General features: G+C 39.3%; 1 protein-coding gene across 3 annotated transcripts; it reads right to left on the minus strand.

The window, feature by feature from the left end:
- Positions 1-6,641: 6,641 nt before the first annotated feature.
- LOC127530090 (uncharacterized) lies at positions 6,642-55,038 on the minus strand. 3 transcript variants are annotated; one of them, XM_051935965.1, is made up of 4 exons: positions 54,890-55,026; positions 15,441-15,597; positions 11,060-11,168; positions 6,642-7,072 (listed from the first exon to the last, which is right to left on the minus strand). In XM_051935965.1, the coding sequence occupies exons 1-4, from the start codon at positions 54,969-54,971 to the stop codon at positions 6,944-6,946; spliced, it is 477 nt and encodes a 158-aa protein (XP_051791925.1). In that variant the 5' UTR covers positions 54,972-55,026; the 3' UTR covers positions 6,642-6,943. The 3 variants fall into 3 exon arrangements, with proteins under 3 accessions (XP_051791925.1, XP_051791924.1, XP_051791926.1); XM_051935964.1 differs by lacking the exon at positions 54,890-55,026 and adding an exon at positions 20,687-20,842; XM_051935966.1 differs by lacking the exons at positions 6,642-7,072; positions 11,060-11,168; positions 15,441-15,597 and adding exons at positions 33,000-33,469; positions 39,151-39,259; positions 46,229-46,370 and having other exon boundaries at positions 54,890-55,038.
- Between the last annotated feature and the right edge of the window lie 17,051 nt (positions 55,039-72,089).

Consider the following 72,089-nt stretch of genomic DNA (forward strand, 5'->3'; position numbering starts at 1 on the left):
TCATTCTCACTTGTGGCAAATGTGACCACTCTGCTGCCTAAAATAAAAGTAACATAGGAAGAGGTGGTGTCTCTCAGAAGGCCCTCTTGGGTCCCAAATATTTTACATTTGTGTATTTGCATGTTCTTTCACAGCATATTTAACAAAATTATGTAATTATGAAAGGACCAGGAACTTTTCAATTATTCAACCTGTAAACTATTAGTTACCAATTGCTCAAGTTAAAAAGGGCCTTTAAGGTGAAAATGGGCACAAGGAGGGCACAGAGAAGGACATACTTCCTATAGAGAGGAATCTGAGCTGATGATTTCATAAAAATCAGTGTGCAAAATCAAGTGCCAGTAGATGGCAGTAAAGTTTTTTTTAAGGAAAAAAGCTTTATGTCAAATCTTGCTCTTTTTGACGCAATGTACTGTATCCATGACAGTCTTTCAAGGCTTTCTGACATTGCAGTCTGGAATGTAAATGCTCCGAAATTTTACTACAGTTTCCTGGCATAGCTCTCAAATGTTCTTCTGTTTGGATGCTGGATGTGTATTCCCATTAAAGTCTTCATTGTTGGTAAAGTGCAGATATTTCATAATTAGTGAAACCCAGCACTCACACATTATTTCTCCAAAGAATGGCAGCACTGACAGCACTTTTATAGCCTGAGTGATTCTTGGTTTTAACTCTTACTCAAAACAAAATTGTACAGTTGCCTGAGTGTCACTGACGACTAACACTTTCAGCACGGTTTTTGCAGCCTAAGTAACTCTCTTGTCTAACGCTAAGGAGGCAAATGGCAGATTTTGCTCAAGTGTTAGAAAGTTTTTCTTCATACTGAAAAGACCATTAAAAAGGTTTGGGGTCCAATATGGCACCCTGTATACTTGGATTGCAGTGAAAAATGTGAACTGTGTAAACAAGTGACAAAGGTCTTTTCAGACATGAGTTCAGTATGGAACTGGCTAAGATGGCAGAGCTTCCGATTTTTAGCCCTCTGGACAGGGAAAGGAGGGTCCAGGTTTTTGGACACCAGAAATGATGTCAGCAATGTCATAGCCATCAATCATCTGATCTGCAGCGGAGGAAAGGAAAGAGGCATTAAAACACAGTGCCCAGCAACTCCTGTGGTGGTACAATTACAATTACCGGAGCCCTTCAGCTGTCCCCAATGCACACACATGTGACAATACAAAAAAACCAAAAGCACATGAAACACTGTACATTACCAAGCAATGTGGTGCAGAATAGGACTTTGGGGACCTTCAAATCTCAACTTGATGTTATTTTGGGCAAACAAGGATAATGAGATAGCCAAGTTGGTTGGGCTAAATGGCCTGTTCTTGTGACAATTGTTCTAATGTTCTAAAGAATGAACGTGATTGGCTGTGTAAAATGTATTCCTGCCATGTAAGCACAAAGAGGAATATGTAGCTGAAAATCAAATTTGACAGATGTGTATTATAGAAGGAAAAAATTTTATACATTAGGCATAAATAGCATATTAGCATAAATAACCATAAAAGGAATTAACAGCTTCTAAAACATTAGATTAAGCATAAATTAGAATGTTAGGCAAATAAGATAGGTCAAGCAAATGGTTAACTAAAAAATCAGTCATACTGCATTTTCTAGTAAAAAAACGGAAAATCACCAGGATTAAGAGAGGAAGAACAGAACTGGACAAGAATGATGCACAGAAACTACCCGAGGACAGAAGAAAGGGGGACCAGCACACCTGTGTTCAGAGGTTAGGAAACTGAGGAACGATACCAATGACACAATATAAAAAAATGGTCAGGGTAGGTATGTGAGAAACCAGATGGAATAGTGAGTCAGCAGAAACAGCAAAAAGAAGATGATGTAATGTATGGAAAGTAGAATTAGAGTATTCATGTATTAGCATAAATAAATATGGACAAATATATAAGCATTAACCTTAGTGTAGATACTAATGCAAGTCAGGACTGCCAAGTAGATGATTAAATAAAAGCACATGCCATATTTCTTTTTAGATTAAAGCTTATCTTCAGGCCACCATTATAACACAGTTTGAAAGGCTTAGAAAAGGAAATGATGAGAGGAAACCCATACTGTATATGGAATCAAGGCCCTGGCCAGTGGAAAAAATAAGCAAAAACAGAAACTAGAAATGAACAATAGACAAGTAAAAAATACCAGAGGGGCCAGCTGCAGGAAAGTGAGGAGATAATAATGGTTCCCATGGGAACTCAAGGTATCGGCTGGACAGGACCAGGGAGGAGTCAGAAAAAAGAGTAAATGAGCTAATTTGAATGAGGTCAGGGTGATAAGAAATGACTATATAAGTTTTGAGTCCGGAACTCTTCGGGGCTCAGCTCAATTTGGCCGTATTGGGTTGAGTCCGTGTTATTTGTATTGTTATTTTGTTGTAATAAAATTATAGACTCTGTTTGCCTATCCCGAGACTCCTAATAGCTTTCATTTTAGGTAAAAATCCTACTGGTGACAATTTTTCCCATAACAGTATCTCTTTTCTAATGATTGGTTAGTAGCAAAAATGTTGGTGATTAATCTGCTGTCATTGTAAAAATAATTGACGGCTACCACACTCTCTTCCAAAGCATCCAGCTACAATTTTTCTCATTTTCTCGCTTTGTTTGTGGATGAAGGATGGATGACATTTTGTACAAGTTAGGAAGGAGGATGGAGTTTTGCCAGATGAAGAAAGGTGTTTTGTTAGAGAGAGAAGAATGTCCTAAAATGGACACTATAGATGCTTGAGATCTATTGAAATTCTTCAGCTTTTTCAGATTAGATTAGGTGGATGAGTGGCTTGCGAGTGAGCATATCCAACAATTCACTGGCAAACCATCCAAGGTTGATCTCTCTTTTATCCTTCCAAAATAGTTGTCATCCCCAGCCTTTCCATAATTATTCATAAACATGAATAAATAAATGAGTGAGTCAATAAATGGCAAAATACCCTTGTAAAGTATGAAAAAAGCTAACAGAAGTAAGGTAAATGAGTGTCTCAGTATAAATGTACCGTATGATTAGCATAACATAAAATGGTTAAGTCAGGGGCAGAGGAGCCAATATTTACCCACAATACTGCACTGGCAGCAAGTCCATCGCAGGGCCCACTTTCGCACATATCCATACTCTTTGGTGACATGTCAGAGAAATTCCACATGGATATGGGGGAACATGGAACTCCACGTGGATAGCATCAGGATGCAAGACTCAAACCCAGGATGCCAAGTCCTTCAGACAGTGTGCTGCCAACTGGCCATTAAGTGTTCCAGTATTTTCATCTTCTATTGACATAACATGTAAATATTTATAAACGAGAGCATTTTCAAACCAGATTGTACTCACTTCTGTTTAAGTCAATATTACTTTTCTTAACAAATCATATATTTGGCAATAACAGAGCAAATCTTCCTAAAATTATGATCTAAAGTATATCATATATTTTTTGACTTCAACATTAAAGAGTAGCCATTTCAAAATTCTCAAATTGAGGGAAGAATTCTGTTAATCATCAAGAAATTCACTTTGCCGCTCCAAAGGTATTTCTGTTTTTTGTTAACTGTGGAAAGTCCCTTGTCTTTCCCTGGTAATGGAAGTGGAGTTGTGAAAAACATTTGGGTCGTTGGATCAGGGTGTGGAAATACGAATGAGCCAACAAGGCACAAAAAAGCAGGCAGCTTTTAGTTTCAGTTTCATATTGACAGTGCCACCACGTGAAGTGTTTTGTAATTTGTTTTTATCCTGTTTCTTAGCTCTACCATCAAAATAAGCCTAATGTTTTTCTTGATTTTTTTCTCTCACCCTACTCTGGCCTCATTTTCTCCCACCAGTCAAATAATACAGAATAGAGCAGGCAGTTTGGTAGAATGAAATGATTTTTTTCTTACTTTTTCAAACGAGCAGACTGGGAACATAATGAAAATTTCAGATGCAGCATAAAGTACGTATAACTAATAACAGGCAGAGTGAGTATTGGAACAAAGAAAGAAAAAAGACAACTGTCCTTTCACAATGATCATCACTTCAGTGAGTCTGAAAATGTACAACGTACAAAAAAAATGTAAAAAGAGCATCAGGAAATTCATTTGTCAGCCTTTAAAGAATGCTTGCTTTTTTGGTTTGTTTCTAGTCACAAAAGCCCCTTGTCTTTCCTTGTCAGGAAAGAGCGAACATCCATCCATCCATCCATTATCCAACCCGCTATATCCTAATCCCAGCCAACACAGGGTGCAAGGCAGGAAACAAACCCTGGGCAGGGCGCCAGCCCACCGCAGAAGAGCGAACACATTTGGATTAAAGACACGATGAAAAACGTGACTAAAATGGCTGCAGAGTAAACACTTGGTGTTTAGTTTTAGTTTCATTTTGAATGATTCATGCAGCTACTTGGATATGTGAACCTGTTTGCCTTTAGTTGCTTCTCCCAATTTGGCTGATTTCTTGTAAATGTCTCCAGTTAAGTGTTTTTGGGGCACACTTATTTATGAAATTGTGACCTACTTCTAGCAGGCTGGTTCCTTTGAAAAACCACAGCCACTTGGCATCCCTGCTTTGTTTTCCTCTCCAATTTTGAAAAAAAAAATTATTTGAGAGACAAATTCTCCAGGAAATCATCAATTTATATCAGCTACTGAAGAGTTAGCCATTACAGTATGTTGTTTATGATAAAAAAGTGCTGTTTTGGATTTGTACACTAACACATAGTTACAGTGTCTGTAAAATGTATTCATCCTCTTGGAAGGTTTCAGATTTTATTGTTATAGAATATTGAATTACAGTGAATTCAATTTGGCTTTTTTGACATTGATCAACAGAAAAAATGCTCTTTAATGTCAAAGGGAATCCAGATCTGTGCAAAGTGCTCTAAATTAAGTCCAAATATAAAACACACAAAATAACTTAAGTATTCACCTCCTTCAAGTCAGTATTTAGTTTATTTATTTCTGACAGCCATGAGTCTGTGTGGTCAGGCCTCTGTCAGCTTTGCACATCTGGACACTGCAAATTTTCCCCTTTTTTCTTTGCAGCAACCTTTATCAGCTTTCATGGGGATCGGGAGGTGAACATCTTTTATCAAGTCCAACCACAAATTCTCAATTGGACTGAGATCTGGAGCCTAACTGGATCACCTCAGGAAATTACTACTGTTGTTTTGTAGCCATTACTGTGTAGCTTTGGCTTTATTCTTTAGGTTGTTGTCTTGCCAGAAAACAAATCCTCTTCCAAGGTGCAAGTTTCATGAAGACTGAATCAGGATTCTCTCTAGAATTTCTCCTTATTTTGCTCATTTGCTTGACCCTTTAAACCTCACAAACCTTCCTGGTTCTGCTGCAGGGAGGAATCTTCACAGTCACAGTAATTCTGTGACTATGAAAACCAATCAGCTGCATCAGTGATGACTTAGGGGTTGACTATATATGGGATCAATTATTTTGTGTTATACTGTGCATCCGGAAAGTATTCACAGCGCATCACTTTTTCCACATTTTGTTATGTTACAGCCTTATTCCAAAATGGATTAAATTCATTTTTTTCCTCAGAATTCTACACACAACACCCCATAATGACAACATGAAAAAAGTTTACTTGAGGTTTTTGCAAATTAATTAAAAATAAAAAATTGAGAAAGCACATGTACTTAAGTATTCACAGCCTTTGCCGTGAAGCTCGAAATTGAGCTCAGGTGCATCCTGTTTCCCCTGATCATCCTTGAGATGTTTCTGCAGCTTAATTGGAATCCACCTGTGGTAAATTCAGTTGACTGGACATGATTTGGAAAGGCACACACCTATCTATATAAGGTCCCACAGTTTACAGTTCATGTCAGAGCACAAACCAAGCATGAAGTCAAAGGAATTGTCTGTAGACCTCCGAGACAGGATTGTCTCAAGGCACAAATCTGGGGAAGGTTACAGAAAAATTTCTGCTGCTTTGAAGGTCCCAATGAGCACAGTGGCCTTCATCATCCGTAAGTGGAAGAAGTTCAAAACCACCAGGACTCTTCCTAGAGCTGGCCGGCCATCTAAACTGAGCGATCGAGGGAGAAGGGCCTTAGTCAGGGAGGTGACCAAGAACCCGATGGTCACTCTGTCAGAGCTCCAGAGGTCCTCTGTGGAGAGAGGAGAACCTTCCAGAAGGACAACCATCTCTGCAGCAATCCACCTATCAGGCCTCTATGGTAGAGTGGCCAGACGGAAGCCACTCCTTAGTAAAAGGCACATGGCAGACCGCCTGGAGTTTGCCAAAAGACACCTGAAGGACTCTCAGACCATGAGAAAGAAAATTCTCTGGTCTGATGGTCTGCATGACACCTCATACTTCACATGAGGGTTCACCGTGACTGTGCGCCTGTTCACAAAGTTAGGTCCACAAAGACTTGGAGGAACTTGACTGGCCTGTACAGAACCCTGAACTCAATACTACTGAACACTTTTGGGATGAAATAGATTGCCATTTGTGGGCCAGGTTGTCTCCTGTAACATCAGTACCTGACTTCAAAAATGCTCTTTCAGCTGAATGGTTACAAATACAGTATAGTATATATATATATACTATATAGTGTATTTTAGGAATACAATTTCAATTTAATGGTGAAGAGGGTTCAGAAAGAAAACAAAATAGTAAGTAATAAAACATAAACATAATAATAATCTATTCATTTAAATGTTACTAAAGAAGAATAAATAAACAGCACATTCACTACACAATATTACAATTTAGGAAAAAGCTTGAGATGATTTTTCATTTATTTTAATTGCATACAGTAGATTATCAACTGCTGATAGAGAGTAATATAAGTTACCTAAACTTTTAAACAAATTGCATTTTCTTTCTGCAAATTTGACTGACTACAGTATATGAGTTAGAAATAGAGCAAAGTAGCCTAAACACCATGCACTAAAACAGTTGACTTTATGACGAGTAGAGAATATGGTCATGACTGTTACTTCTGGTCCATCATTCTACGGGAGGCATCGTGGCAGTTGTCTATTAAGAGATTGTAATAACTGCCTCCAGCTTTTACAAAATCAGAAACGGTCCTTGTCCCTTCGAAATCTTTAGTTTCAATTACCTGAAAGAAAGCAAATAGGTGATATAAATAAATCAGTCACAACAGTTATTTATTCAGACTTTTGATCCCCACCTAGAAACTTGAGCTCTACGCCTTCTACTGCTTTGGTAGCAGGAGGCCATGAGGACAGATCTACACTTCATTTTGCAGTATCAAAGTTAGTGTTCAGATCTAGTAAATAATGGTTGGGACAATGAGCCTCAAGGTTACCATTTCTGCACTTTGTTACAACTCATGAAATTGCTAAATGAGATCTTACACTAGCAACCCAATTGACATTCGGTGAAATGTTTTGGGCCAACATCAAACCATATTAGATTACATACTTTGTTATCACCCAACATTTTGGCAGATTGTGAATTTATATGCAAACGACCCAGAAACAGTTGCTAAGCCAAAACCAGACTTTTATCTCAAAGAGCAAACACTGTCCACCAAAGCCTTCCCAGTCTAATCTAACAACCAGCAAATCCTCTACACATATCCAGAAAGTGTAATGAATTTCTTTTCTTTTTATTCTCTGAAGCATTTGTCTGTAGGAGTTTTTTTTTTACTTATTTTCTTGGATTTGACATACTTTGTTAATCCCGAAGGGGAAATTGTCTTTTAGATTGAGCTTTGAGGGTCAGAGTGCAGGGTCAGCCATTGCAAATCACCCCTGGAGTGATTTTCAGGTTAAGGGCCCTGCTCAAGAGCCCAGCAGAGTAGGATCTCTTTTGGCAGTAATGGGATTTGAACTGGCAACCTTCCAGATACCAGCGCAGGTTCTTTTACTATGCAGAACCCATTTCCCTCATTTATTTTATGATTTAATCTCACTTTATGGTTGATGAGTTATTTTTATAATCTCCCCCAGCACCATGTTATTATTAATTGCATACCACAAATTTTGCATTTCTTTATCGATTGTTACAAGGTTGTTGCTAAAGACATGTGACCTGGAATGCACAGCACATGATGTCACTTTATGATCGGACTACTTATTTAATTTTCTTTGCATGTTTTTCTTTGTTTTTTATTTTTTCCTATTTTTGTCACTTTGATATTTTTAGAGTTCTGATACTTATTTTTTTTAGATGCAGATAATCAATTTTCATTAGTTTTTTTGTCAGAATCTTACTTTTGCATGTTATTTTATTTGCGTCATTATTTATTATTGCCATGTTGTTAGGGGCAGCTGTCATATTTTCAGGGGCATGCCATCAGAGGTCATGACCTTTGATTAATAATAATAATAATAATAATAATAATAATAATAATTCATTTCATTTATATAGCGCTTTTCGGATTAATGACTTGACGGGTCTAAAGGTTGCTCAAAAATGTTTTCTTCCTTATTCTAATTGATTTATTATAAGACCCTTAAAAACTTATTTTGTTAAAAACTTCCTTTTTTCTAAAAGTTTTCTCTGGTTTTGACTCTGATGTCTTTGATTTTTGCCCCACAAATTGTCTTTACAAATGGTGCAACTGTATTCAGGGTTTTTCAGCTCTATTGAGCTTTTGATTCTTTTCTCCTGGTTATTTTTTAATTAGCTCTTACTAGTACTAAGAGAACAGCTAATGTCTTTAGGTTGCTGCTGTAAATATTTCTGGTTGTCCAAAATTGTGGATTCAAAACCAAACTTAGTGTGCAAAAAATAACAAGACAGGGTGTTCCTGGATATCTTTACTTTTGAAACTTTGAGTATAATTCTGGTTTAGCATCTTTTCATTAATAGATCATTAATCATTTCAGTAATAGGAACTTGGTACCAATTTCTGGGCCTGTATTTTGACTTCACTTCTTCTCCTGATCCCTTAATGAAAACTCTAACTTTATTTTTCCATGGGAGAAGATATAGCATATTTGTATGTTAGTAATAAAGAATACTTATTAACTAAATAACAATCTAAAATGTATGTATCACCACCAAAGCTTCACCTGTAAGGCTCAAGTTGCAGAAATATAGAAACAAGGGGTCTGCTTCTCATTCACTTCTCCTACCACATGCACATCAAATGAACTTTAAAGATATCACACATTAGATATTTGTATTTGCCAGTTAGATCACAAAATGAGCCATATTTTGCAATATGAATAGTTTTAAAATAACATTTTGACAGTGAATTATTGAGATTGAAGGATAAGTGTGCAGGAAAATGAAAAAAATAATGTGCAAACTTTTAGATGTGGAATCATTGTGAGGAAAATCTCCCTTCCCACCACTGGCTCTGTTAGGAGAACTTAAATCAGAAATCACAGGGTACCATAATAGGGCGCTAAGCTCTCAGTGATGCCCACAGTAGTCTTCTGTCATCAGGAAAAAGCCATTTCTTCTAGCCTGATGCACTCTAACCTCCTTTCAGACCATAGATGTACCCCCAGGTGCCAAAATTGGTATCTTTTTCCCTTTCAATTATTAATCAGTGAGAGCACCTCTTCTTGAAAAATATGTCACATTAGTTCCTGAGTATGAGTGGCAGAAGATGGAAAATGTAGGCTGAATCAGAATCCAGTAAATACGTATGGCATGATTGATTTTGCAAACTTTCTTAATGGGGGCAACTAGCATTATAGTTATGAAGGAGCAAAAGCCAATCAGAAAGCAGAAATTCTTATAATGTTATAATTAAATGATATATGGAAGGCAAGTCTGTCATTTAATTTGCTTCAGAAGGGGAGAATCTTCAGCCCTTTGTCCTTAAATAACATGATGAATGCCATATCACAAACTGGTGCAAGTACAATGGCATCACTACAACAGGAAAGTATCCTGGGAAACCATCATGAGACACATGATGTCACAAAAATCACATGAAAAATTAAAAATTCACTTCAGAGTAAATCACACACAGGGTAAAAAAAGCAAAATCAAAAACAGGTATCACTCCTCTCCTCAGCCTAATATTGGCTTCCTTCTGAGACCTGCCTGGTTCTCTATCATCCAGGTGCCATCCTTGCCTTTCACAACCCCTTGCCAGCTAGACAGACAAATGCAATACATTTATAACAATAGAAAATATCAGTCTGTCTCGTCCAGTGCCTTATCTGTAGGGATTCACCTTTAGGTTAATAAACTTTTTCTCAAGAGATTCTGGTTTTATCACATTATCCAAATTAACTGGTAACCCTGAACTGGCTGGGTGTGGGTAAATGTGGATGTGTGTGCCGTGCTGAGGTTCTGGCTTCATGTGACCTTAAGCGGGGATCTTCACTCACGGCCCTGAAGGCCTCAGTGGCTTCTGATTTTCATTCCAACCAGTTTCCTAATCAGAAGACAGTCCTTAACGATAATGAAACAGGCCATTTAACTATATTTCTTGTTAGTTTTTTCAATCATCCAAAGCACATTTTAATTATGTTACAGAGATACCTTTTCTAAGAACACTATTTATATGTTTTGTGGACCAAAATAGATTTGCACTTCACAATCCTCCTCTTTTGTCTCTCATTTATTTGTAAACATTTTATCAGCATTGATACTTTGTGATGAACAATCACCATTGCAAAAGGAACCATTATTAACCAAGGCCAGTTAAGAAAACAGGAAACAGTTAAAACATAAATACAGCTGCTTAAAACTAACATAGGCAATTAAGGGTTCTGAATCATAACAAGTGAATTAACTAATATTAAGTCCAAAAAACTATTTCTTTAGTAGCAAGTAAATGAGTACTGATTAAGAAATTTGTTGAAGTGAGAGCCTGCAGCAACGTTGGCCTTCCAGGATCACGAGTGAGGATTCCTGCCTTGAACTGAAAGAAACAGATTTACAAAATTGATTTTTGTGTTTTGTTTTGCAGTTTGTCTCTGAAATGTATTTTCTGCAATTTGCCACTTTTAAGCATATTTCATTCAGCCTTGAGTACCTTGCATCTAAATGTTCTCAGCCCTATTCCTCAGGAGTTCACCAAATTCTTACCTTAAGATCAATTCTTCTTGGCATTAAAACAAAAACTAAATTACTTCCTTTATATATTTAGGTCTTCCACCCAGATACTTGCCTTCCACTCATGACTCATGTGTTTTGCATCTACTACCACAGTCTCTGAGCTTTTGCCATATCCAGATCCCTTGTGAATCAGCCACTGACTTCCATCGCTCAGTGTAACTCTGCATAACAAGTACAAAAATATACAGTATATTATTGGGGTCTATGGGGATGAATCTTCCCATTTTTGCAAACCAGAAAAATTAAAATGTTTAATTTAATCACCTTATAACACACACCATTCACCCTTTAAATTAATAAATTGTTTTTATCAGTTATCCTGTCTGATGCTGTCCTCTTACCTAATTAAGCAATACTGTGTAAGATATGCTGACGTGCACAATGGCAGTAGACAGAGCAGGTTTAGGAAACAGAGTTGAGATCTGACCGTTGTGCTTTTTATTGACCACTGGCTGTGAGGGTCAAGTCTCATGGGTCTTTTCACTATCTATCAGGCATTATTGCTAGGTTCATACCGGAGACCACTCTGCGGTCAAGGCCATGTGACAGATTGAACAAGCAATATCACTATAGCCATGTGCCACTCAAAATGCAGGCCAGGGAACATACTTTAGATTATTAACTCTTCTGGTCGTCTATGGGAAAGCCAGACCCTGCCATTTGCTTTTAGCTTAACTTTCACTGAGAGAAGCTGTGTTGTCACAATCATCAAACAAGTTAGACAATGTATGCATGGCGTAACATTCAGGTTTGTTCAGCGAATAAGTTAACTGCTATCAAAGTTGGAACATTTCACGTGTGTTATTTACTTCACTCAGGATTCAGTTATCACATATTTGTTTGTTAAATATTTTTTGTAACAATGAGTCATATTCCAAAATAATAGCAATAATTGAATACAATTGAATTCAATTACATGTGTTAGTAGACTACATTAACTATGTGTCTTTTACCAGCACTTTACAAAGTTAAAAATGAATCTTAGATAGGCTTGTGGTGGTTAAATAGTAGATTCCAATTCAAGTCATGTGAAAATGGTATAGATTGATGTGTGTTGGTAGTCTAGAGTCTCTGAGTGACTGTTTTTAAATTCTCCTAAATATAACCTTTGTAAAAATATATCCAATAAAGTAGTATCCAATAATTAGCTATTAAAAAATAATTATTAATACAAAATGACCAATACTACCATAAAATTGCTGTCAATATTACTAGGTGAAAGAAGAAAAGCAACTGAAATAAGTTTCCCAAATAGCTATTAATATTAATTAAACAATAATCTGTCAAATTTTATAAAAAGGTAAGAACTTATAAAGGAACTGATTTATTCTATAACAGGAATATGAAAGGTGACAGTAATCTCAATAAGGCTGAAGAATAAACTTTGAATATAGTGGCCAGCGTGGTCCGATCTTTTACCCACTGATCAACTGCAGTTCCATTTCCAGGGGGTCTGTAGGATTTGCAGGGTCTTACCCACCTCTGTATTTGTCGTGTGGTAGTTACAACTGTGGCAGCGACATTTTCCTCCTGCTTTAGGTAAGTTAACTAATTGAGTATTAAAAATGTCACTTCTCCGGAAATAGATGGAAAGGGAAGGCATAAATAAGACTACACTAATTGAACAAGATTTTCTGCATATTGTTTTTTGCAAAGAACTGACACTATCAACTTGTAGCTAAACAAAATTTGAACTAATTAATTATCGGGGAAGGGTGTAGCTGCCCTAACTGATATAAACTTAGGACCTGTTTAGCAATGGCAGTGGCGTCTTGCACCCAGCCCCAGATATACATGAACAATCATGGCAAGCCCTTAAATTTCTTGCCCATTATATATAAAATAGCCCCATAATATTTAAGATACATGTACAATTCACATAAAACCCCAAGAGGGACAGACGTTTTACACATACATGAGTCACGCGAAACCCCGCTATTCAGGTTTTTATTTATGTGTTCTTGTGCGCACATGTTCTGCCCGGCATTTGACTCACTTCCATTGGGCATTCGAGTGGCAATCAGAGGAGTAAAAGAGGAAAATATACAAAAAACTAAAGTTCAAGAAGCCACTGTCATGGTAAAATTGAAACTGTACGGTAATGTTTCTCTGTTTTAAGATGGATGAGTTTGCAAATTTGTCAATGGTTTCAAAGGGAGATTTTGAAATGTAAATTAAAATGTCACAATCTGTTCAAGATATCTCAATGAAAATTGAACTGTCTTCAAAGCCACATGTCTACAAAATTGGTCCACTGGGGAACAAGTTGTTTCATGCGAACGGACAGAGAGACAGACATGGGCTATTGCAATAGTGTTTTCTCAATTATATGCAAACGTTCCTAAAAAGAGCAGAATGTTAGAAAGCTGCAAGAAGTGGTAGATAAGGTCACAAATGAAAACACCAAACCCCAATGCACAAACTAAATCTTAAAGTAAAACAAAAAACAAAAATGATAACTAGAATGATTTCGAGATAGCTAAATTCACCACAAGAATGCACACAATATCCGGAAACAGGACAGCAGGATCAGCAAACCCCCATCTTAAAGCCATCCTGATATAATCACAGATCAGAATTTATGATCATCACTAACAACGAGCAAAATGAATTTGTGCAAAATTGAATTTACAACAAAACTCTGTGCTTCTCTTAGGAAAAAAATGAAATAAATTTCATTTAACTTCCAGCAAACTTTTTTCATTTAAGGAGCACTGAAATTTCTTTACACTTTAGTTTTTTAGCCTACAAGAGTACTGTAATGCACTTCTAACTATACTACCTAAGAAAGACATCAATTGGTTGCAGTTAATTGAAAATGCATCAGCAAGAATCTTAATCTTTAAAAGATAATCCGAGCACATCATAGCAACATAACATTGGTTACCTGTGTTTTTTCTAATTGATTTAAAATACTATTATTGGTATGTAAAGCTCGGCGTTATGTTGCTCTCTCTTACATTTTGATTGCCTGTCACCTCACATTCTGAGTCATAACCTTAGATCTTCTAATAGTGCGTGACAGATGCTATCTGGGAACCTTACCTGGACGGGACATCCACAACTTGGAAGAACCAGGGGAGATAGCATACGCAGAGTATTGTCTCCCCCGAATCGCTAGATGGCAGCCCTCTTGGTGGGCTACTTGCCACAACTCTGAGAGCCAGAGTCGGGAGGAGGAGGACAAAGCTTGTGGAGAGAAGCCAGAGAAGACAGATTGTTTGCTGTGCCAAATTGTACTTGTGTGTGTCCTGTGGGAAACTCTTTCCCGAAAGAGTTTCACACAAATAAAAATCCTCTTGTTTGTTCCCAACTTATGACTGGGTGTTTGGAGAGCTGCAGCGTCCCCTGCTGACTATAAGTTGTATTCTTTTTATTCAAAGAGCTGAGCATAAAAGGAGTGGGGAGGCAGCTATTTAAGGTTATCCACAAAAAGCTAAAATACTTTACATACAGAGATACACCAGACTATTACCATGGAACATTTTAAAAACATTTTTAATTTGGCTTTCTCATAGCTGCATTTTATTTCCATGTCCTATAGTTTATATATGTACTGAAATATTAAATACTTTATTGATTTGCAACCACTATTAACCTCTAATTTTCATTATTTTCTTTTTTGTTTTTCTGTTGTGGAGTTTATCTTTTCAAAGTACTGTGCTTTCTTGCTGAAATAAATGTGGATACTCCAATTATTGATGAGAGCCACTGAATCAAATCTTCTAAGATGGAGCTTGAAAAACAATAGAAACTACTTGAGCACAATTACGTTAGGTCGAATGCCCAGTGTCAGCTGGGTGGGGTTTGGACCTTGAATTCTAGGAGATTTTGTTTATATCGACAGAATATCACCAGCTGATTTTTTTTTTTTTTTTACATTTTCTGATCTCCCTGACCATCTGACCATAGCATCAGACTTATCATTATAATCATGAGAGACTTAAAAATGAATTCATAATTAAGGACTATACTTTATCTGTTACTGGTATATCTGTATGATTTATGTGTGAATTGATTTATCCTTATTTACTATTTTTTGTATTTAATTTATCATATTTACTATGTGGATTTTAGTGATGGCCGATATACATTTTTAATCTCATGTTTTCACAAGGAAAAGAGCTAACGAAGTTTATGTTTTCATGGAAACTGGCAGTGAAGAGTACTGGACAACAGGAAACAATATCAAAATGTCCATGAAAAAAATCTCATGTTACTGTTGTTGCATAATCCGTATCAAGTCATCCAGTTGTATGCTCAAAATGATCAAAATGCATGCATCTTCTGCTAAAATTTTGTTAAATCAATTCCTCCGGTAAAACCAAAGTAGCCCATATCAGCAAATATCAGAAGAATGAACTGGGCTCAGATGAATGTCTGAAACTAATAGAGGCAATTACCCAAATGCCATGGCATTATATTTTATTTACCTGACCCCTGTGTGGCTCACTGGTCCAGCTGTACCTGTCAATTTCCATTTCCAACTTCCCTTCGGCCTTTCCATTCTCTCTGCCATGAAAACTTTGGAGTTATATAGCTCAGTAAGTTCTGACTTTGTTCTAATGTCATAGTCAAAACTTCCACCACCTGCAAAAGAAAATTTAGGTGTCTGGTAGTTGACTATACAGAAAACACTGAAAAATCAGGCATGCATTCTCAAAGTAACTCATTGTTACATACACATCTGAGAGAAATGTTTTTAAATTCATCCTAGACATTCTAAAGATCTGACTTATCTTAGTGAAGTGAAAAAGTTCACTTACTTAGTACCTGAGAAGCACAATGCATAGTATGATCCAGTTTAGGCGTGTTTGTTTAAGTATTTTATCTATGATCAGGCAACTGACCACAAAGAAATAAGCTGAAATGATTTAAGTGACACACAGCGGACCCCCGTGACCCTGTGTTAGGATATAGCAGGTTGGGTAATGACTGACTGACTTAATACTGAGTGCTGCAGCCTCCCATCTCCCGGGCCTTTATTTAAAATCCCAGTACCTGTTTCAATTCTCTGCTGGGGGTTTTGTTTGTTTCCAGCACTCCAATGGTGTGCAGTATATGGAGACTCTAAATTAGTTGTGTGAATTTGTGTATGTGGTGGACTGCACCAATGCTGTCAGGATAAGCCACATGTGGCAGCAGCCCAGTATTGGACTGTGTTATTTCAGAAGATGAATGGATGAAAGTTTAGTCGCTACCACCAAGAATGACCTGTGTATTTATTGATCATTACTTAAAAATATGCATGACTTTTTTTTGACAATTCCAATGGAATCCCCTTCCCTGTCACTGTCGATATTGTACTTTAGGTTCTCCTTATGTCTAAGTGGGATTTCTCATCCACACTGGTTTCTTCTCATATGCTAATGATAGTTGTGTTAATTTGATGGCCTGACATATGTGTCTAAATATGCCCTGACATCCTGTCCTTGGGTGGTCCTTGTCTTATAGCTGAGGTCCTTAAAGCTCTATACTGGAAACAGCAAGCTTATAAAATGGTTAAATCATTACATGTTTTGATCTAAAGCTAGTCTGACTTGTGTATTTGGCATTTTGAAACAAAACAACAAACTGAAATATTCAGTGTGGCTCAACAGTTTCAGATCAAGCAGCTGGTAGGCAAACTGCCTTATACGCCGAGTTGTTGGACTGTGACTGAAAACCGCAATGCTGCCCATTCAGATCCAACATCCCACTAACTGTGGCTTCCCGAGAGGGATGAATAACCTGGAGTGACACTGTCATGCAGTGATTAGCACTGTTATTTTACAGATACATCATCCTGGGCTTAAATGCTATGACGGCCATTAAGTTTACAAGTTCTTACCATGACTTCATGGATTTTCCTGCCGCATGCCCCAAAGCATTGTCTGTTAGATTAAAGCTATACCATACCAGCACCAAGAATTAGATTGATACATTTCAGGCACTAAATGGAAGCATGTAGTTGGCTAAATAACCCCTTGTACATTATGATTCCTAAATAAGTATGTATATATATAAGTATGTGCGTCTTGGGAACTGCATGTCTGACATTGTGGTCAGCAACACAGGAGCGCCACAAGGGACTGTACTTTCTCTGATCCTGTTCAGCCTATATACATCGGACTTCCAATACAACTCGGAGTCCTGCCACGTGCAAAAGTTCGCTGATGACACTGCTATCGTGGGCTGCATCAGGAGTGGGCAGGAGGAGGAGTATAGGGACCTAATCAAGGACTTTGTTAAACCACCTACACCTGAACACCAGCAAAACCAAGGAGATGGTGGTGGATTTTAGGAGGCCCAGACCCCCCATGGACCCCGTGATCATCAGAGGTGACTGTGTGCAGATGGTGCAGACCTATAAATACCTGGGAGTGCAACTTGATGATAAATTAGACTGGACTGCCAATACTGATGCTCTGTGTAAGAAAGGACAGAGCCGGTTATACTTCCTTGGAAGGCTGGCGTCCTTCAACATCTGCAATAAGATGCTGCAGATGTTCTATCAAACGGTTGTGGCGAGCACCCTCTTCTATGCGGTGGTGTGCTGGGGAGGCAGCATTAAGAAGAAAGACGCCTCACGCGTGGACAAACTGGTGAGGAAGGCAGGCTCTATTGTTGGCATGGAGCTGGACAGTTTGACATCTGTGGCAGAGTGACGGGCGCTCAGCAGGCTCCTATCAATTATGGAGAATCCACTGCATCCACTAAACAGTATCATCTCTAGACAGAAGAGCAGCTTCAGTGACAGACTGCTGTCACTGTCCTGCTCCACTGACAGACTGAGAAGATCGTTCCTCCCCCAAACTATGTGACTCTTCAATTCCACCCGGGGGTGTAAACATTAACATTATACAAAGTTATTGTCTGTTTTTACCTGCATTTTTATCAATCTTTAATTTAATATTGTTTTTTGTATCAGTGTGCTGCTGCTGGAGTATGTGAATTTCCCCTTGGGATTAATAAAGTATCTATCTATCTATCTATCTATCTATCTATCTATCTATCTATCTATCTATCTATCTATCTATCTATCTATCTATCTATCTATCTATCTATCTATCTATCTATCTATCTAAGTTATTCAAAATAATTATTTTATTTTTTTGACAGTGAGGGGGCTGGCCAGTGATTAAGGCATCAGAATCAGAGTTTGGCAAACAAAAGGAGAGCATTCAGGCCCATAAGCTGGATCATTAGATGCTATGTCAGGCTGGCCTGATTTAAATTTGCAAATGTACTTAACAACATGTTGTTTTTATGTGGATTGGTAATTTAAAACCCTGGATGAAAATGACATGAACATAGGAAGACAATGAAAACAGTAACAAAGACATTGAACCAGAGTTCAAAAACTGAGAAATGCTCACTTGTAACAACAAAATCATTTCACTTACTTACAAATTATCAAATAGATTACCTAGCAATCAACTTCATTTTCACACTTTTAACATACCATGACACTCTCAAACCTACTTAATTTCGTTGCCATTCTCGGGAGCTGTGTTTAGTATGTTTTACTACATTACCTTGAAACTTCTGTCTCTTTACTTTGAAGCTTCCACCACAGGGCCCAGCTATGCACACACAGGTCAATTTAGAACTACTTGATAAAGTAATCTGCACATCTTTTGGATTGTGGGAGGAAAACCCTCCCAGACATGGGAAAACATGCAAACTCTACAAAGAGCAAGACATGGTATGGGTTTTGAACCCAGGATGATTTATGCATTAAGCAGCAGTGCTAACCATAGCAAGCAAAACAGCAGGAAATTGCTTAGTGACCCTTTCCTGTCCATTTCACATCCTCTCTTGGCAAGGCTGCCCACAAATCTAGGCCTCCTGAGTCAATAAACAGCAGCTTATCTAGTTGTGCTACAGCAGATCTCCTCCCTGAACTGAGCAAGTAGTCTTGACTTCTACTACAGCTGTGAGGGTTTTACATTATGCAGCAACAGGCATTCTCTATCCCCTCTATCCTACACGTGTCCCTACTCTCCCAAGCAATCCCAGAGAAGCTCCCATATGTCACCAGCTAAAAATCCCTCATGATCCTGCCCCTCTCCATTTCTCACCGTCATTTGGAGAGGCTGGTCCCGAACCTGGGACCTCCAAGCCAGTAAGAAATTGAGTGAAACTGAACATCCCCCATCACTAGTGAGAGGCAGCAAGCTCTTTCTTAAGCTCTGTTGGCCATCAATAGCTTAGTGTTAGTTAAATGATCAGAATCTCAGGACTAAATTCAGAAATGTCCACGAGATTGACCATACAATCCATTTAGAAAAAAAAATCACCCTAAAGCATTTAATCTTTTCCAAGCATGCATGCAATCATGACTCAAAATCCACTCTGGGTGAGCACTGTCAAAGATGACCGCTGCTCATAAAGCCTGCCTTGATGCATATCAGAATAAAAGATGAGATATGATGACCGCATAAAATGGCTTGCTTTTCAGTTTTCTTCCTTTCTGCTTGCAAGGAAGTCATATAAAGTGCAACAGTTTGATAGATAGATAGATAGATAGATAGATAGATAGATAGATAGATAGATAGATAGATAGATAGATAGATAGATAGATAGATAGATAGATAGATAGATAGATAGATAGATAGATAGATAGATAGATAGATAGATAGATAGATAGATAGATAGATAGATAAGAACTTTATTTATCCCGAGGGAAATTCTTTTGTCATATACATGCTCAGTGCAACAAGAGGAATAAAGATAAGGTAGTAAAGAGTTAAAAAGATCAGTAGTAATAGTGCAAACAGAATAACACAATAACTCTAAACAAAGTAACAAATAACTATAACTATAACTAATAGTTTGTATTATAACTGTATAACTAATTTGTGCAAAGCAACAAACAACTATAGCTAAAACTATAACAGATATAATAAAACAACAGATTATTATTGCAAGTGGTTATGAAAAGTGACTTAGTGTTTGTGCCATGAATAAATGAGATAGCAGCATGTGATGATGGGATGAAACAAACATTCAGTAACATACAGATGAGAAAATAAAAAAAACCGAATGAGTCCTAATGACAAAAATTCTGAAAAAGATCACCTACAGAATGAGGAAGAGTTATACAGTCTTATTGCCACAGGTAGAAAGGATTTCCTGTGGTGTTCGGTTCTGCATTTGGAGGCAATGAGTCTTTTGCTGTGTGTGCTCTGATGACCCATCAAGGAGGCGTGCATGGGGTGAGAGGTTTTGTCCATGATACCGAGAAGCTTTTTCAGCATTCTCCTCTCAGACACCTCCACCAGGTTCTCCAGTCTGACACCCAGGACAGAACCAGCCTTTTTAATCAGCTTGTTCAGCCTGTTGGCATCAGCTGTCTTCACCCCACTGCCCCAGCACACAGCTGCAAAAAACGCCACGCTCTCTACCACAGAGTGATAGAACATAGTCAGCATTTTCCTACAGACATTGAAAGACCTGAGCCTCCTCAGTAGGTAAAGCCGGCTCTGCCCTTTCTTGAAAACCGTGTTGGTGTTCTTGGACCAGTCCAGTTTACTGTCAATGTGTACCCCCAGGTACCTGTAGTCCTCAACCACCATAACATCCGTTCCTCTGATGGTGACAGGGGTGGGAAGAGCTTTGGTAAAAAAAGCTTTAATAAAACAGATTCTCATTCACCTCTCCTTCTCAAAACAATAACATTGTTTGAATATCAAACCTCTTCCAGATGATATTGACGCTTCAGTGGTGATTAAAAGCAGCAAACAGACGACAGCAACAGCAGGGTGAACGGAGATCATCCTGAAGCGTTAAAGAGCAGACGTGCAACCACAGATATCCTTCTGTTCTGTTCACAGCTCTGCTCTGACTTATAAACTTTCATGATGGCCCACTTCCCCCACCCCTTTGGCTCAATTAGTAGACTGGGCTTTCCACAAGTTATTTGAAAAATATGCCATTGCGAAATCTGGAAAAGTTTGTTCACTGTAATAAACTACAAGACCAATATTTTTTATACATTGCTACATTCAAAATAAAATAGCCTGTTTAAACTCTTCACATATCTAGTTTTAAATCTGATATGTTAACATTTTAAAAGACAAACAGGGGGCATATTTGAGGGTGGATCCTACCTTATGGCTCCAGAGCTCTAAGTTCCAAGACCCTGTCAATGGCTGTGTAGATTTTGCACAAACTGCCAATTTGTAGCCCCTTACCCAATTTCTGAATGATTTTATTAACAAAATGTTACTGTGTCTATCACTAGCTAGCATGAATTACATCCATAAAAAATGTTTACCACAGTTTCTGCATACAGGTAGTTTCCTCTGCATGGGAGGCCCATACCCCATTAACTTAGCATGTTTACAATCACCAAAATATATTCATGTTGAATTTTCTTAGGTAATTGGGCAATATCTAACTGCATATGTAGAAATGGACCCCATTGTTTTGGAAAGGCTGCGGAAGTCCTTTAAAACTGTTGTCGTACATGGCTGGGGGTCAGACCCGGCCGGGACGCCTGGAGAGACCGAGAGGTGGCATATTTGCCCTCCGGGCCAAAGGGGGCAACCACCCTGGAGTAGAAGAGGGCCAGGAAAGGGGAGCAGGGAGGCTCAAGTCCGTGGAGGCTTGTATCCACCTCCAGGGGGCGCCCCGAGCCTCATGGAGCCCGGGACTTATTTACTTCCGCCGCACCCATGGAGGACGATCCTTCCAGGGTCACCCGGAGTGCTTCCGGGTGCTCTCCTGACGCTTCCGCCACACCAGGACGTGACGTCAGGTAGAGCACCTGGAGCTCATCCGGATGAGGATAAGAGGGGCCGCCTCCCTCCAATCACCGAGCTGGAGTCGGAAGCAGGAGCAGGACGAAGCTCCTGGAGAGAGAGGACAGGTGGCCCAAGGACGAGGAGAGAGAAGGCCCAGGAGAAGGGTGACTGGGGCTAGAGGCACTGTGAGTTGTGCGGAACTGTGTTGTGTTGTGGAAAAGGAAAATAAAACAAGTATTTTGTATAAAGATGTGGTCTCCGACTGGTGGTGTCCGTGCAAATATCACACTGTAAATAATTGCCATATCTCACATCTTTCACAAAGTTGCAAGAGTGGGGTGCCCTCGTGCCAAGCATGTTTGATTGATTAACTCTGGCATTCCGAAACATGAGAAATCGAATGGGCAGCAGTTAAACGCTATGGAGAGAGAGAGAGAGAGAGAGAGAGAGAGAGAGAGAGGGAGCCAGTGTTTGGCAGTCAGGAAAGCCCCACAGTTTACAGGCATCACCTGAATAACATTAGGCGTCCACATAAGATATTTTTTGACAGGCAATGCAGCTTCCAGGAATTTAGAAGTTGAATGAGGTTGGGGTGGTACTAGGGATGCACCGATACTGAAACGGGTATCTGGTATCGGCCTCGATACCACATTTTCTAAAGTACTCGTACTCGTTAAAAGTCCCCCGATACCGGGGACCGATACCACGGTCTGAGAAATGTCTATGTTTGAGCGGCGTGTAAGGGGTTAATCACAGGCGCCGAGTGCCCGCCCCCAGACCCCGGCTGCAGCTCAGAGCGGGGAGAAGGCGAGGCGAGACATGTCAGCCGTGTGGAACTATTTCAAAGTGAATGAAGACGACAAAACAAAGGCGGACTGCAAATTGTGCTCAGCAAAATTGTCCAGAGGAGGCTCAAAAGGTAGCGCATTTAACACAAGTAATTTAATCAAGCACCTAAAATCCCAACACGACAACGAGTACAAAGAGTTTACCCACGCTTCTAAACCAACACAACCCACGCTGCAGCAAACTGTTGCAAGATGAGAGAAAATGTCCAGAGACAATCCACGTGCTGTGAAAATAACACAGGCAATTATCGAGTACATTGCATTGAGTGACCAGCCACTCTCGGAGGTAGAAAATGTGGGATTCCTGCGTCTCCTCCATGTTCTGGAGCCCAGATATGATGTCCCAAGCCGTCGCTACATGACTGACACGGAGCTGCCTAAACTACATGACTCCGTGAAAAAACATATCCACAGCCTACTGCAAGCCTCCTCTGCGTTTAGTTTCACCACGGATATTTGGACAAGCAGTGTTAGCCCTGTGTCGCTAATTAGCCTAACCTCCCAGTGGATAGACGAGAGTTTCTTGTTTTCTTTGTTAAATTATATGACTAAAGCTGTTACCTGTAAATTTAAATCATGTTTTTATTAAGTACTCGGTATCGGCAAGTACTCGGTATCGGCGAGTACTGAAATGCAAGTACTCGTACTCGTACTCGTTTTACAAAAAAGTGGTATCGGTGCATCCCTAGGTGGTACCAAATAAGAAGAAATGCCTTGTATTGCATTGTATGGAAAACTGCCAGCTTGATGTGGTGGTAATCAGCCAAAACACTTCCTTTTAAGACAATCATTTCACACAAGTATGTGATGAATACTTCATAACAGATGAAGAAGGTAAAAGAATTCCAGACAAAAGGTTGGCCATGTTTGAACAAAATCCCTTAGGATGTAAGCAATTTCCAGATTTCCAAAGAGTGCCAACACCAACGACACCAATGGCACACCTGGAATTAGTTGATATACACTTACCAGCCACTTTATTAGGTACACCTGTTCAACTGCTTGTTAATGTAATTCTCTAATCAGCCAATCATAACTCAATGCATTTAGACATGTAGACATTGTCAAGAAGACCTGCTGAAGTTCAAACTGAGAATCAGAATGGGTAAGAAAGGCGATTTAAGTGACTATGAACGTGGCATGGTTGTTGGTGCCAGACTGGCTGGTCTGATTATTTCAGAAATTGCTGATCTACTGGGATTTTCAAACATAACCATCTCTAGGGTTTACAGAGAAAGGTCCAAAAAAGAGAAAATAGCCAGTGAGCGGCAGTTGCCTGTGTGAAAATGCCTTGTTGATGCCAGAGATCAGAGGAGAATGGCTTGGTTCAAGCTGATAGAAAGGTAACAATAACTCTAATAACCACTTGTTACAACAGAGGTAGGCAGAAGAGCATCTCTGAATGCACAACACGTCAAACCTTGAAGCAGATGGGCTACAGCAATAGGAAACCACAATGGCTGCCACTCCTGTCAGCTAAGGACAGGCAACTGAGGCTACAATTCGCACAGGCTTAAGAAAATTGGACAACAGAAGATTGGAAAAACATTGCCGGTCTGATGAATCTCGATTTCTTCTGCAACATTTGGACGGTAGGGTCAGAATTTGGCCTCAACAACATGAAAGCATGGATCGATCCTACTCTCTATCAACAATTCAGGTTGGTGGTGGTAGTATAATGGTGTGAGGGATATTTTTTTTGTGTGTCCTTTGTATGACATTAAACTGCATCTGGCCCTGCAAGCGGTCCTCCAGCTTGCAAGGAAATCATGGGATTTGGCAGCAGGATTGGCACTCCAGCCACTGTAATAAAAAAAAAAAAAAAAACTTCACACAGCTCTGAAATGACAGAAAGGACTCCTTTTTGCTCTCTGCAGGAGTAGCTCGCATCACGAAAGGGATGGGGGAAAGCCCTCAGAAAAGTCGAAACCGTCAGAGAGCCAATGGGGTCAGGTTTGTCGGGAATCAGAACTGGTGTGAGAGGTGTCGCCTGCTGCACAGCAGCACTCGGGTCCCAATTTGAGGCGGCCCATCCGGGTAGGCACGTGGAACTTCTTGTCTATCCGGCATGATGATCATCTTCCTCTGCTCTCAGAGGAGCTGCGTAAAATCCACATTTCAATGGTGGCACTCTCTGAGGTGCGCAGACCTGGGACTGCACAGATCTACGTATGTAGGTGGATACAGCTTTAATTGGTCTGGTTGCTCTGATTGCTGTCATACTCGGGGAGTAGCTGATGCCATAGCGGATTGGCTTCTTCCGATGGTATCCGATGTCACTCCTTTCAATGAGCATATTATGAGACTCAGATCACGGCACTCTCTAGGTGCCTTGTCTGTTGTCTCAGTGTATGCTCCGACAATGGTGAGTGATGTCTCAGGTGAGGGGGACATTTTATTCACATCTTCTCCGTGAGGTGACACTCCTATGGTCATTGGAGACTTCAATGCAACCACTGGCACTGACAGGACTGGCTATGAGGATTGTCTCGGTTCCCATCAGTCTGGTGACCGTGGTGAAAGTTGCTCCATGTTCCTTGACTTTGCAAAAGTCGATTGTTGGACTTGGTACTGCAATACTGGTGGTGTGGTAAAGGAGATCGATCACATCGTTGTGGGCAGATGCTAGAGGCTCTTGCAAAACTGCAGTGTCTACAGAAGTGCCCAGTTTGTGAATTCTGACAACAGACTTGTTGTTGCTACTCTGAAGATCCATCTTAGGTCCAGTAGGCTACTACCTACTAGGAAAATGAGGCTGGACTTGGCCAGACTCCAAGACCAGGCTGTTTCTAACAAGTTTGCAAGCAGTTTGTGTGAGGAACCTGCGGATTTGGGTGCGACTGCCTATCCTAATGTGATGTGGGAGACCTTCCGTCACAAGACATTGAAGGTTGCTGAGGGTTGTGCTGGTGTTGCTGGTGTTCCCAGAAGGAGGTGTTTCATCTCGCAGGGCACCCTGGATATCATCGAAAGGAGCTGCAGTGCACGGCTTGATGGCAACTCTGGTCTGTACCGGGAACTAAGAAGGACAGCTCCAAGGGCTCTGAAGGCAGATAAGGAGGTGTTAGTTAGAGGAATCTGTGAGCAAGTGACACACCATCTGAGGTCTAGTGACCCACGTCCTACTTACAGAGGAATCGAAGCATTACGCATATCTGAATCTGATCCTCGGACAGTCGCAGTCAGGGCAGCTGATGGAAGGGTCTTTACGGAAGACAATGCAGTTGTGACCCGCTGGGAAGGGTGATCTCCTGGATTGCGGCAACTACAGAGGGATAACATTGCTCTCGGTGCTGGGTAAGGTTCTTGCTAGGGTTGTCCGCAATAGGATCTGTGATCAATTGCTCACCTACCGGCAACCAGAGCAGTCTGGTTTTATGCCTAAGAAGTCTACCATCGACTGCATCCTGGCACTGAGGGTTCTCATGAAGCACAAACGCAAATATCAGCAGAGTTTTTTTGCAGCTTTTGTCGATTTTCGTAAAGCGTTCGACTCAGTTGATCAAGCTGCCCTGTGGGATGTCCAGAGGCTTCACGGGATCCCCTCGAGGTTGCTCGATATCATGGCTGGCCTGTACACTGGTACTGTGAGTGCTGTGCAGAGTGGAGGCAGAACCTCTGTGTTTTTCCCAGTTGATTCTGGGGTTTGTCTGGGGTGTGTTCTTGCTCCTACTCTGTTCAATGCTTGCATGGACTGGGTGTTGGGCAGGGTTGTGGGGTCCAGTGGCTGTGGGGCATCTATTGGTGAAGAAAGATTAATTGATCTTGACTTTGCTGATGATGCTGTGATCTTCAAGGAGTCAATGGAGGCTCTGATCGGGGCGCTCGAGAGACTGAGCGAGGAGTCTGAGTGTCTGGGCTTGCGAGTGTCCTGAATAAAAACCAAGATCCAGGCCTTTAATGTCCTCTTGGGCACAGCCATCAGCAGTGTGTCTGTCTGTGAAGAGAGTGTTGACCTTGTCAAGAGGTTTACTTACCTTGGCAGTGACATTCATGTCTCTGATGACTCTTCCTATGAAGTCAGTAGATGGATTGGGAGAGCATGGGGGGGTCATGAGGTCACTGGAAAGGGGTGTGTGGCACTCCCGATATCTATGCAAAAGGACGAAGGTCCAAGTCTTTAGAGTCCTGGTGCTTCCTGTCTTTTTATATAGTTGCGAGACATGGACATTATCCAGTGACCTGAGACGAAGACTGGACTCCTTCGGTACTGTGCCTCTTCGGAGAATCCTTGGGTATTGTTGGTTTGACTTTGTGTCGAATGAGCAGTTGCTCATGAAGTCCTGAATGAGGCACATTACCTGCATTGTGAGGGAGTATCACTTACAGCACTATGAGCATGTGGCGCGATTCCCTGAGGGTGATCCAGCTTGCAGGATTCTCATTGTTGAGGACCAGAGTGGCTGGACCAGACAAAGGGGTCATCCACATAACACCTGGCTGCGGCAGATAGAGGGTCATTTCCGGAGGGTGGGACTGGACTGCATGTCTGCCTGGGGGGTTGCCAACCAGGATCCCAAGCTGTTTCGTTGTGTGGTGGGTGTGGCAACGCACTGTACCAGTGCATGCTCCCTGACCTGACTTGACACTTTGGGCCCCTTAGCACCAATCGAGCATTGTTTAAATGTCAGTCTACCTGAGCATTGTTACTGACCATGTCCATCCATTTTTGACCACAGTGTACCCATCTTCTGATGTCTACATCCAGCAGAATAACACAACATGTCACAAAGCTCAAACTGATTTCTTGAACATGACAATGAGTTTACTGTACTCAAATGGCCTCCACAATCACCAGATCTCAGTCCAAAATGGAAGATTCACTACATAGATATTCATCCAACAAATCTGTAGCAACCGTGTGATGCAACCATGTCAATATGGTGATTGTAGTTGCGTGACAGTCATAAGCAAGAAATAATACATTTTTATTGTGAATGTGTTTTACCTTTCTGAGTTAAAGTATTAATATTTAGAAATTCTTTTTACTGCTCTGTTGCATATAATAAAAGAGAAATATTGGAAAATTGGCACATTTACAAAAATAGTTAAAGTACGGGGTCAGTAGCTTATTCATAAATTTGAGTACGATCAGATGATAAGATATTTGTTTACCAAGTTTAACAATCAAGAGGCCAATTACCAGGGCAAAGCTTTTGAAGAGTTCTTAATAGTAGAATATCTGACCTGTTTGGTCTTAGGGTGGCAATTCATTCCATGCCCAAGCACGTTTATCCACATGTAACCCCACTATGTGACATCATTTTATTTGATACTATTTGAGTTAAAAACAGGCTTTTATTCTCACCTTACACATGAACATGAATTATAGATAGCAAGAAAAGATGCAAATTCCTCTCTCAACATCATTTGTCTCTGTAAAAATCTTCCCATACGTGCAGCATGATCAACAGCAAAACACTGCACTGCACACTCAATTAATATGGTTATCCTGCTCTTCATAACTCCAAAAATGCCACAATGTTCAGATCCTGTTTTGGCTTTACATGAAGTTGTATGATCATGATGAAAGCGTGCCTTGGCCCAGAACGTTAAGTGCAGTGTAAGTGCAGGCCAGTGGGAGAGTACGGAGAGGGGACAATTGCGCTTGGGCATGGCACAGAACAAACAGTCCCTTGTCAGTACAGCTCCTTGCTATACTTTCCAACAATGCTTCTTCTAATCCTTGTTGCAGCCATTTTTGTCTCTTTCTTTTTTTCTGTCCACGTCTTCAGCCATGCCCCTCTTCTTCACTTCCGTAACAGAATTATTTCTTTCTTGCACCTTTCAATCCTACCCTTATTTTATTGCAGTGAGAGCACTAATAAAACTAAGAAATCACTATTACTTCAAGACATCCACCTCTTTCCTTCATTTCCTTTATTTAAATGTTTACCATGGGTTGCAATAGATATTAAGAGGTAATTAAATATTCAAATTTTAATGTACACATTGATGTGGAAACTGACACTTTTAGCAAATGTTTTACTTATTTGTTAAATTCAGTAGGATTTTGTCAGATTGTCAAAGGTCCAACTCATAATCATAACCACTACATTAGATTTAATTTTAACTTACAAAGTTGAAATTCAAAACTTAAATATTACTCCATTAAATGAAGTTATTTCCGATCAGTACTTAATTACATTTGACTTAGTCCTGCCCTTGCCAACACACTCCCAGATTAAAACAAAGACAGTGCGACATCTAGATTGTAATTCTGCTTCAAAATTTATAGATACTTTGAATAAGTCGAGTGTAATTGTGGTAAACCATTTAGATCCGTTAACATCAAATGTAAACGTGGAAAACAATTTAGATCAGCTAACATCACATTATAATGTGACCTTGAGAGATGCTCTGGACGCAGTGGCTCCCCTTAAAACAAAAGTGATCAAAGCACGTAGAAACTCTCCATGGTTCAATGACACTCGAGCTCTTAAATTAGAGTGTCAAAAACTGGAGCACAGATGGAGAACAACAAAGCTACATGTCTTTCAAATTGCATGGACAGAGAGTGTTAATAAATATAAAAAAGCCTTCTTTAAAGCTCACTCAGAATACTATTCTACATTAATAGATAGCAATAATAAAAATCCTCGGGTACTGTTTAGAACAGTGGCTAAATTAACAAATGGAAATTCAGATCAACAGTGCAAAATACCAACAGACTATATGAACTTCTTCAATGAGAAAATTAAAAATATAAGATCCCAGATCTCTGCATCACACTACAAACCAAATACTGACCCTGCCTCACATTGCATTCAGCACTTTAGTAATTTTAATCCTGTAACTGAGCAGGAAGGCTTAACTTTAATTTCTAAAATGAAGCCCACTACTTGTTCCCTAGATCCAATGCCAACAAAACTAGTAAAAAGTGCAATGGATGTTCTTGCAGCGCCTATTCTAAACATTATCAGTAGTTCATTATTGCATGGCACAGTACCTGATACACTAAAAGTGTCAGTCATTAAACCATTACTTAAAAAGTCAGACCTAGACCCACACATACTAAATAATTATAGGCCTATTTCAAATCTACCATTTCTCTCTAAAATACTAGAAAAAGTAGTTGCCAGTCAGCTTCAGACACACCTTACACATTACAATTTATTTGAGAAATTCCAGTCTGGTTTTCGCACTGGTCATAGTACAGAAACGGCACTAACGCAGGTTGTAAATGACATTCTGATATCCTCTGGTGAAGGAAACTCCGCTGTAATTATGTTGTTGGACTTAAGTGCAGCATTTGACACCATCAACCATTCTTTTTTACTGCACAGTCTAGAAAATGATGTTGGGTTTACAGGCACCGTGCTCGCTTGGTTTAGTTCTTACTTGTCAAATCGATTCCAATATGTACAGAAATGTGCTGACAGTACCCCATCATGATATACAGAAGTTCAATATGGTGTCCCGCAGGGCTCAGTACTGGGACCTTTACTGTTTTCACTTTACATGCTTCCACTGGGATCTCTCATTAGGAAACATAATGTTAATTTACACTCGTATGCAGATGACACCCAGTTATACCTTTCATTTAAATCAAATGAAGTTTCTCCGATGTTGTCTTTAATTAGTTGTGTTAGCGAATTAAAGGAGTGGATGAATGAGAACTACTTGTCTTTAAACACAGATAAAACAGAGATGTTAATTGTTGGAGGGAATGACGCTGATCATAACAATATTTTGTCATCATTTAACTCAGTTGGAATCCCAATTAATTTTACTGAATCAGCCCGCAATCTAGGAGTTATCTTTGACTCTAGCATGTTATTTAAAGCGCATATTGCAAAGCTGTCCAAAACATGTTTCTTCCATCTAAAAAATGTTAGGAAATTAAGGCGCTTTCTAAATAAACAGGATTCTGAGAAATTAATTCATGCATTTATTTCTAGTAGGATTGACTACTGCAATGCAGTTTTCACTGGATGTTCAAACTGTTCTCTATACAGCCTCCAGTTAATCCAAAATGCGGCTGCAAGAATTATTACAAGAACAAGAAAATACGAACACATAACTCCAGTTCTTAAATCCTTACACTGGCTCCCGGTTAAGTTTAGGGCAGATTTCAAAATCCTCCTTTTAACATATAAAGCATTAAATGGCCAAGGTCCGGCTTACTTGTCTGAACTTATCATGACTTACAAACCTGAGCGCACATTAAGATCTCAAGATGCCGGTCTGCTTATGGTTCCAAGGATTAATAAAATAACAGTGGGAGGTCGAGCTTTTAGTTACAGGGCCCCTAAACTGTGGAATGGTCTGCCTGCTACTATAAGAGATGCCCCTTCGGTCTCAGCTTTTAAATCCCGGCTGAAGACTCACTACTTCAGTTTAGCATATCCTGACTAGAGCTGCTGATTAACTGTACATACTGCATCTCTGTTGTTAGTCATTAGCACTAAAACATAAGTAACATGATAGTTAGAATTGGATTCTGTTTCTCTTCTCGGTACTCAAATGTGGCACTTGGTGCCATGGCCCACCTGCCAAGTTGTTTTGCCTGCCTAAGGTAAAGTCATCCCTGATGGAGGATCGCAGGAATCGTGGGAAAGAGGGGTCCTTTCATCGGATTGGCTGGCCCAGCACTGTTTCACCCGTGGAATGGCCAAATGGGGGTAGGCAGCTTGATGGATGAGGTCTCCAGGACTCTAAAAATATCCAAATCTTATTATATGATATCATCTACTGTTAAATTCTGCTCCGTACTTCTAAAATTTGTATTTATTTATTTGTTTATTTATCTTTTACTTCTAAAAAAACTTTTTATTTTATACTGTATTGAGGATTTGTTCTGTTCTGTGTATTGTATTGTATTGACCCCCTTCTTTTGACACCCACTGCACGCCCAGCCTACCTGGAAAGGGGTCTCTCTTTGAACTGCCTTTCCCAAGGTTTCTTTCATTTTTCCCTACTAGGTTTTTTGGGAGTTTTTTCTTGTCTTCTTAGAGAGTCAAGGCTGGGGGGCTGTCAAGAGGCAGGGCCTGTCAAAGCCCATTGCGGCACTTCCTGTGTGATTTTGGGCTATACAAAAATAAACTGTATTGTATTGAATTTCAAAAACGGGGTTTACCTCACATGCATTTATTGGTTACTTTGCAAAAAAAATTATTAATTGCTGATGATGTAGATCGCTTTGTCTGTGGTGAAATACAAAACAGAGAAACCTATCCTGAATTATGGTACAAAGTCATTAAACACATGTCTCACTGACCTCATTTAAAAGATTCAGCATATTGGGACTCCAAAGATTCCAAATATTGTTTTTACAGAAGTTCTGAAATAAAAGTGAAACTAATGAAATAGCAACAATTCAAAGAAAAAAAAATCTTAAAAGTGTTGTCCGGAAAACCAAACACAGGGGTTGGCGAGCGAACTGGCAGTCTGATGAAAGAATCTGGGTTTGGCAGATGCCAGGAGAATGCTACCTTCCTGACTGCATAGTACCTACCTGCTGCAAAGTTTGGTGGTCTGGGGTTGATTTTGCAGTGTTTGGGATAGACCCTTTTGGTCCAGTGAATGGTACTGGTAATGCTACAGCATGCAAAGACCTTTTAGACAATTGTGTACTTCCAACTTTGTGGTAACAGTTTGGGGAAGGTCCTTTTCTGTTCCACCATGTCTGTGCCCCTGTTCAGAAAGACAGGGCCACGAAGACTTGAAGGAACTTGACTGGCCCGCACAGAGCCCTGACCACAACACTACTGAACAAACACGGGATGAAAGGGTACGTTAATTGTGGGCCATGACCTCAAAAATGCTCTTTTGGCTGAATGGCCACAAATTTCCACAGACACACTCTAAAATCCTGTGTAAAGCATTCCCAGAGGAATGCAGGCTGTTAAAGGTGAGGGTGTTCAACATCATATTAATGCTCATTGTCATGCACAAGCACATAGTCATTCATTTTCAGGGCTTGATAGAGGTAAGCAATACCACCCCATATGAAGAGGAGGTGCTGTCACTAACTGTCCTTTCTCCTCCACCTGCAGTTCTGAGACGACTCCCAGCGAGGGCACCTGACCCCACCTGTGGTGCCTAGAGAAGGCCCTGTCCCTTCTGGTCAAAACACCATAAAGAGTGAAGTGCCCAGAAGGCGGCATCTCTTTTTGGACCTGAGCTTTTTAGAGGATGGATCTCCAGCATGTCCTAACTGTTTGCTACAAGTCTATGTCAGTGGCTGAACTGGCCTGTTTTCTTATGTGCACTGAAACCTTTTTCCTTTTTTTTAGCTTCTGTTAAATGAGGTTCTCTGGCTGGCATCCCCACTGTTCCCTGTGGAATCCTTGCATTTTTCTGGAGATTACACCATGGTTTTTGAAGTGGGAAGTCCAATAAACTCATATACAGTAGGTGTGATGTTCAGGTGTCCACAAACATTTGACAATACAGTATATTTTAGGAATTCAATTTTAGTTTAATGGGGAAGATTGTTTAGAAAGAAAACATATAGATAAGTAGTAAAACAGTGGGATGTTTTCATCCATAGAGGATAGACATCATATTCACTACACAATATTACAATTTAGGAAAAAGCTGATTCACTTTAATTGTATAGGTTATCAGCTGCTGATAGAGAATAAAATAAGCTTCTTACACTTGATTTACTTTCTGCAAATTTGGCTGATTACAGTTTATGAGTCAGAAATATAGAAAAGTAGACTAAATTCCTTGTAGACTGAAAACTTAATATCTCAAAAGTACTAAAACAGTTGACTTTAGGAGGAGCAGGAAATATGGTCGTGACTGTTACTTCTGGTCCATCATTTTACGGGAGCCACTATGGCAATTGTCTGTCAAGACATTGTAATTCCTGCCTCCAGCTTTTACAAAATCAGAAATGGTTCTTGTCCCTTTGATATCTTTTGTTTCAATTACCTGAAAGAAAGCAAATATGAGACATAAATAAAACAGTTACAAGATTTATTTATTTAGATTTCTATTCTCACCTAGAAACTTGAGCTCTACACTGTCTACTGCTTTGGTAGCAGAAGGGCATGAGGTCAGATCTATACTTCACTTTGCAATATCAAAGCTAATATCGAAGAGTGCTGGATAAATGTTGGATCTATAAATCACATGGATACCAGTTCAGTACCCACTAGTGAGTGGTTTTTATGATCCTTAGTGAACCACTTTGTAACAACTCATAAAATTCTAAAAGGAGATCCTACTCTAGCAATGCAAAACGACACTCGGTGAAATGCTTTGGACCAATACTAAACCGTTTTACTTTACATATTTTGTTATCACCCAGCATTTATACTTAAAAGCATTTGTCTAATCCCTTTTGTAGTTTTTACTCTGCAGTATCCATATCTCTCATTTATTTTCTGGTTTAACCTTACATTATGGTTGTTGAGTTGTTTTTACAATCTCCCCTAATACAGTGCTGTTATTTATTGGGCACTGCAACTTTTGCATTACTTTACTGCTCATTAAGGTTATTGCTAAGGACATGTGACCAGCAGTGATCTGCACATAATAATAATAATAATAATAATAATAATAATAATAATAATAATGATAATAATAATAATAATTTATTATATTTATAGGCGCCTTTCAAGGCACACAAGGACACCTTACAGAGCACATTAATAACAACAGTCACAACATAAAAATAATAAAATATTACAGTACAATATAACCAGAAAAAATGCAATAATAAAACTGAATTTAAATTTATCAGCTAAAATTGTCATTAATTATCATCAATCAGCAAATAACATGACATTACTTTTGCAACTGTTATGATTGGACTGCTTATTTCATTTTCTTTACGCACTTTTCTGTTCCAATACTTATTTTGCTTTTTTTTTTTGAATGCCGATTAATCTTTCTTTTTCAGTCAGAAGCTTATTTTTATTTTTTTTTGCACCATTACTGCCTCCATTTTGTTTAATTTTAGTTGTTGCCATTTTGTTCACCTGTTGTTAGGAGAAGGTCCCACATTTCCAGGGGCATGCCATCAGAGGTCATGACCTTTGACCAATGACTCAATGGGTCTAAAGGTTGCATGAAAAGTTTACTTCTTTATCCGAGTTGATATATTACAAAAATTCCTTTTTTCTAAAAGTTTTCTCTAGTTTCGAATTGTCTTTAGAAGCAGTGTAGCTGTATTCATAGTTTTTCAGCTCTCTTCAGCTTTCGACTCTTTTATCCTGAGTAGGCTACTTTTTAAACAGCTCTTCCTAGGTTTTACTAGCGGAACAGCTGAAGCCTTTTGGTTGCTGCTGTAAACTTCCTAATTGTCCAAAACTGCAGATTCAAAACCAAACTTAATGTATGAAAAATAACAAGATTAAGTGTTCCTGGCTACCTTTACTCTTAAAATTGAGTACAATTCTAGTTTTGCATCTTGCGGCAATCATTCAGCAAGAGGTAGTTGGTAAGGAATTCTTGGCCTATATTTTGACTTCACTTCTTCTCCTGATCCATAAATGAAAACTCTGCCTTTAATTTTCCATGGGAGAACATACAGCATATTTTCATGTGCATTGAAACTTAGTAACAAAGAACACTTATTAACTGGATAACAATATAATATTTATATATGCTCACCAAATTTCACCTGAAAGGCTCAAGCTGCATAAATATAAAAACAAGGGGTCTGCATCTCACTCACTTCTCCCACCACATGTACATCAAAACCCTTTAAAGATATCACACATGTTAAATATTTGAATTTGCCTGTTAGATCACAAAAGGAGCCATATTCTGCAATAAGAAGAGCTTTAAAATAAAATGTTGACAGCGAATTATTGAGATTCAAGAATCCATGATTGCTTAAGCAGGAAAATGAAAAAAAAAATAGATGCAGAAATGTTGCAAGGAAAATCCCCCTTCCCACCCCTGGCTCTGTTATCCATCCATCCCATCCATTTTCCAACCCGCTGAATCCGAACACAGGGTCACGGGGGTCTGCTGGAGCCAATCCCAGCCAACACAGGGCACAAGGCAGGGAACCAATCCCGGGCAGGGTGCCAACCCACTGCAGGACACACACAAACACACCCACACACCAAGCACACACTAGGGCCAATTTAGAGTCGCCAATACACCTAACCTGCATGTCTTTGGACTGTGGGAGGAAGCCGGAGCGCCTGGAGGAAACCCACGCAGACACGGGGAGAACATGCAAACTCCACGTAGGGAGGACCCGGGAAGTGAACCCAGGTCCCCAGGTCTCCCAACTGCGAGGCAGCAGTGCTACCCACTGTGCCACCGTGCCGCCCCTGGCTCTGTTAGGAGAACTTAAATCTGAAATTACAGGGCACCATAATAGGGTGCTAAGCTATCAATAATGCCAACAGTAGGTCTCCTGCCATCAGGAAGAAGCTATTATCGTCTAGTCTGATGCACTCTAACCTCCTGTCAGACCAGTTGCCAAAATTGGTATCTTTTTCTGTTAAATCGTTCAATCAGTGATTGCACCTCTTCTTGAAAAAATATGTCACAATAATTTCTGTGTATGAGCGAAGAGAAAAGCCAAGCAAAATGACACCTTTTATTGGCTAACTAGAAAGATTACAATATGCAACAAAGACAGAAAATGTAGTCTGAATCATCCATCCATCCATCCATTTTCCAACCCGCTGAATCCGAACACAGGGTCACGGGGGTCTGCTGGAGCCAATCCCAGCCAACACAGGGCACAAGGCAGGGAACCAATCCCGGGCAGGGTGCCAACCCACTGCAGGACACACACAAACACACCCACACACCAAGCACACACTAGGGCCAATTTAGAGTCGCCAATACACCTAACCTGCATGTCTTTGGACTGTGGGAGGAAACCGGAGCACCCGGAGGAAACCCACACAGACATGGGGAGAACATGCAAACTCCTAGTCTGAATCAGAATCCAGTAAATAGGTACAGGCATACTTTCATAATGGGGGCATCATGCATTATAGTTATGAGGTAGCGAAAGAAAGAAAGCAGGAATTCTTAAGATTTTATAATTAAATGATCGATGGAAGGCAAGTCTATCCATTAATTTGCTTCTGAAGAGGAGAATCTGCTGCCTCTTGTCTTTAAATAACATGGTGAATGCCATATCACAAATGATGCATGGTCAGTGGCATCATTGCAGCAAGCCAGCATCAAAGTAAATGCCCATGTCATAAAAATCACATGAAAAAATAAAATATTGTTTAAGAGTAACTCACAGATAGGGGAAAAAAGCAAAATCAAAAAACAGTCTCAGACTTCTCTACAGCCTAACATTGGCTCCTGATAAGATTAAATTAGATTAAATTATTTATTTATAAAAGCACATTTAAAACAACAGAGGTTGCGCCAAAGTGCTGTACAAAAAAGCATTAAATTAAACACAATACAAACAATCATGCAAAAGCAGATTAATAAAACAAATCATACACAATGAAAGATAGAAGAAAACAAGTAGGTCTTAAGCTGACTTTTAAAAACCTCGATTGAGGATGAAGACCTGATGAGTAGAGGTAAAACATTCCAAAGCCTAGGAGCAACAACTGAAAAAGCTCATGTTTCCCCTAGACCTATTTGGTTCTCTACCACCCAGGTGCCACTTTTGCCCGTCACAATCCCTTGCCAGGGAAATAACATCAGCAAAACCAAGGAACAGTTTATTGACTTTCACCGCACCAAAGAGCCTCCATGTCCAGTCACTATCCAGGGAGTGGATGAAGAGGTGGTCTACTCCTACAACTACTTGGGGGTCCACATAAATGACAAGTTGGTCTGATCTTATAACACAGAGGAACTATATAAGAGAGGGCAGAGCAGGCTCTTTTTTCTTAGGATACTGCATTCCTTTAATCTGAGAAGTGACATCCTTCACATCTTCTATAACTCTGTCATGGCCATTGCAAGCTTCTACACTGTGGTGAGCATTGATAGTAGCATCACTTCAAGAGAGTTCCTCCGAATCAACAATCTAATTAAAAGGGATAGCTCAATTATAGGACTCACTCTGGACCCCCCTGGAGGTTGTAGCAAAGGAGAGAATTAAAACAAAACTGAGTGCCGTTATGAACAATGCTGCACATCCTCTCTGTGACATACTAAGACTGAGGACTTTCAGTCAATTAATTATTCAGCAGAAGTGTGTCAAGAACTCTATTGGGGCTTCATTATACTAACAGCAATATGTCTGAATAATGCCTCACTGGGACTGGGACTACAAAGTCAGAACTTTTCTTTATTTTTAATGTTCTTGCTTTATAGTCATTCTGGTATGTGTTCAGACAAAGGTGTGTGTTTATATTTGTTTATTTACTTACCTATCTATCTATTTAGCTTCTGTAAAAAGTCAGAATTCCCCCTGGGGATAAATAAAGTTTTATTCATTCATAACAATTAAAGATATAGATAGATAGATAGATAGATAGATAGATAGATAGATAGATAGATAGATAGATAGATAGATAGATAGATAGATAGATAGATAGATAGATAGATAGATAGATAGATAGATAGATAGATAGATAGATAGATAGATAGATAGATAGATAGATAGATACTTTATTAATCCCAAGGGGAAAAGCCTTTCTCTCCCAGTGCCTTATCTGTAGAGATTCATTATGATCAAAATATTTTTCTGAAGAGATTCTGGGTGTATTACATTATCCAATTTAATAAGCAACCCTGAACTGGCTGGGTGTGGGTAAATGTGGATGTGTCTACCATGCTGTAGTTCTGGCTTCAAGTGACCTTAAGCAGGGATCTTCACTATAAGGCTGTATTGACTTGTGGTTTTTATTCCAACCAGTTTCCTAATCAAAAGACAGTCCTTGCTGATATTGAACTTGTATTAAATTATATTGATTGTTAGTTCTTTCATTCGTCAAAGACAATTGTTTTTTGCAATGTAGAGTTACCTTTTCTGAGAAAATTATCCATATGTTTTGTGGACTGGAACAGATTAGCATTTCATAATCCTCCTCTTTTCTCTTTCATTTATGTCTAAACATTTTATTAACATAGATACTTTATGATGCACAATTTCCATTGTAAAAGGAACCAAATCAGTGGGGCACTGGTGGTTTCTGTGCTATTTCCATTTCATTATTAACTATGGCTAGTTAAGAAACAGGAAACAATTACAACATAAATGCTGTTGTTTAAAACTAAAATGAGCAATTAAGGGTTCTTAATCATAACAAGTGAATTAACTAATATTAAGCCATAAAAATATTGCTTTAGCAGCAAGTAAATGGGTTCTAATTTAGAAATGTATTGAAGTGAAAAACTGCAGGCTCTTTGACCTTCAGGGACCATGAGTGAGGATTTCTGTCCTGAACTGATTCACAAAATTGATTTATTGTGTTTTGTTTTGCAGGTTGTCTCTAAAATGTATATTTTTTTAATATATCACTTCTTAACACAATTTATTCCCGTCTTGAATACCTTGCATCTGAATATTCCCAGCCTTGTATTACATTTCCACATGAGTTCACAGAATTCTTACCTCTGTGTAAATCCTCACTTGATCAAAATCAAGTCTTCTTGGTGTTAAAACATCAACTAAATTACTTCCTTTATATATTTAGGTCTTCCACCCAGATACTTGCCTTCCACTTAGGACTCATGTGTTTTGCATCTACTACCACAGTCTCTGAGCTTCTGCCATATCCAGATCCTTTATGAATCAGCTTTTGACTTCCATCAGTCAGTGTAACTCTGTAGAGCAAGTACAAAGAAAGATATTACTGGATTATATGGGACTGAATCTTCCCATTTTTGCAAACCAGACAAATTAAAATGTTTAATTTTATCACCTTATAACACACACCATTCACCCTTTAAATTAATAAATTGTTTTTATCAATCATCCTGTCTGATGCTGTCCTCTTACCTAATTAAGCAATACTGTGTAAAATGTGCTGATGTGCACAATGGCAGTAGACAGAGCAGGTTTAGGAAACAGAGTTGAGATCTGACCGTTGTGCTTTTTATTGACCACTGGCTGTGAGAGTGAAGTCTCATGGGTCTGTTTCATTCTCTGTCAGGCACTATAACTAGGTTCATGCCATTTTGTTCCTAATTTTTTCATGTATTTATTTGTTTTATTTGTTGCTTGGCTTGGTTAGTGATTTACCATTACTTTTCCGATAGCCACATTGGCATGACATCACTCTGTGGTCTAGGTCATGTGACAGATTGAACAAGCGACATCACAAGAGCCATTTGCTACTCAAAATGCAGGCCAGGGAACATGCCTTAGATTATTATCTGATCATCTATGGGAGAGCCAGACCCTGCAATTTGCTTTTAGGCTTAACTTCCACTGAGAGAAGCTGGGTTATCACAATTATCAAACAAGTTAGACAATGGTGTAACATCCAGGTGCTTTCAGCAACTACATTAACTGACATCAAAGTTGGAACATTTCAGATTTTTTATTTACTTCATTCAAGAGTAAGTATTCACATTTTTGTATGTTTTGTAACAATGAGTTATATTGAAAAATAACAGAATGCAATTACACGTGTTAGGAGACTACATTAAATACTTGCGTTTTAACAGCACTTTACAAAGTTAAAAATGTAGCTTAAATAGTCTTGAGTTGGCTCAAGAGCTTTCATTCACATCAGATTCCAATTCAAGTCATGTGAAAATGGCATTGATTGATGTGAGTTAGTGGTGGAGAGTCTGTGAATAACTGAGTAATTTATATCCAATAATTAGCTATTGAAAAATAACTAATAATACATAATGACTGATACTAGCACAAAATCCATATCAATATTACTACTTGAAAAGAGAAAAGCAAGTGAAATAAGTTCCCCTTCTAGCTTCAGCATTAATATTAGTTAAACACGGTAATTCATTAAAATGATATAAATAACTAGGAGGTCTTGCCCCCTGTTCGCTTTGCTGACAATAGCATTCACACGAATGAGAAGTGTGTGGACCGTGGGTGTGCCAGCCACTTCGCGTCTCTGCTGCTCACGTATGTGGATTTCATGTTCACCAAACAACAAATCTTTTAATTCTCATGGATTTGCCTCTTCATTGAAAAGAAACACTACTTTTCCCTGATGGCAACACGAATTAGACAATCTACAAATCTCCAAATTAAAGTTTAAAGCTGAACAATAACTACATACTTCTGTCATATCACCTATGTCCATATATTCAATTTCTTTTTGCTGTTCCATTATTTCACCAAGTAATAATTTCCATTTGTTAGCACTAATGCGATCTTTACTATCAGTTTTTTGAGAATTTCGAATTTTAGTACTTTCATAATCTCTAGCCTGCTCTGCATGTGTATCGCGCCAACGTGTTTGAACCTCTTTGCGACGTTCTACTTTGTCTTCTACTCTTTGTCTTTTATTTCCCACTCCTCTTGGTGCTGAGAGTGCAGGAACTGTGTCTGACAATCGCATTCACATGAATGAGAAGTGAGTGGACAGTGGACGTGGTTGTAAATTTTTGAGAGGTGGGCAGAACTTGTGAAAACCTCTTGGCAAAAAAGTCTCGTCTCGCGGAACCTGAAATTATCTCTCGCAGGAGTTGAAATTATCTCAGAGAAAGTCTCGCCCCAGGATTTCCTTTTATAATAGAGAGAAACAACTAATTTATTGTATAACGGGAATACAACAAGGCTGAAGAATAAACTGCGAATAAATAGCTAACTTTGGCCATGTGCGATCTTAAATATTTTAATCTCAGTCTGAGCATTCACCACTAAGTAATCAGAACAAAGCAAACTGTGATCCTGCATCAACCCTGCTTTTTGTGGCCATCGCTGTCCTTTCTTCTACCTGCATATCAACTGCACTTCCACTTCCAGAGGGTCTGTAGGATTTCAGGGATCAAGGTCTTGACCACCTCAGTGATTGTTGCACGATAGTTACAGCAGCGGCAGCAACTTTTTCTGCGGCTTTGGTTAAGTTAACTAATAGATTACAAAAAAGTAAATTATCTAGAAATAGATGTAAGAGGAAAGTAATTATGTAAGCATAAGTAGGACTGCATTGATTGAATAAAATTATCTGCTTATTATTATTGCACTAACCGACATTATCAACTTGCAGTTAAACAGAGTTTGAGCTAATTAATTACAGAAGAAGGGTGCAGCTGCCCTAACTGATAGCAAAACTTAGGACTGATGGCAGTGGTGTTGTGCCCAGCCCCAAATATACATGGACAATCCCCTGATTTTCTTGCCCATTGCATACAAAATAACCCTTGATCAATGGTAAAAGTTTAAGATACAGACAGATTTTAAATACTGCACATGTACGAGTCGAACAAAACCCCAGTCTTCAGATTTTTATCACTGTGTGCTGTGCCCTGTGTTTGATTCGCTTACATTAGGCATTTGAACAGCTTTCAGATGAGTAAAAGAGGAAAATACAAAAAATATACAAGTTCAAGAAACTGCCCTCAAGATACAATTGAAATAGTAAAGTCATTTGTAGTTGAAAAGTCACACACAATGTTTTTTCTGTTTCAAATGAATGAGTCTGCAAATTTACCAATGCTTTTCATTGAGAGATTTTCAGATTTCAATTAAAACGGCACAATCTGTTCAAGATATCTCAATGAAAGTTGAACTGTTTCAACACATTTCTTTAAACAATAAGTGTGCCACATTTAAAAAAACGTGGTCCACGGGGGCTAAGTTGTTTTCATGTGGACAGATAGACAGACATGGGCTATCGCAATAGGTGATTTGCACATTATATGCAAACGCACCTAAAAAGAGCAGAATGTTAGAAAGCCACAAGAAGCAGAAGACAAGAGCAAAACATAGTCAGGCAAAAGCTGTAGTCAAAGCCAAAAAAAACCACACAAATGAAAATACCAAAGCCCAATGCTCAAACAAAAAATATAGTTAAAAAAGCAAAAAAGATAACTTTCTAGATTAATTTTAAGATAGCTAAATGCACCATAAGAATGCCCACAATATCCAGGAACAGGACAGCAGGAACAGCAAACTGCCATCTTGCACAGTCACATATCAGAATTAACGGTCATCACTAGTGATGAAAGAAATGATTTGTGTAAAATTGAATTTGTAACGAAACTCAGTGTTTATTTTCAAGAAAAAAATCTGAAATAAATTTCATTTGACTTTCAGTGAACTTTTTTCCAATTAAGGAACTCTACAAACTTAGAACTCTTATAATAACATTGCAAGATGCACAGACATTAATTCCCAGTTTTTAGCTGACTACTGTAATACACTTCTAACTGGACTTAAAGACATTGATTGGTTGTAGTTAATTTAAAATAAATCAGCAAGAATTTTAATCTTTAAAAGATAATATAAGCACATCTTACCAGGGTAAGCATTGTTACATTGGTTGCCTTTGTCTTTTCTAATCGATTTAAGAGACTATTACTGATATATAAAGCTCGTAATAATTTTAGCTCCTTCTTACGTTTTGGAGAACGTGTCCTCTATATTCCCAGTCATAACCTTAGCTCTTCTAATAGTGCTATTCTTATTCCAAAAATCTGGACTACTTTACCAATTACCACGGAACATTTAAAAAAAAATGTTTTTAATTTTGATTTTTCATAATTGCATTTTAGTTCAACATTTTATAGATTTTCAATCATTATTAACCTCTATTTTTCATTATTTTCTTTTTCATTTTTCTGTTGCGGAATTTATCTGTTCAATGTACTATGCTGTGATGTTGGAATGAATATGGATGCTCCAACTGTCGATGAGACCCATTGAATCAAATCTTCTAGGATGGAGATTGAAAGACAATAGGAACTATTCGAGTACATTTATGTTAGGTTGAATGCCCAATGTGACCTGGGTGAGTTTTTGGCCTTGAAATTTTGCAGATTTTGTTTTTATCTCCAGCAACTCACCAGCTGGAGTTTATTTATATTTTACTATCTCCCTGGACATCTGACCATAGCATCAGACTTATCATTAATGAGTCCAAAAATAAGGACTGTACTTTATGCATTACTTGTGTATCTGTATTATCTGTATCTGTATTATTTACAGTATATGTGTATCGATTTATCCTTGATTAGTATTTTTTGTATATCATTTATCATATTTACTTATCATTATTTTTCTTGTAATTCTTTCTTCAAAAGAGTACTTTTTTATTTTTTAAAGTGTTACTTACCCTATGTGGATTTTAGTGATGGTCGAAAAAAATTGTTAAATCTCAGTTGTCAAAAAGAATGGAGCTAACAAAGTTTATGGTTTCATGGAAAGTGGCAGTGAGCAGCGCTGGACAACAGGAAACAATGTCAAAATGTCCATGAAAAAAATCTCATGTTACTCTTGTTGCATAATCCACATCAAGCCATCCTATTGTATGCTCAAAATGATCAAAATGTATGCATCTTTTGCTAAAATTTCTCAATTATAATAAAATAATCTTGGGACGAGACGTGACTTTTTGAAGAGACTTTTTGGAATGAAGTTCCGCGAGATGGAGACTTTTAACATTAGATTCTTTCAAGTCATGTCATACTTACAACCTTTGGAAGCAAGTCTCGCAAGAGGGTGACTTTTGCCATTAGATTCTTTCAAGTCACACACTACTTACAACCATTTTCAAACAAGACCACGGTCAGCTAACCTCTCAGTTGTGTGAATGCTTTTGTCAGACACACTTCCTGTGTTTCAGTAGTCAAGAAAGGAGGCCGAAGGCAGATTTACGTTGCATGACTAAAGAGTGGGCTTTATGGTCTTTGTTCCAACAATTCAAATTGCTAATAAATATGCGAGCAAATTAAAAATTTGGATGATTTTGCAAACTAACTACTAGACATTGGCAACTTTAAAATCTCTCAATAAAAGAAGACTTATTATGTAAAAATCTTATTGAAGAATTTTATCTCGAAGGATTATCAACAGAAGAAATGAATGGATGGGCAATCCTAGCAGAGAGAAACGATGAAGTCAAATGAATTAACGCGAAAACTGTCAATCAGTTACATGGCAAATTGATTAAATGCGTATCAATAGACTATGCTGAAGCAGTTGGTGGTGATCGTGCGGAAGATGAAAACATCAACTTACAATATCCCATAGAATACCTACAAGTGTTAACACCGTCAGATCTCCTACCAGCTGAATTACTGTTGGAAGAAGGATGTATCGTAATGTTATTGCGTAATTTATGTATGAGTGATGGACTAAAACATACAGTTTCCCGTGAGAATAGTTTTTGCTATGACAATTAACAAATCATAGGGACAAACTTTTGAAAAAGTCGGTTTATTTATTAGAGAGAAAGAAACGATATTCACTCACGGCAGTTATACGTGGCGTTGTCATGATGTAAGTCCAAACATGGAATCAAAATTCAATGCAATCTTCAAGAAAAGTTAATTCCAAATATTGTTGTTACTGAAGTTTTAAAGTAAAAGTGAAAATAATGAATTTGTATTAGTTTCCATGAAAATAACAATCTCTTTAAATTATATATCCTGTTAACCAAACCCAGGGTTTGGCGAGCAAAGCGAGCAGTGGGTAGAGCCCCCTTGTATTGTTAAATCGATTCCTCCGGTAAAACCAAAGTAGCTTGCAACCTTGAAGCCCTGTCACACATGTTGCACTGTGGCACATATGTATATCACGGGGAGAGATGGGTCTTCAATTCAAAAGTCCGTTCTTCATGAAAACATGAGATTAATCATTTTTCGCGGTCAACACTTCAAACCATGTAGCAAAAGTAGCATTTCAAAATATATAATTTATGTGTGGAGTGCTCTTTTAACATCTTGTAAAGTACCTTCATCTACATAGCTTGTATGAATATGACCAAAAGTATTTTGTTGTTGTTGTTGCTATGCCAATCACACAAGAAGAAAAGTGTTTAGTGCCAATCTGGAGGCATTTTCTTGCATCAATTCAGCACACATCTACCTGTCACTTAGTCTTATATATAAACGTCTACGAGTGGCAGTGTGTGTGTCTGTCTGTCCGGCCCGGGAAGTGACTACAGCATGAAGCTCTAAGAGTCGGCAAGGCGGCTCCAAGTTATCCAGTCGGAGACAAATTTCTTACCCGCTGATAGACAAGGGGCAAGCACGTCCACAAAACAAAACTGCCGATTCTGCATTTCAGTTTTTTTTCTGACGATTTCAGTAGTTTCTAGGAGCCAGAGCTTTTTACAGCACAGACTTGCATAGCTAGTATTTAAATAAAGATCTCTACTAATAAAAAAAGAAAAATCTCCAGAAGTGTGCATACCCGCAACTAGGATAAGCTTATGATGGGAAAGGTTCAGCTACGACTTTCCATGTACTGAGTTTTGCTGTGGAGGAAATGCAGTAATGTGCACAACGGTGTGCTTAGTGTGTCTTCACGTGGAAAATATGCAGCATGTCACATTTTTACGAAACATTATATATTCCTCTGTGGGGATTTATCGAGAGGCATAAGTAGAATTGGTTTTACTGATGGGTGTAACGCAGACTACATGCTTTAAGCAGCTGCAGCAAAGAAAACAGCTAATCACAAAAGTATAATGCAATTTCTTTCTAGATTTTTTTAGGAAGCGAAACTTTGATTTTTCACTGCAAATTCAATTTTGCTCATATCATTTTGCTCATCAACAATTATCAGAAGAATGAACTGGGCTGAGACGAATGTCTAAAAAAACCAACAGTGACAATTACCCAAATGCCATGGCATTATATTTTATTTACCTGACCCCTGTGTGGCTCAGTGGTCCAATTACAGGGAACCCTCCCAATGGCCTTCGCACTCTCTCTGCCTTGACAACTCTGGAGTTAAATAGCGTATTCAGTCCTGATTTTGTTCTGATGTCATGGGGAAAACTTCTACCACCTGCAAAAAGAAAGTTTAGGAGTCTTGAAGTTGACCGTACAGAAAACACTGAAATATCAGGCAGGCATTCTCAAAGTAACTCATTGTTATACACACACATCTGAAAGAAATGTTTTTAAATTCATGCTAGACATTCTAATGATCTGAGTTATCTTAGTGAGGTGAAAAAGTCCACTTATTTAGTACCTGAGAAGTACATATTATGATCCAGTTCAGGCAAAGGATGAATTTATAAAAAAGAGAGATGGTTTAATGCTGCGGTGCTTTTTTTTTGTAGAGTGTTTGCTTGAGTGTTTTATCTATGATCAGGGCTACTGACCATATAGAAATAAGCTGATTAGCTGATCTGAGAGACACTACTGTATACTGAGTGCTGCAGCCTCCCAACTCTTGGGTCTTTATTTAAAATCAAGCACCAATGCAAATTCTCTGTTGCAAGTTTTGTTTATTTCTATACCTCAACGATGTGCAGGATACGGACTCTACATTAGTTGTGTGAATTTGTGTGTCTGGTGGACTGCACCAATGCTGTCAGGATAAGCCATGACTGGCAGCAGTCCAGTATTGGATTGAGCTGTTTTAGAAGATGAATGGATGAAAGTTTAGCCTGTACAACCAAGAATGACCCGTGTATTTATGATCATTACTTAAAAGTACCTATGACTTTTTTGTTGACAATTTCATTGAATCCTCTTCCCAGTCACTGACTGTATTGTACTTGTATGTTCCCCTTATGTCTATGTGGGATTTCTCCTCCACACTGGTTTCTTCTCATATGCTAATGATAGTTGTGTTAATTTTATGGGCAACTCCCAACTGGCCTGACATATGTGTCTAAATATACCCTGACATCCTGTCCTTGGGTGGTCTTTGCCTAACAGCTGAGGTCCTCAAAGCTCTGTACTGGAAATAGTAAGCTTATAAAATGGTTAAATCATTACATGTTTGATCTAAAACTAGTCTGACTTGTGTACTTGACATTTTGAAACAAAACAACAAACTGAAATATTCAATATGGCTCAACAGCTTCAGTTCAGGCAGCTGGCAAGCAGACTGCTGTAGATGCCGAGTTGTTGGACTGCACACCACAATGCGGCCCATTCAGATCCAACATCCCACTTACTCTGGTTTCCCAAGTGGGTTGAATAACCTGCAGTGACCCTGTCATCCAGTGATTAGCTTTGCCCTTTCATAGATACAGTATCCTGGGCTCAAATACTGTGCTGACCTCTGTTTTTTAGGATTACAAGTTTTCATCATGACATTGCAGATTTTCTTGCCAAATGTTCCAAAGCATTTTTTGTTAGATTAAAGCTATATCATACCAGCGCTTTGCAACTACTAGTATGAGTATGTGGAGAAATGGGCTGAATGATGGACTGGCATCCTCTCTAGCGATGGTTTCTACTTTATACCCAATGCTTTTGGGACTGGTGCCATTTCTTTGCTAATCTAACTTATGGGTTTAAAAGAAGTAATCTTATCCTACCTTATCTTACCTTATGCCATATACAGAGCTTCTGAGAACATTAGAACAATCTAGACAAGAACAGGCAATTCAGCCCAACAAAGCTCACCAGTTCTATGCACTTAATTCTTCTAAAAAAACATCAAGTCGAATTTTGAAAGTCCCTAAAGTCCTACTGTCTACCACGCTACTTGGTAGCTTATTTCAAGTGTCTCTGGTTCTCTGTGTAAAGAGAAACATCCAAATGGTTTTGTGAAATTTACCCTTAACAAGTTTCCAACTGTGTCCCCTTGTTCTTGGTTAACTCATTTTAAAATAACAGTCTCGATCCACTGGACTAATCCCTTCATAATTTTAAACACTTCAGTCACATCACCTCTTAATCTTCTTTTGACTAAACTGTATAGGCTCAGCTCTTTTAATCTTTCCTCATAACTCAACCCCTGTAGCCCTGGGATCAGCCTAGTCGCTCTTCTCTGGACATTTACTAGTGCTGCTATAATAATAATAATTATTATTATTATTTACATTTATATAGAACATTTCTCACAACTCAAACACTCTCCACGCAGGGAGGTCCTGGGAAGCGAATCCACAATCTCCTTACTGCAAAGCAGCAGCACTACCACTGCTATGTCTTTTTGTAGCCTGGAGACCAAAACTGCACAAAGGACTCCAGATGAGGCCTCACCAGTGCATTATAAAGCTTGAGCAGAACCTCCTTGGACTTGTACTCCACACATCATTCTTTATGCCCTAACATTCTGTTTGCCTTCTTAATGACTTCTGGACACTGTCTGGGAGTTGATAGCATAGAGTTCATTACAATGCCTGAATCCTTCTCATAAGGTGTACTTTTGATTTTCAGAATGCCCATTGTGTATTCAAACCTACCATTTTTACTTCCTATGTGTAATACTTTACATTTACTGACATTAAATTTCATCTGCCACAAATCTGCCCAATCCTGTATGCTGTCCAAGTCTTTCTGTAATGATTTAACGGATTCCAAATTATCTGCTATTCCACCTATCAAATCTAATTAGCTTGATATTTATATTCCTAGATAAATAATTTATATATATATTAAAAATAACAGCGGCCCTAGCACTGATCCCTGTGGAACACCATTCTTAACATCGCCCAGTTCTGATGAGGTTCCTCGCACCATCACCCTCTGCTTCCTGTGTCTGAGCCAATTCTGCACCCATCTAAAAACATCACCCTGAACTCTCACTTCTTTTAGTTTGATGCCCAACCTCTCATGTGGCACCTTATCAAATGTTTTCTGAAAGTCCAGATAAATAATATCATATGCTCCACTTTGATCATACCCTTTTGTTGCTTCTTCATAGAATTCCAGCATGTTAGTAAAACACATCCTCCTTCTTCTGAACCCATGCTGACTGTTCAGAAAAACTCCTGTACTTCCCATGTGCTACTCGATCTCATCCTTAATAATTCCTTCTATTCATTTTTCTGTGATTCTTGTTAAGCTTTCTGGCCTATAGTTGTGTGGATCTGCCCAGTCACCCTTCTTGCATAACAGGATAATGTTTGCCATTTCCTAGTCCTTTGGTGGGCGGCACGGTGGCGCAGTGGGTAGCGCTGCTGCCTCGCAGTTGGGAGATCTGGGGCACCTGGGTTCGCTTCCCGGGTCCTCCCTGTGTGGAGTTTCCGTGTTCTCCCAGTGTCTGTGTGGGTTTCCTCTGGGCGCTCCGGTTTCCTCCCACAGGCCAAAGACATGCAGGTTAGGTGGATTGGTGATTCTAAAAATTGGCCCTAGTGTGTGCTTGGTGTGTGGGTGTGTTTGTGTGTGTCCTGCGGTGGGTTGGCACCCTGCCCAGGATTGTTTCCTGCCTTGTGCCCTGTGTTGGCTGGGATTGGCTCCAGCAGACCCCCGTGACCCTGTGTTCGGATTCAGCGGGTTGGAAAATGGAAATGGATAGTCCTTTGGAATTTTCCCAGTGTTGCAGTGACCTCCTAAAAATATATGTCTAAAGTGTTAATATGTACTCTGTAAGCTCGCTAAGAACTCAAGGGTAAATATTATCTGGTCCTGGTGATTTGTTTGATTTCAGCTTATTTAATCTGAGCAGCACTTCTCCCTCTGAAATTTCCAAATCAATCAATACCTCCTTAGTAGTCCCGTTTACTGCTGGGAGGTTACCCACTTACTCACTTGTGAAGACGCTCAGAAAAACATAAGATTAGAGCATCCGCTATTCACTGTCTGTATTTTTTAATTCCCCTTTACTATTCCTGATGCACTTCTCTTCCTCCTTGAATGTTCTTTTACTACTAAAATACTGAAATAATCTCTTAGGGTCATCTTTTGCTTTATCTGCTATATTCCTCTACAACTGTCTTTTAGCCTCCCAAATATCCTTCTTAATAGTTTCCCTCATGTTCTCATACATTTAGAATTATTAGTCATATAAACAACTGATTTTCCTTTGCAGCTTCTTTTTTTAACTTTTTAGTAACCCAATGCTTTTTAAATTTTTTTAATTTCCTATTAATTCCAAACTTAGGTGTATACCTGTCCTGCATTACATGTAAAACATTATAAAACCTCTTTCCTTTGCTTCTCAACTGTCTCCACACTTGAAAGCTATCCTCCTCAGACATTGCCGCATTTGCTCAAAATTTGCTCTACCAAAGTTAAACTCAACAGTTTTAGTCTTTTACAAAACACTGAGAATTGTACTGAGAACTGTATTATATTATGGTCATTTGACCCTAGAGGTTCAATCACCTCTACACCTTTAATTATATTCTGATTATTACAAAAAAATAAATCTAGACAGGCATCCCTCCATGTTGGCCGCTTTAACATACTGTGCTAAAACAGTCATTTATAACTTATAATCCTTTAAAGCTCATCCTTCACTCCTCTATCTATTCTACTGAAAACTAATCCTTCAAAATAACTTTTTAGAATCAAATTGCTTATTCCAAAGTGTAAATATTAAAACAGTTTAGGATCTTGGCAAAATACAAACGGGTTAATATTCGCTTATTTGACAATTAAATACTCAGAGTTTTCAACAATTAAAAGGATGTACAAGAAGGCCACTTAAAATTTTGACAAAATCAGGCCACTCAGCCCAACAGGCTCACCAATCCTATCCATCAAATTCCTCCAGGCAGCATCAAATCGAGCTTTAAAGATCGACACACCACACATCTCCAGCGCACTAATGTATTCCATGTGTCTATGGTTTATGGAAGAAAAACTTGCCAACATTTGTGTGAAATGTGTCCTTAACAAGTTTCAAACTGTGTCACCGTGTTCTTGATAAAGAATTTGTTTTAACATAACAGCTCAGATCCACTTTTAAACACTTCAGTCATGTCACCTCTTAATCTCCCTTTGCTTAAGCTAAAAGGTTTCAGTTTCTTCAGTCTCTCATACCTTTCAGTCCTGGAATCAGACTAGTTGCTCCTCTCTAGACTTTCTCTAGCGCTACTATGAGTTTGTTACAATATGGAGACCAAAGCTACACGCAGTACTCTAGATGAGGCCTCACTAGTGAGTTATATAACTAAAGTATAACCCCCTTTGACATTTTCTCCACACACTGTGCTATGTAACCTCACATTCTAGTGGCCTTCTTAATGGCTTCTGGACACTGTCTTGATGTTGACAATGACAAGTCCCCTATGTCTCATAAGTCCTTCTCATAGCGGGTGTTGAATGTCATAGTAGCAACTGATGCCTTCAGGTGCCCAGTGTTTCCACCTTAAATGCATTCACAGGAATGTCATTACATGTTTGTTTGTGTACATTCTACCAAGCACATACTTCTACTGTGGTGCTGCCCCAGAGTTTGTTCTTGCTTAACATGCAATGCTTTCAGGTGAGATTTCACTCTCACACGTTATAGTTAATTTGACTTATTGAGTGTGATGATGAATATTACATTCAATAATGGATGAATGGATAGATATTTCTAAGTCTGCTTGTATTTCACAGTGGTATCTTTATTCACTTATCTTGACTTTGCAGATGATGCTGTGATATTCGCAGAGTCAACCAAGGCTCTCATCAGTGCTCTCAAGGGACTGAGTAAGGAGTTTGAGTGTCTGGGCTTGCAAGTGTCATGAATAAAAACCAAGATCCAGGCCTTTAATGACCTTATGGGCACAGCCATCAGCAGTGTGTCTATCTGTGGGGAGAATGTCAGCCTCGTCGAGAGGTTTACTTACCTCGGCAGCGACATTCGTATCTGTGGTGACTCTTCCTATGAAGTCAGTAGACAGATTGGGACAGCATGAGGAGTCATGAGGTCGCTGGAAATGGGTGTGTTGTGTTTCCAATATTTTTTCAAAAGGATGAAGGTCCAAGTCTTTAGAGTCCTGGTGCTTCTCATTTTGCTATATGGTTGCGAGACATGGATGCTATCCAGTGACATGAGACGAAGACAGGACACCATCAGTACTGTGTCTCTTCGGGGACTCCTTGGGTATCACTGGTTTGACTTTGTGTTGCTCACGGAGTCTCGAATGAGGCACATTACCTGCATTGTGAGGGAGTGTCAGTTATGGCACTACGGCCAAGTGGTGCGATTTCCAGAGGGTTATCCAGAGGATCCTCATTGTTGAGGACCCGAGCAGCTGGACCAGGCCAAGGAGCTGCCCACGTAGGATCCAGGATCCCAGGCTGTTTTGTTGTGTAGTGGGTGTGACAATATGTATTGTACCAGTGCATGCTCCCCAACCTAACCTGACCTGGTCTTTTATAATAAAGCTCTATAGTGTGGCACAGTAGTTAGCCTCACTGCCTCACTGCCTTGGTTTCACGGTAACATTATACAAAGTTATTGTCTGTTATACCTGCATTGTTATCACTCTTTAATTTAATATTGTTTTTTATCAGTATGCTGCTGCTGGAGTATGTGAATTTCCCTTTGGGATTAATAAAGTATCTATCTATCTATCTATCTATCTATCTATCTATCTATCTATCTATCTATCTATCTATCTATCTATCTATCTATCTATCTATCTATCTATCTATCTATCTATCTATCTATCTATCTATCTATCTATCTATCTATCTTAGTGTGTTTCAGTTCTATCTATCTATCTATCTATCTATCTATCTATCTATCTATCTATCTATCTATCTATCTATCTATCTATCTATCTATCTATCTATCTATCTATCTATCTATCTATCTATCTATCTATCTATCTATCTATCTATCTAAGTTACAAAGACTGACCTCTGTAACTTGGCAGAGTGTGAGCTTGGACATGAGTGTGCCTGCAATAGATGCGTTGATTCCTTCCTTACCCCCAATGCTTCTAGTACTCTCAACCAAGAATTAGATTAAGAGATTTCAGGCAGTAGATAGAAGCATGTAGTTGGCTAAATAACCTGTTAAAAGTTATAATTCCTAAATAAGTCAATTAAAATAATTATTCCAGCTTTTTGATAGTGAGAGGGTTGAACAATGATTGAAGCATAAGAATCAGAGTTTGGCAAACAAGAGGAGAGCCTTCAGGCCCATAAGCTGGATCATTTGATACTATGTCATGCTGGTCTGATTTGAATTTGCAAATGTACTTAACAACACGTTATTTTGAAGTGAATGGAAATGTTAAGCCCTGGAGGAAAACTATATGAACACAGGAAGACAATGAAAATAGTAACAAAAACACAGAACCAAAGTTCAAAAGCGGAAAAATGTTGATAAAATCATTTCACTTACTTACAAATGGTGAAATAGATTACCTAACAAGCAACTTTATTTTCAGACTTGTAACATACCGTGATGTTTTCACAACTGCTTAATCAGTTGCCACTCTCAGGGACTGTGTTCAGTAAGACTATTTTAACTTGAAACTTCTGTCTCCTTACTTTGAAGCTTCCACCACTTGGCCCCCTCATGCATACACAGGCCAACTCAGAACTACCAGATAAAGGAACCTACGCATCTTTAGGATTGTGGGAGGAAAACTAAAGTACAAGGAGGAAAATCCTCCCAGACATGAGAAAACATGCAAACTCTTCAAAGACAATGACATAACATGGGTTTTGAACCCAGGATGACCCATCAATGAAGCAGCAGTGTTAACCATAATAGGCAAAATGTAATTACCTGTTGGAAATCGCTAAGGGACCCTTTCTTGTCCAATTCATATCCTCTCCTGAGGAGGCTCGCCACAAACCCAAGGCTTCTGAATCAGTAAACAGCAGCTTAACCAGTTGTGCTACAGGGGATTTTCTCCATAAAGTGAGCAAGTAGGTTTGACCTCTACTGCAACTTGAAGGTGCTGCAATATGCAGCAACAGGCATTCTCTTTCCCCTCACTACACTTGTCCATACTCCCCCAAGCAATCCCAGATAGGCTCCCAAATGTCACCAGCTAAAAATTCATCATGGCAGGACTGTCAGCATATTGGGAACAGTGGGCAGGGGCCTCAGGTGCATGAGGGTCCACAATGTTTCTGATGCCTATGTATGTTTCTGTTTTGCTGTCAAAACTGGTGTCCCAGCGCAATACTTTTCCTCGGGGCTTATGATGTTGTTAAGATGTTCCTACCCCTCTATATTTTTCACCCTCATATTAAAAATGGTCATGAACCTGGGACCTCCAAATCAGTAAGCAGATGAGTTAAAGTGAACTCCCCCTCAAGCAAGTGGCAGCAAGCTCTCTCTCGAGCACTGCTGGCCCTTCATGTTAGCTAGATGATCAGCATTTCATGACTAAATTCAAAAATGTGTAATGAGATTTGCTATATAACCCATTTAGTAAAAAACACAACTTCACCCTAAACCAAACAATCATGTAGTCATGAGTCAAAATCCCACTCTGGGTGAGCAAATCAAAGATGACTTGCCTTGCTGCATATCAGAATAAAAAATGAGATATGATGATCACATAGAACGTTGTCTTGCTTTTCAGTTCTCTTCCTTTCTATTTGCAAGGAAATATTGTAAAGTCATGTAAAGTGCAAGAGTTTAGTAAACAAGCTTAAATAAACAGATTTTCCTTCACCCCACCTTCTTGAAACAATAGCATTATTTAAATATCAAACCTCTTCCAGATGATATTGATGCTTCAGTGGTGATTAAAAACAGCAAACAGACGACAGCAACAGCAGGGTGAACGGAGATCATCCTGAGGCCTTAAAGAGCAGACGTGCAACCACAGATATTCTTCTGTTCTGTTCACAGCTCTGCTCTGACTTATAAACTTTCATGATGGCCATCCACTGCCAAACCCTCAAACCCCCCCTCCCACCCCAACACGCTCAAGTAAGACTTGTGACTTTCCACAAAATGTTTCAAAGTTGTGAAATCTGAAAAATTTGGTTAAATGTAATAATGTACATTATAGATATTTTTAGAAATTGCTATATTCTACAGAAAATGAATTTCTAAACTCATCACATATTTAGTTTTAAATCTGCTATGTCGACATTTTAAAAGACAAGATTATTTGAGGTTGGCTCCTACCTTATGGCTCCAAATGTCCAAGTTCAATTCCCAGACTCTGTCAATGGCTGTGTAGATTTTGCACAAATGGCCAATTTGTTCCTCCTTGCACAAATTCTGAATGATTTTATTACCAAAATGTGAGTGTCTATCACTAGCTAGTGTGAATTATGTCCTAAGCTAATGTTTACCACAGTTTCTCCATACAGTTAGGTTCTTCTGCAGCCCATTAGGGATAAGCTGACAGAGATGGGATTAGATTCATACCTAGTGGCATGGATCGTGGACTATCTTAAAGACAGACCTCAGTATGTGCGTCTTGGGAACTGCACATCTGACATTGTGGTCAGCAACATAGGAGCGCCACAGGGGACTGTACTTTCTCCGGTCCTGTTCAGCCTATATACATCGGACGTCCAACACAACTCAGAGTCCTGCCACGTGCAAAAGTTCGCTGATGACACTGCTATCGTGGGCTGCATCAGGAATGGGCTGGAGGAGGAGTATAGGGACCTAATCAATGACTTTGTTAAATGGTGCGACTCAAACCACCTACACCTGAACACCAGCAAAACCAAAGAGCTGGTGGTGGATTTTAGGAGGCCCAGACCCCTCATAGACCCAGTGATCATCAAAAGTGACTGTGTGCAGATGGTGCAGACCTATAAATATCTGGGAGTGCAACTGGATGATAAATTAGACTGGACTGCCAATACTGATGCGCTGTGCAAGAAAGGACAGAGCCGACTATACTTCCTTAGAAGGCTGGCGTCCTTCAACATCTGCAATAAGATGCTGCAGATGTTCTATCAGACAGTTGTGGCGAGCGCCCTCTTCTACGCAGTGGTGTGCTGGGGAGGCAGCATTAAGAGGAAAGACGCCTCACGCCTGGACAAACTGGTGAGGAAGGCAGGCTCTATTGTTGGCATGGAGCTGGACAGTTTAACATCTGTGGTGGAGCGACGGGCGCTCAGCAGGCTCCTATCAATTATGGAGAATCCACTGCATCCACTTAATAGTATCATCTCCAGACAGAAGAGCAGCTTCAGCGACAGACTGCTGTCACTGTCCTGCTCCACTGACAGATTGAGGAGATCGTTCCTCCCCCAAACTATGCGACTCTTTAATTCCATCCGGGGGGGGGGGGGGGGGGGGGTAAATGTTAACATTTACCATTATACATAGTTATTGTCTGTTTTTCACCTGCATTATTATCATTCTTTAATTTAATATTATTTATTGTATCAGTATGCTGCTGCTGAAGAATGTGAATTTCCCATTGGGATTAATAAAGTATCTATCTATCTATCTATCTATCTATCTATCTATCTATCTATCTATCTATCTATCTATCTATCTATCTATCTATCTATCTATCTATCTATCTATCTATCTATTAACTGAACATGTCTACAATCACCAAAATATATTCCTGTTGAATTTTCTTAGGTAACTGGACAATATCTAATTGCATATGTAGAAATGGACCCCACTGTTTTGGAAAGGCTGTAGAAAAACCATATGATACTTTTGTAAAAGTAAATAATCTCCATATCTCACATCACTCACAAAGATGTAAGAGTTGGGTGCCTTGGAGCCAAGCATGTTTAAATGATTAACTTTGACTTTCATAAACATGAGAAATCGAATGGGCAGCAGTTAAACGCTATGGAGGGAGAGACGAGGGAGACAGTGTTTGGCCGTCAGGAAAGCACCACACACCACAGGTTAGAGGCATCATTCGAATAACATCCATGAGGAGTCCTCATCTGTTTATTTATTTATTTATTTTTGACAGAAAATGCAGATTACTGGAATGTAGAAGCTGAATGAGGTCAGGGTGGTACCAATTAAGATGCAATGCCTAGTTAAATACATTTTAAATACAGCAGAAGTGCCTGCTTGATGTGGTGTAAGTGCCCAGCAGGATGGACAAGGCATCCAGGCCAGGATGGAGGAGGGTTTCTTGCCTGGCTGGGAAGCCATAATGGAAGGATGGCCTAGTTACAGACATTACCCAGCCAGGATACCTTATAATTACAGTCCTAGCTGGGACACCGGAAGGAATAATGGACTGATGAGAGCTGGAAGTCGGGAGCAGTCCAATACCCAAATTAATAGGTGGCAGTGTTCCTTGCCAATATTCCCAGTTTGGACACAATTTGACAGGGCTGCATGGGAATTGGAGTCCGGAAGTGCAGCACTCTAGGGGTCCTTGCGAGACGATAGAGGGCATTGTCAGAGGAGGACCTCCCTGGATTCCATATGACCCAGAAGTGATTCCAACAAGCCACAATGTGCCACCAGAAGTACTCCTGGGTCCAGCTTAAAAGGAGCCCACCAGAGTTGGGAGGCAGTGAGCAACACTCCCTGGAGGAAAGAACAGAAAGAGAGTGAGCATCAAATCTGTATATTAGCTGTATTAATGGTATCATTACAGCTGCGTGAATTAAAATCCATTACTTAAACCTGGAGTTGTGCTGGGTCTTGTGTGTCTGGGGTTTGGGGGCTCGGGGGTGCCCCCTACTGTTCACAGTGGTAATCATCCAAATCACTTCCATTTGAGACATAATCATTTTGCACAAGTATGAGATCAATACTTCAAAACAGCTGGAGAAGAAGGTAAAATAATTCCAGATAAAAGGTTGGCCATGTGTGAAAGAAATCCCTTAGGATGTAAGCAATTCTGGTATTTCCAGAGGGTGCCGACACCAAAGGCATACCTGCAATGCCTAATTTTGTACCTTTTGTCTTTTTTCTCTTTCTTCATCCTGTAAAGCACTTTGAGCTACATTATTTGTATGAAAATGTGCTATAGAAATAAATGTTGTTGTTGGAATTAGTTGATATAGACCATGGGTCTCTAACACGTTGCTCATGAGCTACTGGTAGCTCGCCACCCCTTTCCAAGTAGCTCGCCAAAGGGTTAATGAATCCTACATAAATTTGAAAACTTGATTAGTCAAATTAGGGGTGGGCAATCTTTCCAAAAAAATCACATCACGATCCTTTTAACACAAAATCACGATCCACAATCTGAATCGCAATCTGTCTTTTCAATGTGGCATACACTTAAGAGAATATCCGGACTCAAACTCATCAAGACCTAAGTAACTCTTTATTTTAAATATCAAACAAAGTTGAATTCAATTGTTCTCTCGTTCGCTAACTAAGAGGAGTTAAGGAGCACGCCCCGAAACTGGCGGGTGAGTGAGGAAGGCCGCGCCCCACTCCCCTCTACCCGCTGCGTGTTTCTCGTTTTGCACAATTAAATCGGTACCGCAAGCGAACTATGATACTCACCATAGCAACAAGATTATAAAGTTTGCGGATGACACGACGGTGGTCGGACTCATCTCGGACAAGGAGGGTGAGCTAGGACAACCGCCTTAAAAACAGCTTTTATCCGAAAGCAATCATGGCCCTGAACTCAAAATAAAACTGCTCCATATTATTCTTCCAATGTGCAATATATACCGTAAGTCAACAAGTGCAATTTGTATATTTATTACTATTCGGTTTGTTATTATATTCTGTCTTTTTGTCTTTTTAACTCTTATTCCTCACACTGAGTTGATTGCACCTTCAATTTCGTTGTTCCTTTGTAAAAGTGACAATGACAATAAAGATCTATCTATCTATCTATCTATCTATCTATCTATCTATCTATCTATCTATCTATCTATACATAACAAAATGAGAGAAGTTGCAAAATCAACCGGAATGTTCAAGCAAATTATAGGAAAAAAACCCGATCTAAATCCGTTAAGTAGCTCTCTGAAAAGCGGACAGACATACAGACAAGAGAGACATTGGATTGTATATATTATATATTAGAAAACCTTCAAAATAATGCGCCGTTAAAGTCTCAACAGCATTCTCAGCATTTCTGTAGCTTAGTAGAGCCAGATAATTATAAGAATCTTCAGCAAACAGCTCTAAAAATGTCTGCTTTGTTTGGGTCTCCATACCTCTGTGAGTCTGACATGAATGTCATGAAATCAAAGTTCAGAACAAGACTGACAGACGAACATTTAAATGACTCCATAAGAGTGAACCTAAGTGGCTCCACTCCACCATACACCTCTTTTGTTGACTCCATGCAGTGCCAGTCATCTGACTAACTAAAAAACACATCACACATGCAACTGGACACGTGAAGTAAAACAGTGACATGGAACAAAATGACAAATGAATAAGTCATATGTGTGTATTGGTAATTGCATTGTTTTGTTTTGACAGCATTCATGTTTTAATTCAATAGTGTGACATACACAGGAAAATGCATACAGACATACAAAATGCACTTGCAGATGAACTAAATATTTTTTGTGATATTTTTATGCAAAATGTGAGTTGTGAACACCAACATTTCGTAAATGTTCAAGCAAAACAAGCAGATTTAGTTTATTTGGGTTGAAATAAGCTATGAGAATAAACGTTAGAAAACATGAGTAGCTATCGGCCATTTTCGTTTTGTAAAAGTAGCTCTCACGGGAAAAAAGGTTGGAGACCCCTGAAATAGACAGTGCGTGTGCGTGACAGTCACAAGAAAGTAATAATACATTTTTATTGTGACTGTGTTTTATGTTTCTGAGTGAAAGTATTAATATGCAGAAATTCCTGATACATGCATGCAATAAAAATGAAATACGTAAATAGGAATTGGCACATTTACAAAAATAATTAAAGTACAGGGTTCAGCAACTTATTCATGAATTTGAGTGTGATCATGTGATAAGGTATTTGTTTACCAGGTTCACCAATCAAGGAGCCAATCACCAGGGCAAGGCTTCTGAAGAATGTTTTATTTAATAGTAGAAAACCTGACCTGTTTGATCTTAGTCATACAAGTCACTGTAATTCACAAGCTCCCCATGACCCTGGATCACAGGGTTGAGGTCATTTCAAGAATGAACTCAATAATTCCAATTCAAACCAGGAAATGGAATTGGAATTGAAATTCAACAACAACTACAGAAAACTAAATTAGAATTGAATTGGAGTTTCCGAAAGTTGAATTCAATTCTGTGAAGTTCTACCAAATTCCATTTATTGCTCTTCCTACCGGACTGGTCAATCAGGTTAAAAAATGTACATATTTATGTAAAAAGCAATCAATCTTGTCAACAATGTATTAATTCGTAATTAAGTTTTGAACAGTTTTTGCTTACTTGATTTCTTATTCTTGCAGTCTGTCTATGATCTGTGATTTGACAGGTACGTTTTGAGTTAAGGTAGTTCTACTCTGCAATCAATGCATCACCCAAGGGTGTGTTACATGTTGATTGGCACATGCAATTAAAAATTTCACTGTAAACCTGAAACGAAGTACAACTGGTAAAAAGAAGAAGAGTTAAAGGCAGGGCAGATTGGTATGCCAAGTAGTGCTCCCATTACACTAAATGGCATCCATCCATCCATTTTCCAACCCGCTGAATCCAAACACAGGGTCATGGGGGTCTGCTGGAGCTAATCCCAGCCAACACAGGGCACAAGGCAGGAACCAATCCCAGGCAGGGTGCCAACCCACTGCAGGACACACACAAACACCAAGCACACACTAGGGCCAATTTAGAATCGCCAATCCACCTAACCAGCATGTCTTTGGACTGTGGGAGGAAACCCACGCAGACACGGGGAGAACATGCAAACTCCACGCAGGGAGGACCCGGGAAGCGAACCCAGGTCCCCAGGTCTCCCAAGTGCGAGGCAGCAGCGCTACCCACTGCACCACCGTGCCACCCACTAAATGACATCTCCAGTGATTTTCTGTTGAGGAACTTTATTTATTTAATCTTAGCAAGTTGGATATTACAGTTGCATAGTTTGACATCCTGGTGATTTAATCAGACTAGTCTGTGACTTAGACTGAGAAAAGATTTTGGAGTTTGATTTTGCCTTAAGTCGCAGGGGCAGATTCATGTGTGTGAGTGTGTGTGTGTGTGGAAAGAAAGAACACTCTTGTTTTGGACGGTGCAAACAGAAGAGAGGATCATCTTTCTTTTTTCTTGTATTTGTCGTACCACAAAGGAAAATAAAAAATCAGAGATTGAGGTCAGAATCACCTTGTTCAGATAGCCTTCGCACAGGCACCAGTACTGTCAGGCAGCACATTTACTGTTTGTCAGCATGCAGCGAGCTAGTAATGCTTTGGAAATTCAAAACTGTTGAAAATTTGCCACAAAGTCATGTAATTTGTCATCACCTGCAATTCCTAGTTTAGTTTTGTGACATCCTCAAGGTCTAGCTACAACAATCATTAAGTTTGACATCTCCTCCAACTGGAAATTATGTAGTGAGCTGCCATAGATAATGTGAGGTGAGCGTGGTCAATCCATTTTATTTCACTTATAAATAATTTTTATTAACAAAACCTGCCTAATTAAATGAGGTACCAGGTTCTCAGCCTAATATTTTGATATGTAACAGTTTCTGGTTGTTGGATTTTAAGTAAAATGAAAAATCATATTACATTCAAATACGTACTTTTATTAGTGTAAGCCAAGATAAACATTTAAATAAAGGTATTGAAGGAAAGAGACAGGGATAAGTTACGGTAATAGTGATTTCTTAGTTTTATTAGTGCTCTTATTGCAGTAAAATATGGGTAGAATAAAAAGGAAATAACTCCGTTATGGGAATTTAAAAAAGAAATACAGTAACTCTGTTACGGGAATTTAAAAAAGGGGTAGTATTTGTTTATTCCTCATTTTGCTTACTTCAAAGAGCTATTGTTAAATTAATTTTGCCATATCACACGCAAGTGTCATCTCAGGCCTGCAATGGTTGAGCGTAAACTGTTTTTTCTCCTCAGCTTGTATGTAATGATTTGTTGCTACAGCCTTTACTTTTGCCTGTGTGACTTTGATGAGCTGGTCCTTGAGAGGAGAACAAGTCACACCACTTAAGGCTTGCAAGAAATCTCAATGGTCTGGCCTGCCTTTTAACTGATGTGGCCTACGCCTCACACAATGTTTTTCTTTTTTTTCCCAACCTGAACACAACACAGAACATTACCAGATACAAATGAAGAGTAGGCTAATGAGTTGAAAGTATAGGCAATAAAAAGAAAAACAGTCAGAAGCTGGAAGACAGTAAAAAAGGATAAGAAAGTATTGCATGGCAATGCTGTAAAATGTGTTGGCTGGGATTGGCTCCAGCAGACCCCCGTGACCCTGTGTTAGGATATAGTGGGTTGGATAATGACTGACTGACTGACTATATGTATATATATATATATATATGCATAACACTTTTTAATCAGAGTGTAGCATCAAGTCAGTGCAAGTTCAGGGCTATTGATCTGGTCAGTTAAGTAGCAGAGGGGGTTGTTAATCAGTTTCAGCTGCTTTGGTGTTCATGAAATTAACAACAGGTACACTAGAGGGGCAACAATGAGACGACCCCCAAAACAGGAATGGTTTAACAAGTGGAGGCCACTGACATTTTTCCCTCCTCATCTGTTTTCCCACTAGTTTTGCATTTGGCTACAGTCAGTGTCACTACTGGTAGCATGAGGCCATATCTGGACCCTACAGAGGTTGCACAGGTAGCCCACCTTCTCCAGGATGGCACATCAATACATACCATTGCCAGAAGGTCTTCTGTGTCTCCCAGCACAGTCTCAAGGGCATGGAGGAGATTTCAGGAGACAGGCAGTTACTCTAGGAGAGCTGGACAGGACCATAGAAGGTCCTTAACCCATCAGCAGGACCGCTATCTGCTCCTTTGGGCAAGGAGGAATAGGATGAGCACCGCCAGTGCCCTAAAAAATGACCTCCAGCAAGCAGGCCACTGGTGTGAATGTCTCTGACCAAACAATCAGAAACAGACTTCATGAGGATGGCCTGAGGGCCCGATGTCCTCTAGTGGGCCCTGTGCTCATTACCCGGCACTGTGGAGCTCGATTGGCATTTGCCATAGAATATCAGAATTGGCAGGTCCACCACTGGCACCCTGTATTTTTCACAGATGAGAGCAGGTTCACCCTGAGCACATGTGATGACGAGAAAGAGTCTGGAGAAGCCATGGAGATTGTTATGCTGCCTGTAACATTGTTCAGTATGACCACTTTGGTGGTGGGTCAGTGATGGTCTGGGGAGGCATATCCATGGAAGGACACATAGACCTCTACAGGCTAGACATTGGCACCTTGACAGCTATTAGGTATCGGGATGAAATCCTAGGACCCATTGTCAGACCCTATGCTGGTGCAGTGAGTCCTGGGTTCTTCCTGGTGCATGACAATGCCCGGCCTCATGTGGCAAGAGTATGCAGGTAGTTCCTGAAGGATGAAGGAATTGATACCATTGACTGGTCCCCACACTCGCCCAACCTAAATCCAATAGAACACCTCTGGGACAATATGTTTTGGTCCCTCCGACGACACCAGGTTGCACCTCAGACTGTCCAATAGCTCAGTGATGCCCTGGTCCAGATCTGGGAGGATATCCCTCAGGACACCATCTGTCATCTAATTAGGAGCATGCCCCCCCCCCCCCCCCCCCCCAACATTGTCAGGCATGCATACAAGAACATGGGGGCCATACGAACCACTGAGTACAATTTTGAGTTGCTGCAATGAAATTTCGGCAAAATGGACTAGCCTGACACATCATTTTTTCACTTTGATTTTTTGGGTGTCTTGTAATTCAGCCCTCTGTAGGTTGATAATTGTCATTTCCATGAAACGATGTGGCATCCCTTCATTCCTAACACATTACCCAGTCCATATCAATAGGGATATCCAGCATGATTTTTTTCCCATTGAGATCTGATGTGTTTTCAAAGTGTTCCTTTATATATATAAAAGCAGTTTATATATATTATAATATATATCAAGACACTATATAAAAGCAGTCGGGATTGTCCTTCCGTCCCGTGAGTGCAAAGCGTAGCGGTATTCCGCTTATCACAGACTTACTACTTGCGGCTTGTGGTACGAAGCGACGTGATGTGAGCAGAGTTCTGGTGCTCCCATCGTTCCCTTGCTTTTGTGCGCGATGCGCTGGAAAAATAGACAAAATTATGTCTCTGAAAATAATTAATGTTGATGGAGTACAAATGCCTCACCGCGTAGTAAATATCAGGGGAGATGGTGCTTGCTTATTCTCATCTATAGCTTATTTAGTGCATGAAACTCTGTCTTTAGCGGTACAGATTCGGGCTGACATTGTACAACATGTTTTAAGTAATTGATAGATAGATAGATAGATAGATAGATAGATAGATAGATAGATAGATAGATAGATAGATAGATAGATAGATAGATACTTTATTAATCCCAATGGGAAATTCACATTCTTCAGCAGCAGCATACTGATACAATAAATAATATTAAATTAAAGAATGATAATAATACAGGTGAAAAAAACAGACAATAACTATGTATAATGTTAAATATTAACGTTTACCCCCCCTGGTGGAATTAAAGAGTCGCATAGTTTGGGGGAGGAACGATCTCCTTGGATCTTTGAAAGGGAGGGACTGTAAAATTTTTTTATAAATTATAGAAATGCTGTCTGAGTCCTCAAGACTGATCAATATTTTTTCCGGAATAGAGCTAGGTAGGAGGTGAGGGAAATTGGATAGGTTTTGTTTAACAAAGTTTCTAATTTGAACATAGTGAAAGATATGTGTTGCTGGAAAGTTAAATTTGGAGTGTAATTGTTCGTAGGATGCAAAGACGTTGTCTATGTACAGATCTCAAAACATTTTAATCCCAAATCTTTTCCAGATATTAAAAAGTGCATATGTTTGCGAGGGTTGAAAAAGGTGGTTCTTGTGCAGAGGTGCCACCAATAAAATATTCTCCATCTTAAAATTCTTCCTACATTGGTTCCATATTCTGAATGAGTGAAGCACAATTGGGTTGTTAGTATATTGGTGATGATTTGTACTTATTGGGGTACAAAGCAAGGAATATAAAGAAGCACTGCAGGATTTTATTTCTATTGCAGAACAAGCCTGTGTATGTTCATCTATTTGTGTCCAGGTTTTTATAGCTTGTATGTTTGCTGCCCAGTAATAAAATTGAAAGTTAGGTAAAGCCATGCCACCTTCTGCCTTAAGTTTTTGTAGGGTCACCCTTAGGATGAGTGGATGTTTTCAATTTCAAATAAATGAGGTTATGGTTGAATCTAACTTCTTAAGAAATGATTTATTGATGTGTATTGGAATGTTTTGAAATAGAAGAAGAAGCTTAGGAAGGATAAAAATCTTGACAGTGTTAATTCTTCCAGCTAAAGTGAGATGAAGGGTTGACCATCTATGCAAGTCTTTCTTAATTTTTTCCATGCAGACAGCAAAATTTTGTTGATAAAGAGCTTTATGTTTACTCTTGATCTTTACCCCTAGGTATTTAAACTGATCTGCAATGATAAAAGGGAAGGTGTCCAATCTAATGTTGTATGCTTGAGAATTCACTTGAAAGAGCACACTTTTGCTCAAATGAATTCTGAGACCAGACATTTTTTGAAATTCTGTTAGTGCTGTCATGACTGCAGGCACTGTATTTTGTGGGTCTGATATATACAGTACCATATTATCTGCATATAGAGAAATTTTCTGTTCAAGTCCTTCTCTGATAATCTGATAAGCATTTCGACAGTGAACTGCCAGTGGCTCAATGGCAAATGCAAATAGCAGTGGTGACAAGGGGCATCCTTGTCTGGTACCACATTTTAGTTTAAAGTACAGTAATCCCTCGCTATATCGCGCTTCGCCTTTCGCGGCTTCACTCCATCGTGGATTTTATATGTAAGCATATTTAAATATATATCGCGGATTTTTCGGTGCTTTGCGGGTTTCTGCGGACAATGGGTCTTTTAATTTCTGGTACATGCTTCCTCAGTTGGTTTGCCCAGTTGATTTCATACAAGGGACGCTATTGGCAGATGGCTGAGAAGCTACCCAGCTTACTTTTCTCTCTCTCTCTTGCGCTGACTTTTTCTGATCCTGACGTAGGGGGATTGAGCAGGGGGGCTGTTCGCACACCTAGACGATACGGACGCTCGTCTAAAAATGCTGAAAGATTATCTTCACGTTGCTATCTTTTGTGCAGCTGCTTTCTGAAACGACATGGTAAACAGTGCTTCGCATACTTAAAAGCTCGAAGGGCACGTATTGATTTTTGCTTGAAAAACAAACTCTGTCTCTCTGTCTCTCTCTCTCTCTCTCTCTGCTCCTGACGGAGGGGGTGTGAGCTGCCACCTTCAACAGCTTTGTGCCGCGGTGCTTCGCATACTTAAAAGCCAAACAGACATATTGATTTGTTTGCTAGAGATTGTTTTCTCTATCTATGTGACATTCTGTGGTCCTGACACACACACCTTTGAAGAGGAAGATATGTTTGCATTCTTTTAATTGTGATACGGAACTGTGATCTCTGTCTTGTCATGGAGCACAGTTTAAACTTTTGAAAAAGAGACAAATGTTTGTTTGCAGTGTTTGAATAACGTTCCTGTCTCTCTACAACCTCCTGTGTTTCTGCGCAAATCTGTGACCCAAGCATGACAATATAAAAATAACCATATAAACATATGGTTTCTACTTCGCGGATTTTCTTATTTCGCGGGTGGCTCTGGAACGCAACCCCCGCGATGGAGGAGGGATTACTGTAGTCTGAATTAATGGTGTTAATACAAACTGAAGCTTCTTGACAGATATACAGTAGTTTGATCCAAACCCTTTCTCTTTTCATTGGCAGACCGACCATGGGAAATTTCACCTGGATTCGATGATATCACTTCCATTTCTGGCCCCAAGGATGTCACTTCCAGTTTCCAGTCCTAATGATGTCACTTCCCCTGCCTGAGTACAAAGCCGCCATGTTTCCCTGTATGTTTGTTCATTTTGTTTGGACTAAGATCTGTTAAGACCAGCTTAATATTAACCAAACCTTCATCTTTGGCAGCCATACTTCAAGTATACGGGCGGCTCTCCCCAAACCTTTTCCTTTGTATACTGTATATATACAGTATATATATATATATATATATATATATATATATATATATATATATATATATATATATATATATATATACTGTATATATACAGTATATATAAATATATATATATATATATATATATATATATATATATATATATATATATATATATATATATATATATATATATAGTGACACCTGAGTCACTGTCTTGCACCCAAGAGAAAATGCTGAGTTCAAAGGTTTCAAGAAAACCATCTTTATTCCAATCAAAACATGAATAGTCAGGCTATTTATTCAAATGGGAGCTACCACTTCAATACACACAGACAAGGCAAATTTGAAGTGCCAAGTTAGAATGTTCCCCACATCAACCATCGGTGACAGATGTGTTACACTGGGAGGCGGCGAAATTGCAGCTGTCTCGGTTGCGCTGCAAACCTGTGATTGCCTCAGCAACGGACAAGCAACCCTTGACAGACATGTCAACCACGTTTTGGCGTGTAGTACAGTTGGGGAGAGGAACAAAAAAGCTCAAAACCTTATATCCCCCCCCTCAGCTTTGTTCACACCAGTGTGGAACAGTATCAGTTTGAATGGACTCAAGAAGGTGGATGCCTGAGGGACTCCCGAACAGTAAACAGGAGGAAGGGCAACACAGTGTCCCAGGATGTTGAGTCATCATAAGCAACCTGCCGAATCATCTGCTTTAAAATATTGTTAAATTGTTCATTCAGGCCATTTGTCTGTGAGTGTTGTTCAATTATTTAATGCATTAAGCAGCACTATTATGTAAATTCAGCTACTCATAAAATAGACCTCTGACCTTTTTTTTTCAGATCATTCTGTAACAGACTACTATGTTGAATGCTCCTATTTGCTGAAGAGTAATTAAAGACACAATGGACAAGCTTCCTCCTGCCTGGTTTCTAAATCAAAGAGGTTTTATCAAACTTATCCTAGTAGAGAATAAGTTTCTTTCTTTAATTAATAGGTTGGTTTCTTCCACAGAGCGGAGGGGCAGTTGACATATTTTATTGCGCAGCATAACCTGTCTGTTCAGACACAGACAGACTTCAAAGTTCAACTCGCACATGAAACTTTTATGATTTTGCTGTCTTGAAAAAATTCAACAAATTAATCTGCACACACTGTTATTAATTTGGGGTATCTCACCCTTTTTTGTTTAAAGATACCCCTTTTATTTTGAAAGTAAATCTTCTTAAATTCCAAGAGCCAGAGATCTTTTTTAAATTTTTGCCACCAAAGCCCGTCAGGTTTGTTTTTTCTGGGTTTTCCACACTGCCTTGTCTGTGTAGGTCAAAGCCTACTAAGTCCATTCTGAATTCTGAAGATTAGGAAGACTAAGGACTCATATTTGGTATTCTGGGGCAGGCGTTTCACAAGAGGTAGGACTGGAGAATGGAGACACTCCTCTGTATTCAGCTGCCAATGGAGGTGGTTTAGATTGAGATGTACTGACCTTGCAATCAAATGGCTGAGCCCTAAGAGATATCTAGGCCAACCTGATTATCTTATTACCATTATGAAGATTACCAGGAGAAATAATAAAGAAAATATCTGAATGCATGAATAGATATAATAGATATCAGATGAATAGAGTAAATGAAACAATAAGCAAAAATTAAACAAAGAACGTATGTGAGAGGAATTTCTCATGCCATTTCAGAAATGGTCAAGCACTAAGTGACCACAGGGATGCTTTTATTTTTGATTCATCATCCTATGTGAGGCGGAATGGCAGTTGTTCAAAATCACATTGTATTTTGGACCCCCAGTGTTCACAAAGTCAGAAATATTCTTACTGCCCTGGAAGTCCTTAGTTTCAGTAACCTAAAATAAAAAAAAACATAGAACAGTAAAAACACATTTATGTATAAATGTCTATAAACATCTTTCACTTGTAATAATGTGAAACATGCAGGATTCTAAATATTTTTTTGCAATATGAAAACACAGGTGGTTCTGCTGGTGCCTGGCCCACACATCGTCTGAGAGGATTTCTGTATTCAGTCTCTCTGGCTTTGGGCCTCCTTCTTCTAAATTCTCTTCTTCTCATCCTTTAACTGTGTATATTAGGCTCTCTGCTTTTACTGTTTGTCTGTTAATTACAAATCTGTTCTGAAATTTTTCACAGAAGGAAAACAGATATTTCAAGGTAAGGTTGTTATACGCTCTTATGGTATATGGTGATTAGTGCATGCAAGTAAGAGTTTCACTACACTCTGGATACACGACAATGATGACCCTTATAAAATAACCCAGTATACAGTAAGTGAGTAGGGGTGTGCACATGAATGTATCCTGTGGTGGCCCAGACTTAATTCCATTGGGCTCCTAAAGTTACCACCAGAATAGACACTACGACCATTAACTGGTTAAAGTAAATCTGAAAATGTATGGATGAAATTAAGTCTCAAACATGGTAAATTCAACACTTTAAAAAATACTTCTTTTATAAAACACTGGATAGCTTTACTTACCCATGGGTACGGTACAATTGTATAAGCTACCTCCATAAGTTTTTTAAGTATCCCTCCCATGTGTCCTTCAGATTAAACATATGTTTTAAGATATATTTCAGGTGAAAGATACATTTCATTTAAGGTTTTTAAGGAACAGCAGTTTATGTATGAAGCAGCACCTCAGATGGGATGAATGATAGGACAATTTAGAGAGACAAGTCAGAGTGGCGAATCATCATAAAGACATGATTAGATTAAATACAGAAACACACATAAGACAAGGAGGAATGGAAGAGCAAACAAACTCAAGGGGCACAAGAGAACCAAAGACCATGCGTTGTGCCACCTAACTGGCCATTGCTTTGAATGCCGTATGTGTTTATGGCAGTCAAGCACATGTAACAACCTTCTGTGTGAGTAGGTGGAAATGTGGACACACAGAGCAATGGACGTAATCAGTAAAAGAACAACTTGCTCATTTGCCGGTTTCAACAAAGAAAAAGTGAGCAGGACATTTGAAAAAAAACCCAGAAAAAAAAAACTTTTGGAACAATTTACAACTTAAACTTGTACCTCTCCATTGATAAGGCCCTGGAGAATGGCCTTGCTGAACAGCGAGACCAAACACTGATGCTTCCACTTGAAGTTCTCAGGATTGACAGCGTGTGTGCCTTCCTCATCAGCTTACACAGCTCTGAATGGAGCTGTGCAAGTCCTGCTTTTTTTATCTCATTCATTTATTTTGTATATTATGTCAGGTAGATTTTACTCCTAACTCCTCCTGCAGGTCCCATTGATTTCATTGAGCCCAATAAACTCCACATACAGCTTCTGGCAGCGGCCTTCACTTTAGTATTCTCTTCTCTCCAGCTGTGGCCCTGAAATCAGCACCGCGCCAACAACGCACACATACCAGTGACATGAACAGACCTCATCGTGAGCAGTGGCTTATAAGGCGAAAGAGACAGGATTAGTTACATTTTTAATCCTGGACACAAATTAGTGTCAAGTTTTATTTGTGTAGTTTAAATTTCATGGGAAATTTCAGGGGCATTGGAAAATTCAAATAATTTTTGACCAGGTTTTGTCCATAACTGCTGATAATGTTAAATAACCAGAAAAAACACTACGCCTGTTTTACTGCTTTGCTTGTTTGCAATGTGTTTGTGTAGAAAGGAAAAAATACTATACACTGTGACAAGTTTAAAAAAAAATTAATTATATATATATTCCAATATATATATTATGGGAGACGGCCGGCTGTTCATCCCAGTCCAATACCCCCAGGCCGCTAGATGGAGCCCTCCCTGTAGCATGGGAGTGCCCCAAAGACCAGCAGGGAATCATGGACAATGGAGTTTTTATTCCCGACCCTGCTGGACACCGTGGGGCCCACCAGAGGACGCTGCAGGAGGCTCAAAGACTTATATGTGCTCTATAACCCGGAAGTGTGTCTTAATAATCGCGACAGGGGAAACAACGTACTTCCAGGGTGAAGAAGAAGAGTTTTTATATGACCCGGGGGTGTTTCAAGTCACATGGACAGAAGGGCGAAACACTTCCGGGTCATGGACTATAAAGGACTGTGGGAAACCCCAGATGAGTGAGCTGAGCTGGGTGGAAGGGTGGCAACGCGTCTGGGAGAGAAGGATTGGTGATTGATTATTGATTTATTGTATGAGTAGTATGGAGTGGAGGGTGCTTTGTGCACGCTGTTATTATAAAAATAAAAAGTCTTGTACTTTTACCTGGTGTTTGGCGTGGTACCTGAGGATTCAATAGCGCCCTCTACTGTTACAATATATATATATAAAATCCAACGTCTGTCTGTCTGTCCGCTTTCACGCGAGAGCTACTTAACAGATTTAGATTGGGTTTTGTTCTATAATTTGCTTGAACATTCCGGTTGATTTTGCAACTTCTCTCATTGCGCTAAATATCAGAGTTCGCTTGCAGAAGCGATGTATTCACATTAATCCGAGACAAAGGCTGTGGGCCAAGGGGAGGGGGAAGCGTGATATCAGGAGTAGGGAGCCGGGTAGGGCCCTCCTCGCTGTCCTGTTTCACTAATACACGGGTGGAACCACGGGGGGACGGCTAGTATAGATCTTGTCACGCTTGGGTCACAGATATGCACAGAAACACAGGAGGTTGTAAAAAACAGGAACTTTATTCAAACACTGCAAACATTTGTCTCTTTTTCAAAAGTTTAAACGTGCTCCATGACAAATCAGAGATGACAGTTCTGCCAGGAGCAGAGAATGTCAGAGAGAGAGAAAAGCAAACAACAATTCCAAATCTGACAGGTGCCAGTACAGGCTTTTAAGTAAGTGGAGTACCACGCGAGAGGCTTATCATGC

The sequence above is a fragment of the Erpetoichthys calabaricus genome, chromosome 13 (assembly GCF_900747795.2).
Source record: "Erpetoichthys calabaricus chromosome 13, fErpCal1.3, whole genome shotgun sequence".
In the NCBI taxonomy this organism is placed as follows: domain Eukaryota; kingdom Metazoa; phylum Chordata; class Cladistia; order Polypteriformes; family Polypteridae; genus Erpetoichthys; species Erpetoichthys calabaricus.

Bases quoted from the DNA above. Each gene is read 5' to 3' on its own strand.
- LOC127530090 (XM_051935965.1), bottom strand. From the start codon at position 54,971: ATGATCTCCGTTCACCCTGCTGTTGCTGTCGTCTGTTTGCTGTTTTTA. The intron at 15,598-54,889 runs GTTTGATATTTA...TTTCTTTTGCAG, and splicing joins ATCAATATCATCTGGAAGAG to GTGGTGGAAGTTTTGACTAT. The intron at 11,169-15,440 runs GTAAATAAAATA...CTTGTTATGCAG, and splicing joins GTGAGCCACACAGGGGTCAG to AGTTACACTGAGCGATGGAA.